This window comes from Haemorhous mexicanus, chromosome 3, assembly GCF_027477595.1.
Source record: "Haemorhous mexicanus isolate bHaeMex1 chromosome 3, bHaeMex1.pri, whole genome shotgun sequence".
Classification (NCBI taxonomy): Eukaryota; Metazoa; Chordata; class Aves; order Passeriformes; family Fringillidae; genus Haemorhous; species Haemorhous mexicanus.
In genome coordinates, this window is record NC_082343.1 from 12,903,300 (window position 1) to 12,972,658 (window position 69,359).

Genomic DNA, 69,359 nt, shown 5'->3' on the forward strand with positions numbered 1-69,359 from the left:
CCTGTTTTGGAAGGATGCAGTTCCAAATAGACCTGCATTTGTGTTTTTAAGGAATTTAGCATTGACCTCTCCTTGAAAGTAATAGGAATTAGGCTTGAAATGTTCTCAAAACACTTTAATTCCTTGATCTTAAGCTGTGTGTTTGAATCGAGGTGCTTTTGTACAGGAAGGTTGGACCATGGGATAAATGCAGGCAATTCAGCTACAAGGGCATTTATTTCATCTGCTTTCCTGCTTCCTTTCCCCTGGGTGGCAGATTTGAGAGTATTTGTCTTGTTCTTTGACTTCTGGCTCAGACTTGCTCATGGATGTGTTGTAAAATCTTATCTACCCCTTTGTAGTGAAAAATGCTTGCAGACTGGTGGGAATTGCTAGAGACAAGGCTTACAAAACCAGTATGATTAGCCCAGTGTCCTTGCTTAAATCCAGGTACCCTTGTATTAAAAAGGAACTAACTATTCCAACTCCCCTGCCCCCTCCCCTTTTTAAAAAGTTTTTGTAGCTCTTGGGGCAAGACCTGTGTGCTACTCCAACTCTTTGTTGTCAAATGTGTGGAGTGCTGTGGCTGCTGTAGCAGCAGCCTGAGTTCAGTGGGAACAAGCCCAAAGCACTGGGTCCCACAACAGTGGGCACGGTGGGAGACCTCCCTCTGCTGCCGTGGCCATCCAGCCACGGGGAGAGCAGCTGCTGGGGCTTCCCCCATTCTGCTAACAGCACTGCCTCCAGCATGTGAACTGTATGGCCATGATTCTGCCAGAATGTGGAAAACACATTGTTTGAATAGATTTTGATGTTGTCTGACATCACGTGACTGGAGCAGTTTGGTGGGCAGGACAGTCTGTGGGCAGGGCCATGGCAGGGATCAGTGGCTTGCAGTGGCACTGGCAGTGTTATTTTCCCAGGCAGGCTCCTGATCCAGCTGTGGGGGAAGGCACCAGCAGCTGTATCAGCCCAACGAGCAGCAGCACATGGAGGAGACCCTCATCTACAGAGATCCCGTCACCCCATTGATCCCACCATGGCAGAGAGGAATGATTCTGCCGCAGGAGAAGGGCTGCAGCAGCCTGGAGACTCCTTCAGGCAGGGCTTGGTGCAATCTCCTTCCTGCAGCTATGCCTGGAGGATGTTGGCCTGCAGCAGCGGTGCCGATGCCCAGGAATGCTGCTGGGCTCAGGGGGCAGAGTGTGTACAAAAGCTGATTATATCGGCCCACTGAACACTGGGGGCATCTGATGCAGAGTGCAAAGCTTCTTTGAATGGATAGGAGAGATGAGACTTGAAGAAATAATTTTGCAGTTGCAGAAAAAGGGATCAAACCCCCCAGTCATGTGGGTCAGGCTTAGTTCTGCCAAATCAAGGATGATTAGGTTTATCTGCTCTGTTGGGGAGTATTTCAGAATGACCTGCCCCATGCTATTTACATTAAGAAAATTTGGAATTGTCAGGAACTGCCAGGATCAGAAATGTTTTCAGGCAGATCATGTTTTTGTTGGGTTTGGATGTCTCTGCAATAAAGAAAGTAGGAAATAAACCCCTGGAACAATGAAGTAGAGCAAAGAGGAATGTTTAGATGGTGAATTTTTTCCCCACAGCTCTTGGCCAATGGAATTTTGGGGTCATCTACTGGGGAGTGCAAAGTTGCTTTTTCTTCCACCGCCCGGTGCCATTGTCTTAGTCCCAGTACTTTGATGAGAAGAGAATTAAACAAAATCCCACACCAAGAAGCTGCAACCCAGAACCGAGTGGGAATTACAGAATTAAAGGCCTTGAAAAGCAGCTTTGGAGAGGGCCTACATCCTAGATAGTGTGAAACCCTCAGGCCAGGCTGGGCTTATGCCTGGCTGCCCTTGAGGAGGGCATGGAAGGGGATGGAGTTGGGGTGGGGTTTTGCAGCCATGGAAACGAGAGATCCATGGGGAGCGTGTCACAAAGGGGCAGCCCCAGGCTGGGCTGCTGAAGGTTGTGCTTGACACGGCCACAGCGGCAGCAGACGCGTCTGGCTCTGCCTCTCTGTGCCGAGCGCTGGCGATTGGAGTCACCCGGCCTTGTTCTAAGGCTGGGTACCGAGCTCCCGTCGCTGCCAACTGCGAGAGCGATCCCAGATTCAAACCCAGACACTTCTGCCTGGCAGAAGCACGGGTTTGGAGATGGACTTTACTAGAAAAGGCAAGACCACGGAAGGGAAAGGTGAGGAGAGAAGGGAGCTAAAAGGCCAGAGCCAAATGGAAAAACAATCCCCCCAGATTTCAGGGACAACTGGTCCATGGTGGTCAGTGCTGGCTCTGTGTAGGTGGCTGACATCTACAGATGATCCTGCAAGGACACCCATGGTAGCACAGTATTGTCTCATTAGTTTATGCTGCTTTGTCCTTTTTGACAGTGGCCAAATCCCTCATAGTGTCCACCAGGAGAGGGGCTGTGGCCACAACTGAGCCCAAATTGGAGATGGTCATGAGATGCAAATCCTGTTGCTTTCTTTGCCATCAATGTTGGGTTTCACTACAGATAAATTTCCTGTTCTTCCTCTGCTTGCTGATTTGGTTGAACATTGAGGATGGTATTACAGTGCTACGGAAACACCAATAAGGCCTGCCTGGTGGCTGACAAGTCTTTGTGGTTTGCTGAACTAGCAGTCACAGCTGTGTGGGTTTCTCTTGTGGATTCACAGAAGGCAAGCCTCAAGAAGGAATCTTTGTTCCCCTTTTACCGTTGGAGCCTTCTATCTTTCCTTTCAGTCTTGCTAACTCAATACTATTTATAGTAATTGAACATAGGGTAGTTCCACGAAAAATAAAACCAAAGACATTGTCTCAAAAATTAAAAAAACCCCTTGAATTTCTCACCCATTCAATGCGTTGATGATAAAGCTGGGAGTTCACTGAACCCACTTCTTTTCTTGTGAGCATGGCTCAACCTCACACAGAGGTGAGGTTGGATCTGGACTACTCTCTGTTGGAGAAAGGGTCTTGTGGCAGCCCAGAGAGGCTGTGCACATTGCCAGGGAGCAGTTGTGCCCTGCATGTGCCCCCTGCAAGGAGCTGTGCTGCTGCCAGTGCCCCTGGAGCTGTAGGGCTGCTGAGCTGTGGGGCAGGGAGAGGAGCAGGAGGCTGCATGTGCAGCTGAGCCATTCCTGGAGAGCACAGGGCTCTGGGCTCCCTGCTGTCCCAGGGCAGCCCAGAGGCCAGGCTGTTCCTGTGGTAGGTCTGGGGAAGTGGGGCAGGATTTTCGCCTGGCCTGATTCAAGTTTCGGCCAGGGAGGAGCATATTTCCTTGTGCAGCTCTTTAGAAGCTTCCAAGGAATCTGTCCCATGAAATATGGAGCTTCAGATGCTTTAGGTTTGCATTGCAGTCTCTGATACATTTTGTGTCTCCCCTTTGCAGGCCTGACTGCCTACCCTCTTGCCAAGAAGTTTTCCCTGGCAAGTCCATCTATGCTCCTTCCCTCCAAGCCGTTGCCTCCCATCCCCAAGAGCTCTACTTCTCCCATGGCAAGCAAGATGTTCCATGGAGAGCAGGAGACTGGGAAACCTGGCACCGGCTTGGATCAGGAGATTAGACAGAAACAGCTCACTTCAGAGAGAAAAGGAACTAAGGTAAGGAGACCAAGTTAAGTCCAGTGGGGTAAATTTTCCATTTGTGTCCTGTTGGCAGAGCTCTGAGACCTTTCCCCTGGCAGGAACTGACCCTTTCAGTGAACTTTGTACAGGTCCAGATTTGGCTGTTTAGCTAGGCCAGAAATGATGGGATACCAAGGATGGGTGTGCATCTACCCCCAGTGCCTCCAGCCCCGGTTCATGGCCATGGCATGGGGGCCCTGGAGCATCCTGGGCAGGCAGAAAGCTTGCAGAGAGCAGCAGGGCAGGGAGCTCTGCTGAACTTCCTAAATGCCAGTGAGCCAGAGATGATGGGTGTGTGGGAGCTGGAGAGCAGCGAGCATCGCGAGAGCTCAGCAGCATCTGGGCTCAAAGGCTGCTGGGGAAGTGTAGGAGGGAAGGGCAGCAGCAGAAGGAATGAGGGGCTTGAGAAAAACAGGTTTTGACATCCTGCAGAATGGCTTTGTGGGGCCATGGCTGGATATCAGCACTGGCTGGGAGGCACCTTAGGGGCAGGGAGAGAACAGCGGTCTAAACCCACTGCCATGCCATCCAAAAGGCCAGAGGAAGCACTGGCACCCCAGAACATCTTGATGTCAAACATGGGGATGCCAGCTGGGAATGCAGCCACACTTGCAGAGGAGTGAGCATGAGGGGAGAGGTGTCGAATGTGTGATTTGGTCTCTCCCTCACCAGTTACCTTTGCATTCCTTGTGCTGGACCCAGCAGCAATATCAGTTAGACTTGTCCTTTCCTGCCAGGTCTCAGTTGAGGGCATACCTGAATGTTTTGAGTTAGGAATGTTGCAAATCTGGATCCTTTTTCTACTCTTTCCAGGCTTCCTTGCCATATGCCAGTGGTGGGGAAATGAAGAAGGGGTCATTGGGACTGCCTTTGATCCCCCCAATACGCAAGGCAGGAAGTCTCCCTGTTCCCAGTGCTGCTGGGTCCGTGTGCAGCTCTCCCCAGCTGGATTTGCAGGAGTCCCGGGAGATGAGGTAAGCCAAGGTGTCTGCTGCTCCAGTGTGCTGTTCACCTGACTCTTCCCATCTCCTGAGGTGATTTTCCACAATCTCCCATATATTTAGGCAAGTATTCTGTGTATTCACCATTTTGCCCATTCAATGTCAAACCCAACAGCAATGCCCCCAAGAGCAGAGGTGGTGGTGGGGAAGAGGAGGCAGAGCTTGAAAGCACCATCAGAAGGGTCCTCTGCTGGACTTGCCTATTGATTCCCTCTGTAATTGTTGTGGGGTCATTTGGGATCTGTTTTGCATGGGTCTGGATCCTGCAGAATTTTGAATGCTGTGATCCTTGACTGTTAAATTCTGCAGCCAGGAGAAGATGCATGGGCAAATATTGGCTGTTGGAGAGGTGTTTGCAAATTCAGGTGCTGCTTCTGTAAGCATCAGCTGTAGTTTCTCTGTGCCTGGGCCTCCACTGTGAAATGAGATCCCCGATAAATTTTGAGATATCGATGTCTCTTCTGATTGATCTTTAGTGTTTAGATCTGGGCTTAAGGTTAAAGAGGGCAAGGTGCTAGAGAAGAGTTATAGGACTGTACCTGATGGAAAGATCTTGGCTTAGATATGTGAAAGAAAATGTAGCTGTGTAGCTTATCCGAGTGATAGCCATAAAGAGGGAGTCACAGAAGTATCATTCCAATTGGAAATCTTTGGTAGGGCTTTGAAAGTGCATTGTGAATATCCTTCCCTAGCAGCTGAGTTGGAAAAAGCCATTTTGTTCTGGAAAGAGCCAGGAGGTGTAATATCATTCTCAGGAGACAGCAGTGCTCTGACCACATGTAGCACGAGGCTGTTGCCAGTGCAAGGCACAAGCAGGCAAAGTCAAGCTTGGGCAGCAGTACCAAAGTAGCTGCCCTCCATAGAGACTCATGTCTCAGCCCAGCAGCTCTTGCTGCTTCAGAGAGGCTTTAGGGACCACTTAGCTCCAAAAGGAGAGACAGCAGTGTTGGGGAGTTCTGATGCAAATTGAAGAATGACTGCTGTGTTTTAGCCGGAGCTTGGCCAGCTCTGTGTGACTGCAGCAACTGAATGCTTAAGGACAATTTATCAGCTTTGCATCCTCTTGTGATTTATGAGTTACATTTGCTGCTTCATAGAAGTGACCATGCTAAGTAGGTGTGCCTCCTTTTGTGGTACACCCATTCCCTTCCTTCTCCTTCTACCTCCTCACATGTTCTTTTGTCCTCCATTTTTTCCAGGTCAGGATCCAGCAGCAGAAGCCAAGAGAAGTCCTTGGAACGTGCAGGTAGGTATGGGGCATGTCTGTCCTAAAATGACATATCTAGTCTTGACTCAGGGGTGACATTTAGAAGACTTGGTTAAAACCCATTCATTTAAAACTTTCTTTAAATTAATTTCAATTCCTTGATGGGCTCAGTGGACTCTCCCAGAGCCCAGTCACTGAGAGTGTTCTCCAGTGTTGCAGTGAAAATTCCTCCAGTGTGAACTGTTGAGGGGCAGGAGCTGGAGTGGTACCTTGGGGTCCTGGAAGTGCAGTGCAGGAAAAGGAAACGTTCCTCTCCATCCTGCACATGCCTTTTATCTCCATGTAGCTTTTATAATGTCAGAATTAGTAGAAAAAGGAAGGCATTTAGCAGGAAATGAGAAATATTCCCACTCCTTCCATCTGCCCTTGAAGGAGAAAACCTTTCCTTTGGGCTGTTTCTGATCTGAACCCTCTGAGATGTGAAGGAGATTCATGGACATTGCCTGGTTTGGCACTGGCAGGAATAGGGAAACCTCATCTGACAGAAAGTCCTTTGACATTTTCCAATGAGGGAGAGGGAGACTTCCAAATGGATGCAGCCTAGGCAGGGTGTGAGTTTGTCATCCTCTGACAGCACAAGCCCAAAGCCACCTATGGCAGGCTCACAATGACAAATCTCTTCCCCAGCTGTCTCTGCCTGGGTCAGTGTTCCAGTCTGAGGGTGGGGGGCAGGAGATGCCTTCTGCCTTGTGCCTGTCCCTGCCTTGCCTGATCCCTGACAAGTGGAATTGTGCCAGACAAACTGCTGTGTCTGGTGCTTCTGGGACAGGCAATGCTTTCAAGTTGGAAGCCTCATGGACACTGTTGTTGTTCCTTTGGCATCTCTGGGTGTGTAATGATGGGAGAGATGAGAGTGGAAGAAAGAATTCTGCTGATGCAGAGAAAGGGATCAGATCCCCTGGTTCCTTGGCTTAGGGTTGCTTCTGCCAAATCCTGGCTATGTCCTGCTTGGAATGACTGCCTCGTTGCTGGTATGCAGCTGCAATGCTTAAATGCTGGTCTGTAGTAGTATTGCTCAGTAAGTAAGGTGACATTTTTCTCAATTAATTTTTTATTATCATTTACTTATCTCATTAAACCTTTACTGTTGTGGTTTAAGAAATGATCTGGCTATTCTACAGTGTCCTCTTAATTAAAAGAAAAGAGTTCTTATATAGTGCCATAATCAGAAATTTTTTGCGGCAAGTTATGTTTATGTAGATTGGGGTCTCTGCACAAAAGATAGCAGGGAAATAACCCATGGGTCAGTGAGGCTGAGCAAAACCAGAATGTTTGAAGCTAATTAGTTCTGTACAGATTTGGGTGCTTGAATGCTAGAAATACATAATAGGAGTGCAAAGATTCTTTTACTCCTTACATGGGCTGTCATTGTTCATGTGCCAGCACTTTCTTTATTGTAAAGAGAAATGGAATGAGTTTGGAATCAACCAGGCTGTTTCTGTGGTACCCCTGAGGAAGAGGCTCAGGGTTTTTCCCCGGCCTGATTCAAGTGTCTGCCAGCAGGAGCATGTTTCCCTGTGCAGCTCTTTAGAAGCTTCTAAGGAATCTGTCCCATGAAATACAGAGCTTGAGATGCTTTAGGTTTGCATTGCAGTCTCTGATACATTTTGTGTCTCCCCTTTGCAGGCCTGACTGCCTACCCTCTTGCCAAGAGGTTTTCCCTGGCAAGGCCCTCTATGCCCATTCCATTGAAGCCTTTGCCTCCCATCCAGAAGAGCTCTGTTTTAGTCGTGCCAAGCCAGATATTGAGCAGAGAGCAGGAGAATGGCAAAAATGTCAGCAGCTATGATGAGGACAGTAGAAAAATCCAGGAGCAGACTTCAGAGGGAAAAGCACTCAAGGTAAGGAGTCTAAGCTAAGTCCAGTGTGATAAATTTTCAGTTTATGTGCTGTAGGCAGAGCTTGGAGAACATTTCCTCTGCTGTAAGCCCAGTGAAGGAGCTGAGCCAAGGAAGAGCTCAGCTGGACACTGTGCTTCAAGCTGTCTTTCCAATGAGTCTGAAATGCAGACTTCATGTCCTCAGAATGTATCAATAACAGGAGAGGTCATTGAATGATGACTGGGCTCTGTTATGGTTCCTCCTCCATCTTATGGCTGAGAAAACACCAACAAGCGGTCAGAGCAGCTAAAATTGTGCAATCCGGAAAAGCAATGCTTCTCCATTTAGGAACCTATGGGTATCTATGAAGCACCTCTATGTTTTGGTGGTGTTTTTTGTCAGCTGTGTCTGCTTTGGATGGAAAAAGTGTTTGCTGGATTCTGCCAAGTCAGGTTGTCTCATCTAGTGAGTTGTACAGCCATGAACTCTGCACAGTTGCCTCAGATGGTAATCCAGACTCCATCAGCTTCTGGGCAGCTGTGTGCTGTGGCATGGCTTTGTCCAGGGGGAAGGGATGGGAGGTGGCCATGGGGAGAGCAGCCCAGAGCCCAGGCACTCGATTGCCTTTGCAGCAGGGCCAGGACCTGCAGTTGTTCTGGGTTTGCCGTGGGGTGTAGGAGGAGGCAGATGAACAACAGCTTTGGTAGACACAATGTCCAACCAAAGGCTTGGCTACTTGATTTCAGCCTTGCAGAGAAAGGGCCCAGTGCATCCCTGGCAGGAACTGACCCTTGCAATGAACTTTGAACAGGTCCTGATTTGGCTCTTTAGCTGGGCCAGAAATGATAGGATACTTAGGATGGGTGTGCATCTACCCCCAGTGCCTCCAGCCCTATTCCTGGCCATGGCATGGGGGCCCTGGAACAACGTGGGCAGGCAGAGAGCTTGCAGAGAGCAGCAGGGCAGGGAGCTCTGCTGAACTTCCTAAATGCCAGTGAGCCTGAGATGATGGGTGTGTGGGAGCTGGAGAGCAGCGAGCATCGCTAGAGCTCAGCAGTATCTGGGCTCAAAGGCTGCTGGGGAAGTGTAGGAGGGAAGGGCAGCAGCAGAAGGAATGAGGGGCTTGAGAAAAACAGGTTTTGACATCCTGCAGAATGGCTTTGTGGGGCCATGGGTGGAGATCAGCACTGGCTGTGAGGCACCTTAGGGGCAGGGAGAGAACAGTGATCTAAACCCACTGCCATGCCATCCAAAAGGCCAGTGGAAGCAGTGGCACTCCAGAACATCTTGATGTTAAACATGGGGATGCCAGCTGGGAATGCAGCCACTCTTGCAGAGGAGTGAGCATGAGGGGAGAGGTGTCAAATATGGGACATGGTCTCTTCCTCACGAGTTCCCTTTGCATTCCCATCCTGTGCCAATCTGCTCCATCAGTTTGTCTTGTGAATTCCTGCCAAGTGCCAGTTAAGGGCATATCTAAATATCTTGAGGAATGAATGGGGGCAAGGCTGGATGCTTGATCTGAGCACTGTGTTCTACCCTTTCCAGGCTTCCTTGCGTTATCCCAGTGGTGGGGAAACGAAGAAGGGGGCATTTGGAAAATCTTTCATCCCCGTAATGCACAAGGCAGGGAGTCTCCTTGTTGGCAGTGCTGCAGGGTCTTTGTGCAGCTCTCCCCAGCTGGATTTGCAGGAGTCTCAGGAGATGAGGTAAGCCAAGGTGTCTGCTGCTCCAGTGTGCTGTTCACCTGACTCTTCCCATCTCCTGTGGTCATTTTGCCCAGTCAGCTGTCCCATGTGTTTAAGTAAACCTTTTTGTATTCAGCATTTTGCCCATCTATGATGATCCAGCACAATGTCAAACCCAACAGCAATGCCCCCAAGAGCAGAGGTGGTGGTGGGGAAGAGGAGGCAGGGCTTGAAAGCACCTCAGGATGGGTTCCCCGCTGGATTTGGCTATTATTTCAGCCAGAGCTTGGCCAGCTCTGTGTGACTGCAGCAACTGAAAGCTTAAGGACAATTAATCAGTCTTGCATCCTCTTCGGGTTTTTGTGTTGCATTTCCTCCTTCATCAGAGTGACCATGCTAAGAAGGTTTGCCTTGTTTCATGGTGCACCCATTCCCTCCCTTCTCTTTCTACCTCCTCATATGTTCTTTTGTCCTCCATTATCTCCAGGTCCGGATCCAGCAGCAGGAGCCAAGAGAAGTCCTCTGAACATGCAGGTAGGTACAGGGCGTGTCTGTCTTAAAATGACATATCTAGTCTTGATTCGGAGGTGACATTTGGAGAGATTGGTTGAAACCCATTCTTTTAAAAATTGGTTTAAATTCATTTCAATTCCTTGACGGGTTCAGTGGACTCTCCCAGAGCCCAGTCAGTGGGAGTTGTTCCAGTGGTGCAGTGAAAATTCCTCCAATGTGAACTGTTGAGGGGCAGGAGCTGAAGTGGTGCCTTGGGGTCCTGGAAATGCAGTGCAGGAAAAGGAAACATTCCTCTCCATCCTGCACATGCCTTTTATCTCCATGTAGCCTTTCTAGTGTCAAAATGAGAATAGAACAGGAAGGCATTTAGAAGGAAATGAGAAGTGTTCCCACTCCGTCCTCCCACTTTTGAAGGAGTAAACCCTTCCTTTGGGCTGTTTCTGATCTGAACCCTCTGAGATGTGAAGGAGATTCATGGACATTGCCTGGTTTGGCACTGGCAGGAATAGGGAAACTCATCTGACAGAAAGTCCTTTGACATTTTCCAATGAGGGAGAGGGAGACTTCCAAATGGATGCAGCCTAGGCAGGGTGTGAGTTTGTCATCCTCTGACAGCACAAGCCCAAAGCCACCTATGGCAGGCTCACAATGACAAATCTCTTCCCCAGCTGTCTCTGCCTGGGTCAGTGGTGCAGGCTGAGGCTGGGGCAGGAGATGCCTTCTGCCTTGTGCCTGTCCCTGCCTTGCCTGATCCCTGACAAGTGGAATTGTGCCAGACAAAATGCTGTCTATGGTGCCTCTGGGTCAGGCAATGCTTTCAAGTTGGACACCCTCATGGACACTGTTGTTGTTCCTTTGGCATCTCTGGGTGTGTAATGATAGGAGAGATGAGCGTTGAGGAAAGAATTCTGCTGATGCAGAGAAAGGGATCAGATCCCCTGGTCCATTTGCTTAGGGTTAGTTCTGCCAAATCCTGGATATGGCCCCTTTGGAATGACTCCTTCATTGCTGGTATGCAAGTGGAATGCTTAATGCAGCTAGTGAGGAGTATTGCTCATCAAAAAGTTGCCAATTTATTCTGGATTCATTCTGGACCAGGAATTACCTATCTCATTAATCCTTGCCTATGTCTATTTATTACTGACCGGGACATTTTACAATGGGAAAGAAATCCAGTTTTAAGATGGGTGTTTCCTTCTAACAGCTTGGATACCACATGATAATATCCATTGTGAAACCACATAAAGAATTAACTCTCTGAGTGTTAACAGTTCTGTTGGAGAGTATTTCAGAATGACATACCCTCCACTGCTTCCATGAAGAAAATTTTGAATTGACGGTTTTAGCCAAAATCAGAAATGTTTTGAAGCAGGTCATGTTTTATGTTGGTTTTGGGTGTTTTGGCAGGAAACAAAGCAGGGAAAAAAAACTCCCTGGAACAATGAAGCAAATAAAAGTGGCAATTTGCAATTGGGTGGCCAGTTTTTTACCTGCAGATACTGACTCCTTGAATACTGGGGGCATGCAATGTGGATTGCAAAGCTTCTTCCAACATGAGGTGCCATTGTTTATGTGCCAGCACTTCCTCTGTTGTGAAGAGAAATAAAAGCAATCAACCAAACCCAACCCAGAACTGAGTGGGAGTTACAGAAACCAGAGCCATGAACAGTAGCTTTGGAAAGTAATTACTTCCTAGGTGTAATTGTCAAATTCTGGAGACCACTGTGATTGCCAACAGTTCTGAAGGAAAGGAATTTCAAAGTTGTAGATGAGCAATGAGCAACACATGAGCAAAGCCGTAGAAGCTTTTCCCTCCTGGCTTGCCAACTCCATACAGTTCAGGGGAATTCTATTGAGGCTAGTTTCATGAAAACTAAAACCAGAACGATCTTCAGAGTACTTAGAAAAAAATCCTTGGATGCCTTATCCATTAGATGTTTTGATTGTTAAGGTGAGAGTTCACCCAACTCACTTCTTGCCTTGTGAGCATGGCTCAGCCTCAAAATAATGTGAGGTTGGATGTGAGCTACTCTCAGTTGGGAGGAAGGGTCCTGTGGCAGCCCAGAGAGGCTGTGCTCATTGCCAGGGAACAGTTGTGCCCTGCATGTGCCCCCTGCAAGGAGCTGTGCTGCTGCCAGTGCCCCTGGAGCTGTAGGGCTGCTGAGCTGTGGGGCAGGGAGAGGAGCAGGAGGCTGCATGTGCAGCTGAGCCATTCCTGGAGAGCACAGGGCTCTGGGCTCCCTGCTGTCCCAGGGCAGCCCAGTGGCCAGGCTGTTCCTGTGGGAGCTCTGGGGAAGTGTTTCAGGATATTCCCCCTGGCTTTCAGCTGTTTAGTAGTTTCCAGGAAATGTGTCCCATGAAGTACAGAGCTTCAGATGCTTTAGATTTACTTTGTGGACTCTGTTACATTATGTCTCCACTTTGCAGGCCTGACCTACTGTAGTATCTCCAAGAATCTTCCCCAGACACGTCCCTCTGCACTCCTTCCCTCCAAGCCCTTGCCTCCCATCCGTGAGAGCTCTTCTTCCATCAAGCCAAGCGTGATGTTTAATGGAGAGAAAGAGACAGGGAAATATAGCTCTGGCTACAATGATATCAGAAGAAGCAGCCAGGAGCAGACTTCAGAGAGAAAAGCACTTAAGGTAAGGGGAGGCAAACCTAAGTCCTGAGTGGTAGAATTTCAATTTATGTGCTGTAGGCAGAGCTTGGAGAAGTTTTCCTCTGCTGTGAGCCCAGTGCAGGAGCTGAGCCAAGGAAGAGCTCAGCTGGACACTGTGCTTCAAGCTGTCTTTTCAATGAGTCTGAAATGCAGACTTCATGTCCTCAGAATGTATCAATAACAGGAGAGGTCATTGAATGATGACTGGGCTCTGTTATGGTTCCTCCTCCATCTTATGGCTGAGAAAACACCAACAAGCGGTCAGAGCAGCTAAAATTGTGCAATCCGGAAAAGCAATGCTTCTCCATTTAGGAACCTATGGGTATCTATGAAGCATCTTTATGTCTTGGTGGTGTTTTTTGTCAGCTTTGTTGCTTTGGATGGAAAAAGGAGTTTGCTGGATTCTGCCAAGTCAGGTTGTCTCATCTAGTGAGTTGTACAGCCATGCCCTCTGCACAGTTGCCTCGGATGGTATTTCCAGACTCCATCAGCTTCTGGGCAGCTGTGTGCTGTGGCATGGCTTTGTCCAGGGGGAAGGGATGGGAGGTGGCCATGGGGAGAGCAGCCCAGAGCCCAGGCACTCAATTGCCTTTGCAGCAGGGCCAGGACCTGCAGTTGTTCTGGGTTTGCAGTGGGGTGTAGGAGGAGGCAGATGAACAACAGCTTTGGTAGACACAATGTCCAACCAAAGGCTTGGCTACTTGATTTCAGCCTTGCAGAGAAAGGGCCCAGTGCATCCCTGGCAGGAACTGACCCTTGCAATGAACTTTGAACAAGTCCTGATTTGGCTCTTTAGCTGGGCCAGAAATGATAGGATACTTAGGATGGGTGTGCATCTACCCCTGCTGCCTCCAGCCCTATTCCTGGCCATGGCATGGGGGCCCTGGAACAACGTGGGCAGGCAGAGAGCTTGCAGAGAGCAGCAGGGCAGGGAGCTCTGCTGAACTTCCTAAATGCCAGTGAGCCAGAGATGATGGGTGTGTGGGAGCTGGAGAGCAGCGAGCATCGCGAGAGCTCAGCAGCATCTGGGCTCAAAGGCTGCTGGGGAAGTGTAGGAGGGAAGGGCAGCAGCAGAAGGAATGAGGGGCTTGAGAAAAACAGGTTTTGACATCCTGCAGAATGGCTTTGTGGGGCCATGGCTGGAGATCAGCACTGGCTGTGAGGCACCTTAGGGGCAGGGAGAGAACAGCGATCTAAACCCACTGCCATGCCATCCAAAAGGCCAGTGGAGGCAGTGGCACCCTGAATATCTTGATGTTAAACATGGGGATGCCAGCTGAGAATGCAGCCACACTTGCAGGGGAATGAGCATGAGGGGAGAGGTGTCAAATGTGGGACAGAGTTTGCCCCTCACGAGTTCCCTTTCCATTCCCCATCCTGTTCCCATCTGCTCCATCAGTTTGACTTGTTTATTTCTGCCAGGTCCCAGTTGTGGGACATATCTAAATATCTTGAGGAATGAATGGGGGCAAGGCTGGATGCTTGATCTGAGCACTGTGTTCTACCCTTTCCAGGCTTCCTTGCCATATGCCAGTGGTGGGGAAATGAAGAAGGGGTCACTGGGACTGCCTTTGATCCCCCCAATATGCAAGGCAGGAAGTCTCCTTGTTGGCAGTGCTGCAGGGTCTTTGTGCAGCTCTCCCCAGCTGGATTTGCAGGAGTCTCAGGAGATGAGGTAAGCCAAGGTGTCTGCTGCTCCAGTGTGCTGTTCACCTGACTCTTCCCATCTCCTGTGGTCATTTTGCCCAGTCAGCTGTCCCATGTGTTTAGGTAAACCTTTTTGTATTCAGCATTTTGCCCATCTATGATGATCCAGCACAATGTCAAACCCAACAGCAATGCCCCCAAGAGCAGAGGTGGTGGTGGGGAAGAGGAGGCAGGGCTTGAAAGCACCTCAGGATGGGTTCCCCGCTGGATTTGGCTATTATTTCAGCCAGAGCTTGGCCAGCTCTGTGTGACTGCAGCAACTGAAAGCTTAAGGACAATTAATCAGTCTTGCATCCTCTTCGGGTTTTTGTGTTGCATTTCCTCCTTCATCAGAGTGACCATGCTAAGAAGGTTTGCCTTGTTTCATGGTGCACCCATTCCCTCCCTTCTCTTTCTACCTCCTCATATGTTCTTTTGTCCTCCATTATCTCCAGGTCCGGATCCAGCAGCAGGAGCCAAGAGAAGTCCTCTGAACATGCAGGTAGGTACAGGGCGTGTCTGTCTTAAAATGACATATCTAGTCTTGATTCGGAGGTGACATTTGGAGAGATTGGTTGAAACCCATTCTTTTAAAAATTGGTTTAAATTCATTTCAATTCCTTGACGGGTTCAGTGGACTCTCCCAGAGCCCAGTCAGTGGGAGTTGTTCCAGTGGTGCAGTGAAAATTCCTCCAATGTGAACTGTTGAGGGGCAGGAGCTGGAGTGGTGCCTTGGGGTCCTGGAAATGCAGTGCAGGAAAAGGAAGCATTCCGCTCCATCCTGCACATTCCTTTTATCTCCATGTAGCCTTTCTCGTGTCAGAATGAGAATAGAACAGGAAGGCATTTAGCAGGAAATGAGAAGTGTTCCCACTCCGTCCTCCCACTTTTGAAGGAGTAAAGCTTTCCTTGGAACTGTTTCTGATCTGAACCCTCTGAGATGTGAAGGAGATTCATGGACATTGCCTGGTTTTGCACTGGCAGGAATAGGGTAACCTCATCTGACAGAAATTCCTTTGGCATTTTCCAATGTAGGGAAGGAGACTTTCAAATGGATGCAGCCTAGGCAGGGTGTGAGTTTGTCATCCTCTGACAGCACAAGCCCAAAGCCACCTATGGCAGGCTCACAATGACAAATCTCTTCCCCAGCTGTCTCTGCCTGGGTCAGTGGTGCAGGCTGAGGCTGGGGCAGGAGATGCCTTCTGCCTTGTGCATGTCCCTGCCTTGCCTGGTCCCTGACAAGTGGAATTGTGCCAGACAAAATGCTGTCTATGGTGCATCTGGGTCAGGCAATGCTTTCAAGTTGGACACCCTCATGGACACTGTTGTTGTTCCTTTGGCATCTCTGGGTGTGTAATGATAGGAGAGATGAGCGTTGAGGAAAGAATTCTGCTGATGCAGAGAAAGGGATCAGATCCCCATTTGCTTAGGGTTAGTTCTGCCAAATCCTGGATATGGCCCCTTTGGAATGACTCCTTCATTGCTGGTATGCAGCTGTAATGCTTAATGCAGCTAAGGAATTAGTATTACTCAGTAAGTAATGCACCTTTTTTTCCGCATTAATTCTGGACTAGAAATGATTTATGTCATTTATCATTTCGTTTCTTACTTTTGTTATTGACCAGAGCATTCTACAGGGTTAAAGAATCCAGCTTTGAGACAGGTATCCCTCTCATAGTGCTTGGCTGACACATGATTTTATCCTCTGTGAAGCCATGTAAAGAATTAGTTCTCCCAGGTCTCACAGCTCTGTTGGGGATTATTTGAGAATGACCAGCCATCAGCTATTTCCATTAAGGATATTTTGAATTGTCTGTATTAGCCAAGATCAGAAATGTTTTGAGATAGGTCGTGTTTGTTTGGCTTTGGGGGTCTCTGCTGAAAAGAAAGCAGAGAATAACCCCCTGGAACAAGTAGAGTAAAAGTGGAGCTTTGGGATGAGCACTTTGTGCCTTACAAATCCAGGCTCAGAGAATACTGGGCACATCTAACAGAGAAAGCAAAGCTGCTTTTGCATCTAACGCGTGTTTCCATTGTTTGTGTCCCAGAACTTCTTTTGTTGTAAAGAGTAATATAAAAAATCCCCAAAACTGCAAAACCCGACCTAGAATGTAGTGGGAAATACAGAAACAGAGGTCTTGAAAACTACTTTTGAAAACAATTACTTCGTTGCCAGTGTCAGATTCTAGAGAGCACTGTGAATTCCCAGCTGTTTGGAAGGAAAGTGATCCTGTAGTAGTGGGGAGGCAGTGAGCAGCACATGAAGTGGAGCTCTTCTCTCTTGGCTTTGCAGCTCCATATTGTTCAGAGAAATTAAAATGATGCTAGTTTCATGAGAAATAAAAAACCAAGCAATCTTTCCAGTATCTAAAATACACTTTGAATTCCTGAATCATTAGAAGGGCTGATTATAAAGTCGTGAGTTCAAGTAACTCACTTCTTTTGTACCTGGTTGACAGCTTCTTCTGATACTACCACAAAAACCCAGAGAAAGGGGGAAAAGAGCTCTCAGTGTAAGACAGGACCTGGGATGCCTCTGTTCCCAAGGGAACTCACAGACCTGTTCGGTTTGGAGACGCCTGTGCCGGACCCCGGCCATGGGAATGGAGGTCTGGGCTCGGGGCCGGCTCTGGGGGCCTTGGCCCAGGAGCCCCAGCAGCATGGATCAGCCTCAGAAAGAGGTAAGGGGAGATCTGGGCTGCTCTCAGTTGGGAGGATGGGCCTTGTGGCAGCCCAGAGAGGCTGCGCTCACTGGCAGGGAACACTTGTGCCCTGCATGTGCCCCCTGCAAGGAGCTGTGCTGCTGCCAGTGCCCCTGGAGCTGTAGGGCTGCTGAGCTGTGGGGCAGGGAGAGGAGCAGGAGGCTGCATGTGCAGCTGAGCCATTCCTGGAGAGCACAGGGCTCTGGGCTCCCTGCTGTCCCAGGGCAGCCCAGAGGCCAGGCTGTTCCTGTGGAAGCTCTGGGGAAGTGGGGCCGGATTTCCCCCTGGCCTGCTTCAAGTGTCTGCCAGCAGGAGCATGTTTCCCTGTGCAGCTCTTTAGAAGCTTCCCGGAAGTCTGTCCCATGAAATATGGAGCTTCAGATGCTTTAGATTTTCATCGCAGCCTCTGTTACATTTTTCAGACCTGACTGACTGCCATGGTCTCAAGGAGGTTACCCTTGGATCTGTAGTTTCCCTGCCATCTTCCCAAATGCTCTTACCTTCCAAGACCTTGCCTTCCATCCACCATTGCCCTCTTTCCTCAAAGCCCAGACCTTACTGTCCTTTTATATTAAGCTGGCCATTCTACAGGGACAAATAATCCGGATTTGCAACATTGTTTTTTTTCTGCTTTGCTGCCTCATGATTTTATCCTCTGTGAAGCTGTTGTATAGAATGATTGGTTCTCAGAATTTTAACAGTCCTGTTGGGGAGTATTCCAGAATGAGCTCCATTGTTCTACTTGCAGTAAGAAAATCAACCTCTAGTCAGGCTGGCCCGAAAGTGGCCCAAACTCATACAGTTTAGCATGAAAATCCTTGGGGAAAATGAATTATCTAGTGTCAAGAACACAATTTACGTTTGGGTATCACTCCTGCAACCCTAGACTTTTCTTTGAATGTCTTCTAAAATATTCCAGCAAAGAGAAGAAAATGTTGATCTAAACGCATCCAGCTATTAGAACCTGGGAGTTCTTTCAGGAACTGGAAATATGTTTACTAAAATCAGCATGAATAAGGGCAGATAAGAATCTCTGTCAAGAGCAATCTCCATCTCTGCCCTTCTCTATCAGACACAGAGGCTCTCCAGCATGCAGGGGCTGAGGCCTTTGTCATGCAGCAGGTTTCAGTCTGCTGGCCAAGAGAGCAATGTCATGTCTGCTGCCAGTAGCCCATCCCTTGGGAGAGGGTCTAGGCATTGTACCTTGCTGCTCTCAATCCACATCTCTGTGTTTTAGGAGAGCTCTGCAATCTGGAACCTGTCTTTCCTGTTGCCCAGCATGGCATTTTTGGGGGCTTGAAGTCTGCCAGAGATTTACAGGAAGAACCTTTGCTTCCATTCCCAGGCCTCCCACTGAGCCAGGCCAAGGAGACAGATCATCCCAGAAGTGCTGATCTTAAGAGGGACAAAGAGCTGAGGGACACCTCTGGAAAGGTAAGGGATAAGGACAGGGATGAGCAGACTTCCTTTCCAGTGGCTGTTTTGTGCTTGGCCCAAAATGTCACTGAAAATCATAATCTTCCCCTCCTGGGGAGTAGGGGATTCTCTTGGGAATATATTTGACAACTCCAGGGCAATTGCTTGGCCATTTCCAGTGGTGCCAAGGTCACTGGTTTGGAGATGGTGCTGATGTCATGCCAGAAGCATTTTTTTATGTGCAAAGGCTGTTTTAGAGAAGTTCTGAGTGGCAGAGCAAGCTACACATTAGTGAACGTGGGCGAAGTGCATCCTTGGAAGCAGAGAAATAAAGATTCCAATGTTGAGTGTAAGCAAGGCTGCAAAATCAAATGGGAGAGTTTGATTTTTCCTGGTTACCTTTGTGGCTGTATCTCACAGCCCTCTCATTCTCAAGTTTTCTGCTCATGCACATCAATGCTTCTGCAACTTGTTTTCACAAGACTCCTCCTTTTGGTCTGCTGGTCTCAGAGACCAAGTCCTTGAGAGCTGAGTCCTTCAGAAGCCAGGAAGTGAGAAACAGCTGCAATTGCTGGCCATGAGTCTTAAACAACAGCTCATTAGCCCTCCTTGCTGGGTGTTGCACATGGTTTTCATTCTCCTGCCATGGCCTGTAGGAACTGAACTGCCTGCACACTGGCCATGTGAGCTCTTCCTCTATCTTGGAGCACTCCTATGACTTTCATGCTTCAAGCAGGGCTTCCTGACATAGGCTGCAGTTGCAGCAGTGGAAGGTTGTGGCACTACAGTGATCCACCTCACTGTGTGTAATTGCTGAGGTGAGGACTGGAGACATTCCTCTGAAACTATTGGGATGTATATGGAGCTGCATTGATGCCTGTGGCACTCTGTGGACTCTGTGCTCCTGATGAGATGTTGTGTCTGGTTTGTGTGTCTCTGCTTACAGTCTGTGCTGTATTTCCATTGCACCTAGGTCCGTGCTACATTGGGCAAGCTGGCTCAAAAGAACTTAGAGTGGAAGAAAATGGAGCTTTTGGAAAAAGCAATGAAGAGGAGACAAAATGAATCATGCTTGCAGCTTCCTCCTAAGGCAGTTGAGCCCAGGGATGCAGCTGAAGCAAGTAAGTGGTGGCTACACTTGTGGTGGTCCTTTTTGACCACTTGCTTGCCCTTTGCACAATGTTGCAATCAGACTGGGGGGGCTGTTCTGCTTGCATCTGAGTGGAAGCTTGCATTAGGATTTAATTCTGTTTCCCAAAGAAAAATACAGAGGCCTGAAGTGTCTTGCTCATGGCCTCACTGAGTCAGTAACAGAAGATTAGCTTCCCACCTTCACCTCTAAAGTCCTTCAAAGTAGAAAACTTTGTCCTACAAAGAGCACTGGGGTTTCAGACTCTCTCATGGAAAGCAGCCTCCAGGGAAGGTGAGGCCAAAAGAATGCTTTTCTACCGGGGTGCAACCTGGAAGAAACAAAATTCATCTCCTTCGGATGAAAACACCAGAGATCCTTCTCCTGCTGCTCCCTGCTGAGGAGCTGGTGCTGTGGCGCTGTGATGAAGCCCCAGCCAGGGCTTCTGTTGTAGTCCCAGGAGCAAGCAGCGTTCCCAACTGAATCCCGGCTGAGGGGCTCTGCCTGCAGGGCTGTGAGCTCTGCCTGAGGGCAGCAGCAGGGCCCTTAGGAGGCAGCACTCAGCCTGAGGGCATCACGCAAGGCTGTCTGCACTTTCTTTGGGAACTTCCCCTGCCTGCCTCTGGAACAGGAGAACAAAAGCAAAGCAATACTGGGTTTTTCTTGTTTCTTAGGGGAAGCAACACTGCAGTTTGGTTTTAAGCTAGAAGAGGGTAGATTTAGATTAGATATTGGGAGAATTATTTTTAAATGAAGGGGGTGAAAAGCTGGCAGGATTTGCCCAGAGAAGCTGTTGCTGGTCCATCCTTGAAGGTGTTCAAGGCCAGTTTGCATGGGGCTCTGAGGAACCTGATCTAGATGAAGGTGTCCCTGCTCACAGGGGTTGGACTAGATGGTGGTTAGAGGTGCCTTCCAACCCAAACTCTCTAGGACTCTCTGATTCTGTGATCACTGTCCCATGTTAGCGTGCCATTGTTATACTCAAAGTTCTTTGGGATAACAAAGAGATGTTGCCCAGCTCCAGCAAGTTTTCTGGCCCTTTCGATCGCCACCCTCTCCAGCTGCCTCCACTTACAAGCTCCTCTTTTGTCCCTGCAGCCTTTAGCCTACCACCTGTCGATGGCACAGCTCCTAGTGTGCAGAAGAAACACCCTGGTAGTGCCATGAAGAAAAAGGTCCTCAGGAAGCAGGACAACGTGCCCTTACTGCCCAGTACACCCACCCTCCAGGGGGATGGCAGCTTCCCACGCAGCTCCTCAGGTAAGCCTGCTCCATGGCAGCTTTTTCCTGCTGGGGTTTGTCCTTGCACAAGGAGCACAAACTGCCTCTTGCCTCAGCCAGCACAGCTGGGATCTTGGGTCCATAGCCTGTCCTGAGAATGAACAGCAAATCTACTTTTGAGTTCCCCCAAAAGTGGATAGTCTAGAATATTTGAAGTCAATGGAAACAGAGGTCAGGTGTGAAGGGTCAGGTATGGCTGGTCCCTGGTCGGTGCTCTGTGGGGACTGAGCTGGGCCCAGCAGGGCTGGCTTGTTCAGGCTTGGCTTGGTGCTGTCGCGAGGCAGCTGCAGGTCTTTCCTCAGGGAGCTGCAGAGTGCCCCTGTCCTCAGGGCTGGGGGAAATCAGGGCGCTGAGAAGAGAGGCCCCTGAGGGGTTCCCTCCTGGGCCAGCCAGTCCTGCTGTCGGCACTGTCTGGCAGGGAGCGGGAGCTCTGCGGCCTCAGGAACCTGCCGCTGGCTGTGGCACCTGTGGCACTTGGGAGCTGGCGCTGTGGGGGCAATTGTCAGGTTCAGCCTGGAGCTGTGCCCAGCTGGGGGAGGCTGGGAGCAAGCAAGGAGCCCCAGGAGCCAGCCAGCAGGGAAGTCTCTGAGCCAGGGGCAGGGTGTGCCTCACGGAACCCTGGCTGGGAGATGGGGCTGCAGGCCGCGCCATGGCGGGGTGCCTTGCCCGGGGCTGCAGCGCCCACGGCCGACCCTCTCCTTACAGTGACCTCGCAGACGGCCACTGGGGCCAAGCGACGAGAGGAGCCGCTCCGTGGGCACGGGCAGAAGGACAGAGCCTTTTCAGACCCACCGCAGTCCTTGCAGGAGGCACTCTCCATGCTGGGCAGCGAGGACTGGTAAGGAAGGCCCCGTTCCCTCGGTGTCCCTCTTAGCGTTAAGGTCGCTCAGAAGCGTGTCTTGCTCGTGCCTCGGAGCGCCGAGAGCCCAGAGGGCCAAAGGGCACTGGGGAAACCACTGCAGAGCAGGGAGAGCATCAAGATGGGAGAGCAGCCTTTTCTTGGCCTTGCTCTGCAGCAGTGCTGCAGCTGCAGCAGGTCTGTGCTGTTTCCTCCCTTTGCCTGCTGCTCCATGGAGCTGCAAAGGAAATGCTGAGGGAAGAGAGAAAGCTGTGGGATGAGATGATTTGCTGGCTGAAGGCAGAGGCAGGATGGCAGCAGTTATGAGTGTAGAGATTTGGGTGCCTTGGGCCGCTGGCCCAGGGGGACTGAGTAAGATTCCTCTCTGCTCCCACTGCTGACAGCAATGGCAGGGACTCCTGCATGTGAGCCCCAGAAGCAGCTCCAGGGAGCTCCTCTTTCTGAGAAATGGACTGAGTTGTGCTTTCAAGTCCCTCAGCCTGCCTTTACTCCTGAAGGGCTTGTGGCAGAAGAGAAGGAAAAAGAAATAAAATCCTCGAGTAATCTTGCACTTTTGGAATTCAACTTTTCCTTCTCACTGCTTCATATAGGCCTGAGATGTTTTGTCAATACTCACGAGTCCCAAAATTCTACAGAGACAGAAGGAGGCCCAGAGGTGATAACCCTACAAATGTTGCTGATATTGGTTGTCTTTTTGATGTCTGGGTTTGCATCCACTCACTGATGGATGCTTCATTCTCACAGGGATAAGCGTGAACAATTGGCCACAATGCATCTCCTTTGCTTTGCCCTGTCTCTTCTGCTTTCTCTTCCCCATATCTCTTTGGTGCCCTGTGAGGTGCAGAGAGCTTCTGCAGGTGTGGGGGGTCCTGATGACACTCGGGGGTGCCCGTGGGATCAGTCGCCAGCCCTGTGCTGCAGCCCTGATGCCTCACACACCTTCCTGAGCCTGAGGGCCTGCACAAAGCACGTGCTGAGAGATGGAGTTGTTTGCACCTTTTAGATAACATGTTGCTGTTGTGGGGGTTGTTTTAGGAAGGAGTGTTCTGGGAAGAGCCAGAGTTTCAACAGTTCTTGCCCAGGGGTAGAATCTTCTGGGACATCCTGCTGTGGTTTTGGGGAATGTGTGAGGTGGAGTGGAGTGGGTGACACACAAACCTGGACTGTAGAGTGGAAACTCAGCTCCAGCGTGGCAGGGCAGACTCTCAGTGCTGAACTGCCTGCTGGGGCTGACAAAGAAGGAAAATGCCCCAGTAACAGCCCAATGGGACTGTGTCTCAAGGACAGGTACAGGGAGGTGACAAGAAACAGCAGCATGACCCTGCCTCACAGCTTCTAGCAGTGACAGAGGCACTTCATGTGCCAGAGATTTTCAGAAAGGACACAAATGAAGACTCTGAAAGCCCTCTCTTTGCCTCATGGATTTGTGTATGCTTTTGACAGCCACAGCATCCTGTGGCAATGTGTTCCATGATTTGATTAAATACTCCTTGAAAAGCATCTCCCATGGTTTGACTGAGCTGCCTGCCTGGTCATTTCAGAGGGTGCTGCCTAGTTCTTGGGTAGAGAGAAAAATCAATCCTTTTGGTACTTGCCTTTCAGGGAACTGAAGGAGAAGGGACTCTTCAACATCCCACACCTGGCTGAGTCCCATCCAGAAGTCCTGCTTTCCAGACTTCATGAGATTTGCTTGGCAGTTACCAGCGAGGTGAGAACATTGCTCTGAATTGTCCCCCATACTTCATACACGGCTTGTAGAGTAGCTATGTGCTTGTTCATCTCCATGTGTGCTCAGGCACTGCCTTCATTTCTGGTTTTAGACCTTCTATTTCTAATGTCTGTCAGCCATCTGTAGGATCTGTGTGTACATGCAGCTGTACTTACTGGCAGGTCAGGTGTCTGGCACTTGTCTTTGAGTGTGGTGCCATTATAATACAAGGCAGAAACTGAGACACTAATGACATTATATGGCAGAGTCCCAATCTCTGCCCAAGCTGTAATTGAACACTGCAAATGAGGCTGTAGATGTGAGCCTGTGTTTTCTGTTTCCTGTCTGAGTGCTTAAGGTACAGGAGTTGCTTTTTTGAACAGGAGCACTTGACTGTTTTATTTTTATGACTTGTGCCTTTATGGTTTGAAAGCATCCCTTACTTTATTTTGCTTCTTTGTTTTTCAAATCAAAGGGCCTAAAATCAAAGCAATTGACATTATAGAAGGGTTAAGTAGAACACTTCAGTGAAACATTTTCTTTATGCCTGCAGTAAGCAGGTGTGAGGCCAGAAATTGATGCCAGAGTAAGTGCCTTTCTTGGGCTCTTCTGCTCTTTCTGTGCTTTTATGTTCCTCTATACACAGCAGGACATGCTGTGATTTCCTGGGAGTTTTGTCTAAGGAAACCGGTTTTCTTTTCAAGGTGATTCTTATGTTTCCCCTCATGACTTCCCCAGGTGACCAACCTCCGGTCCAAGGTGTCCTGCTCTGCAGTTGTCACTCTGGGAGAGCTCTTTGCCATCTTGAAGAAGGACATGGACTCTGAGGCGGATGAGGTTGCTGTGGTCCTTTTCCACATGGTGCAGAACTCCCCAGAGTTTATTCAGAAGGCAGCCTGTCAGAGCCTGGGGATGATGGTAGAGAACATGACTCCTGCACGAGCAATGACTGTTCTCATGGACAAGGGAGTCAAGTAAGTTCTTCTTCTTCTTTTAGTGATGTTCTTCACCTTCCAGTGTGTGGGTGAGGGAAGGGATGAGAGAGAGAATGGGAATGCTGGGAGGGAAGGGTTCTGTATCCTGTATCTTCTGGGGATTCAGTGACTTAATTCTCTGATCAACCTCATTGCTTTCCTCTTGTCACCTGTTTCTGCCCTCCTGCAGCCCATTAGGTCACAGAATCACAGAACTGTAGAATATGGGGAGTTGGAAGGGGCCCATCAGGACCATCAATTCCAGCTCTTGGCTTTGCACAGAACAGCCCAAGGGTCACACACCGTATACCTGAGATTGTTGTCCAAATGCTTTCTCAACTCTGTCAGGCTTGGTGCTGTGACCACTGCCCTGGGGAACCTGTTGCAGGGCCCAAGCACCCTCTGGGTGAAAAACATTTTCCTGATATCCAAACTAAAGCTCCTCTGATGCAGCTTCCTGCTGCTTCCTGGAGTTCTCTGTCAGAGTTTCCTTGATGTGGTGAATGGAGGGGAAGTGGAAGTGCCTGCAAGGGCTAAGGATAGAGCCTTGTGCTTTTGTGGGAAGAGGGACAATTGCAATTGCAGCTGTGAGTGCTGTTGCATATTTTGCAGCGCTAAGCACAGAGGCCCTGGGGAAAACCACATATCTTCATGATGCCATTAACCTGAGAAATAAGGAGGGTCCTTGCTGGGGTGTGGAGCACATGGGGGAGAGTGTGCTGGGTATGGCACAGCCTGCATAGCAGGTGCAGCTCCTGCCAAAGGGAATCTTGTTTGAGTGTCCTGGCCTTAGAGCTCTATGTTCTATTCAACCTGATGTTTCATGCTAGCCTTGAGATGATGAATCACTTTCCAGGCACCTTCACAGGTCGAGTGCCATGGGACAGCTGAAGCAAATGCTGCCCTAAGTGTTGGTGCTGGGCCTGATAGTCCCCAAGAGACAGTCTCTAGAACAGGACAACCTGGCTAAACTGACTGGCACCCTTTCCTCAGCTTTGCAATAGGGTAAAACACTCAGATGTATCCCTTGCCAAGGCTCACAGAAGAAACAGGCTGCATTGCTGGATATTCTGCAACTTCATGCCCCACAGCATGTTTTCCCTGCATTTGTTTTTTCCCAGAGGTCTGCAGATTTGGGGATGAATGGGTGGAAAGAGCCTCATGGCGCTGCAGCTCTGTGTACTGGGTATCCTCTAATGGGTCAGCATGAATTGTCCCTGATTTCTAAATAATTCATATGTGATCTATTACTTTAATTTTTCTCCAATGAAATTTTGGGAAAGAAATGGAGTAACAGATAGTGCAGGGAGACTGAATTCTTCCCTCTTCCATGCAGGCAGTCCTTCTGTACAATGCTAACTTAGTGTTTATCTGAGGACAGAACCTTCTGCAGGTGTCTGAAGCTGCAGGGAGAACCCAGGCTCCTTCCCCCAGCAAGGCCAGGGAGCACGCTCTGGCCAAGGCCTGTGCTGCTGCTGCTCCTTGTCCCTGTGCCCCAGGGTTTGCTCTCTCCTTCCCAGGAGCCGCTACACCCAGGCGCGGAAGTGTGCGGCCGAACTCCTCCTGTCCTTGGTGGAGAAGATGGGAGTCACCAAGCTCGCGGGCACCCCCAGGGCTGAGAGGCTGGCACAGGTGGCAGGGACACTGGCTCAGGACTGTCACAAGGACACCAGGTAATGATCTTCATGTCACCTCCAAAACCAGGAGAACCATTTTGTGTTTGGCTATAAAGGCAAAACCACAAAAGAGTGGAAACTCAAGGAAATAATAAGGGACCTCTCTGTGTGGATAAGGGTCATCAGATCATGGAATATGCTGAGTTGGAAGGGACCCATGCAGGTCATCAAGTGCAGCTCCTGACTGTGTGCAGGACAGCCCAAGAGTCACTCCATGTGCCTGAGAGCATTGTCCAAACGCTTCTTGAGCTCTGTCAGGCTTGGTGCTGTGACCACTGCTCTGGGCTGCCTGGGGAAATGACTGTACTGGGTAACCTGAGGTTGGCCAGCAAGAAGGAGCATTGCCACCTTGCTGTGACTTGAAGGATTCTTTACTGAGATCAAAAGAGTGCTCAGATTAGCCAGTCCAACAGTTTAGGTTGCGCAATAGAAAGCCAAATGTTGGCTAATGTTCATCACTGAAGGATCCCAAACATCTAGTTCACATTAACTTAAGACTTCCCTAGAAATAGTTCAGAGGTATTTGGCAACATATTCAGTCTTTCTAAACCTCTTCTGCAGATTTCTAGAATGCTGTTTTCTGTGGCTCAGTGACCTCCAAATTTCTTCTTGAAGAAAACTGTGGTTTCCTAGTGGCAAAATCACCCCAAACCACTAAAATCCCCTTACTTTGATGATGAAATTCCCATTAATAGCTGCCAAGAACACCAGAGCAACTAGCTGTCCCTGTGCATACATATAGTATAGAATAAACAAAAGCAAGGATGAGGTGAGAAAGGTAAATTACTGTGCAATGGCCGTAGGACACTGCTAATAGGCTCTGACAACAAAGCAGATTTGTTTCGCTTGTTCCCTGGGATCCTTTGATCCCACAGAAGCACACCCCCAGTTTCAGAGAGAAATGGTATTTTTCTCTTGCCCCACGTTCTCCTCTTACCTCTTGTGTTCAGCTGCAGCACTGTGCAGTGTCAAGTGAGGTAAATCTCCCTCTTTGCTGAGTAGGTAGTGCCTTCTCATGCAAGCATTGCACCTGATGAGTTTAAGGCATCAGCCTCTTCTGTTAACACTCCTCCTTGGTTCACTTTTCTATTCTTTCCTTCTTTCCTTCCTTAGGCATTATGGACAGGAGATGGTGAAGATGTTACTGAATAATCAAAAATTTAAAAAGATTTTGGAACAATCTCTTTCCCCACATGACCTGGAAGATATCCTGACAAGAATTAAGAAGAAAGTAAGTGCTTGGCAGGAGGAATATATCCTTTGTGCAAGTATTGTGCCTGCTAAAATGAGATCAAACATACCCAATGTGTCTTTCTCTCATTCCTCTTCTGCTGAATCACTTTGCTTCTGGGAATGAGCTGTTAATCCTCAGCCTCTTCATCTGCAGACCACAGAGGAACTGCAATTATTAGGGGAAGAGTGGGGTTTTGAATACTTTGAATATTGGTCACAAAGAAGAAAGGGAAAGAGGAGAAAATGGGTTTACACTCAGTTTATGCCCCAGCCACACTCTCCCTACTCTGCCCGGAGTAAAGCAATTAAGTGGGAATGGTGCTTCTGAACATAACAGAGTCTTTCCAAAAGAGACTGGAAGTAGCAGTACCAAGGAAATTTCCAAACATAGAAACGATGTCCAAGTCAATCCTAGTTACTACAAGTGCTGTCTGTCTTTTGGGAATACTGCCCTGCTGTAAAGCCCTGTGGAGCTGGAAGAAGCTTAGTGAATTCAGCACCATTCAATGGGAAATCATGTGTTTGTTTGGGGGGGATTTTATTCTTTTTATCTACACTACAGAAGGGAGTGTGCCTTGGTGCAGGAGCAGGGAGAGTAAGCGTTGAACCAAATCAACTTCCAGCATAATGGGCCAGCCTCCAAAGAGTCCAATTTGTTCTGCTGCTTCCTTTAAGACCACTCAGTGCCTGTCAGTTTGCATTATTCCCATTTATGCTCAAGACTAATGAATTTGGGAATTTAGACTGCTGCTCAGTGTGGTCGCACCCATAATCTGCCTTGGGCTACTGAAAACAAAGAGTTGGCATCACTGAATCTCTGGTCTTTTTCTTGTTGTAAATTAGGAAATGTTTCCCTAAGCCTTGGTAGCAGTGATCCTGGTTCTAACTTGTGTTTTAAAGAGGGAATTTCCTATTTTATTTTCTAAAGATTCATGAGGTTTCTCTATGTCTTTGTAGGGGATGGAAAACCAGAAGGGTGAACACCCATCTGTCAAGGAGCCGGTGAAGGAGAGGAACGATGGCTCAAAGAAGCCCCAGGCCACATTGCCTTCTAGCAAATGGTACTGAGCACTTTTGTCAGATGTGACCAAGCACATGACAAGCTTTACATGCCTCTTCCTCAGGCAAATCTTTCTGCTGGAGATGACCAGTGCCAGAGATTGTTTCCTTTCCCTACAAATGCTCTAGGATTAAAAAATGTCAACTTCTGCATTGTGTTGAACACAACTTCTCTGCAGGGCTTTCCACAAAAATTGGGTGACAAAGAGACACCCATTGGTTGCAGCTCAGACGATCCAGTGCAGTGGTAGTGGCAGTGTTGTGGAGGCTAGGAGAGGGCTAAGTCTCTGCTGCCTGACTTGAGACAAGTCAATCCAACCAGGGTTTTTTTCATCCAAGTGGAGTCCTTTTTAGATGGGTGTTTTAATGAGAAGTCCCAGTCTAGAAGCAAGGTGCCATTCCCCAAACAAGCAGTTCCCATCCATGTGGTTTGGCCTGGCTGATTCATGGTTTTCTTATCCTGAAACAGTACAAAGTTTGAATAGTAAGTAGCAAGGCAATTCCTGAGCAGCTTTGGTCAACAGGTGTCTCAACGTGGACTTTTTGTCTTGCTATTCCTGTCCTTCATAGAGTTTGCTTGTTGGACAGCATGTTTGGTTTATTTCCCCCTGTGCTGCAATCAGCATTTAAGAGAGGAATTTGGTCCTTGCTGTCTCTTCATGCCAGTGGCAGAGCTACTTGTACCTGTTCTCCTCTGATAACAGAGGGAATTTATTTAGCTCTGTCATGGTCAGCAGTGGCAGGAAAGTGACCACATGCCTCAGTAGCATGGCTAGCATCTTCCTGTGCTCATGGAAGAGATAGGTTGATCCAAGAGGATTATTCCCGGAGGGTTTGTTAAGCTGTGCATCTAGTCTCTAGGGAAGCAAATGAAATGTGAGTGTAGTTCTGGCATGTCTGGCTTCTGTTTCTATCTCTGTTCCTGATTTTCTGGATCCTTCAGCTATGCCCCTGTTCATCTGTTCAGATGCATCTGAGCTGCTTTTCCAGATTGTCATGCCTGGTGTAGAGACACTTCTCCAGAATGATGAGTTTCCTTATTATAAGACACACACGTCCCATATGAGCAGGCGTTTAAACTTGGAAGTAGTGTCTCTCTTTCCCCACAAAGCATGCCTTGGAAGGCATCTGAAGATAGATCAGATGCATCTCATCCTTGGTTTTCCTGAGTGAGCAGTGATGAGAATGTCACTTGCAGATTGTCTCCCATAATGATTGTCACGAGGTCCAAGTTGTTCTTCAGAGCCTCATGATTTTCTAGCTTGAAATCACATCATTACGAAAGCTCCTCAAGATGTTTGGCTCACAATTAACTGAAGGTATTATCAGCCAAAGGTCCTAATTTGGTTTTGTTTTCCAGGGTGAAGTCTGCCCCTGGTGGACGCCTCCTCCACCATCCTAATGCCCAGGTCACATCACCTGCAGCTGTGGAAGGAAGGGAATCACTCCAGAAGCTTTACCATCTCCTGGAAGCCAAGGGGTTTCAGGCACGGATGGAAGGAGTGGCACTCCTCCTAGATCTGTGCAAAACCAGCCCCCAGCTGATCTCCAGTAACATTGTCCAAGTATGTGGGGTATCTTCATTGCTCCTTTCATTTAGTTCCTTTCCCAAGCCTGTAGAATAAAGTTAATTCAGTATGTCTTGGCACTACATCCTGGCTGTTTGGGACAAGGCTGGTCCCTCTTACCCAGACAAATTTAATTCAGGTCCAAGCTTCAGGACAAGTTCTTTCAGCCCAGCTGTATTTGTCTGGCAGGTGCCTATTGCTGCTGTTCATCAGATGATGGCAGAATTTTCTGCTGGTGTAACTGCTGCTGTCTCCTACTCCCAGTTGGGTGAAGTGAAGGGAATCCAGCCATTGAAAGCATGGCAGTTATTCTCTAGACAGAAAATGGGTTTGCATGGGGAAGAGAAGTATCAGGCTGAGTTGGTTTAAATGAAATGTTTTTAAAAGGATACTTCTGTAAACTCCATCTTGTCTTGCACAGGCACAGCTCTGGCTACTCATTTCCATCCTCATCTCTGTTCCTCTTGGTAAAATAGTGCTCACCCTTCTTGAGGGGCCTTTTTATCTCTTTGGAAAAGGAGGAAAACAGCTAAGGACAGATCTATCCTTTCTCCTCCCAGTGGCTGCTTTGTCCCTTTTTCCAGAAAATGGTACCTGATGATGTGGCTTTCAAGGGACTGAACCTGCTCCAATGAGAGCTGTAGAGCACATTACATTTCAGAAGTCCACCTGTTAGTTAGAGAAATGGTCTGGATCCGGGAAGAGTTGATCAGAGCCTGCCCATCTCCAGACACAGGTTCTGAGACAGACAAAATAAAAGTTAGATCTCCTCCCGCCACAGTTTTGGCAAAATCATAACTGCCCTCAGTACTTGAGGCAACTGTATGGAAAAATGGGCATGGTAAATATTGGCTTCCATACTTTGAAAGCAAAGGTAGTCTTCTGAATTAATAAATGGAATTGATTTAATGATTTCTAGGTGGAGAGAAATACCATAGGAACTTTTCTGTCCCCAACCAAAATTCTTAAAAACAGGAGAAAATCTTTCAAGCAGCATCAGGTTGCGCAACTATTCCAGTGAGTGGCCCACAGGAAAATGGTGAAACTGTGCAGGCAAGGGCTGACCTGACGGAAAGATCCCTTTCATCTTTTATATTGCTGAGTGCTCATTTCTGCATGCCCTCTTGAAACAAGGACATTTTAGTCCAGCTTTCATGTTGTTTGTTCTCTTCACAGATTTTTGATTATTTTGTCCTGAGAATAAATGACACCCACAAGAAAGTGAAGCAGAAGGCGCTGGAGGTGCTGGCAGAAATCACTGGACTCCTGGAAGATGCCCTGAACCCGGTGATGGTCCGTTTGGTGGAAGGGATAACAAAGAACCTGAACTCAAAGGATCCCGGGGTTCGTGCTGCAGCTGTGAATGCACTGGACAAATCTGTTGCTCATTTGGGTAAGGCTGAGCCCTGGCATGGACTCTCCTCAGCTGTGTCTCTGTCTCTCCCACACAAGAGAGCGCTGAGTGCCTTGGGAGCTGTTGCTGTCTGTGGAACGCTCCAGCTGACACCCACCAGAAGCTGTGGAGGTGCAGTCCTTATGCACCATCCCCAACAGGCTGGAATGTGCAGCAGCATTTCCCAACAGTCCCAGGAGCCCTGGGCTCTGTGCTGCTGGTCTGAAGAGCAAGTCCTGGACTACAGCTTTGCTACAATTCAGAGGCAAAGGGGTTTTGGAGTTTGCTTGGGCCCCGTCTGACTTCCCAAATGAACAGCTTTGCTGTTGGCATGAAGGGACACTGGCCCATCAGAGCTTCTGCAGAGCAGCCACCTGGAAGGCTCCACAAGGCACTGGGGGAATATGCCTGAAAAATGGAGTGTTGAAGAGGCAGGTCTTCAGGGGGCAGTTTCCACTTTCTCCACTTCAGCTGCTCTGTGAACTCACAAACTGCCTGAGTCAGTGCCTTTCTGTGTCCCAAGTATGGGCTTCTTCCCTTTTTGCTCTGGGATGCAAAACCTTTTCACTGCTTCCATGTGACTGAACTCTTGAGGTCCCTGATGTGAAATGTTTTAACATCGCTCCTGGGACAGCAGACAGCTTTGGATTTACAAATGTGAAAGGAGAGCTTTTCTTTTGGAATTTTAAACCCTGCCAAGTAGGCTGGAAGGAAAGAAAAAAAGGATTCAAAAATCAGCAGAAATCGACTTTATTGTATAAAATGGGGTTGCCCCTGCCCTTTTCCTCCCCGCTCTCCTTTCTCCTATGTCCTCAGAAGAGTGAGCAGAGATGTATGTTTCACTTGTAGATGAAGTATCAATGATGAAAGAGCTCAGCCACCAATGGAGCCAACTGAGTGGCCAAGCTCTGCTGGAGGTCACGGAGCGTATCACAGGTATGGCCTCCCCTTCTAAGCCAAGAGGTCTCTGAGGGAGTATTTACAGGGGATGCCTGTGAACAGACAGCAGAGTAGCTCCTCCACATCAGGAGGTGCTGAGCTTGTCCCTCCTGCCCAATAGCCAAGGCAGGTGTATTTGGCAGGCTTTCCCTGGCTGCTGCAGAGCTGTGCAGCCTCTGAGATGGGGGCAGAACCCTCACTGAGGCTGAGCTCTCACTGGGGCTCTTCTCAAGTTCCATAGTGACCAAAGTCTTTAACTGCATTTAAACTCAAATGAAGTCCCATTTTAAAATGGGAACCATAATCCTTTTCCTGCTTAGCAGAATTGGTTTTGGGTACTTTCAGGAGCTCTTTCAAAGTTGATGACTGCTAATGGATTAAGAGTCAGATGAGACTTTTGGCCCCTGACATCAAAGTTACAAAAATGGAATCATCCCTTTTATTAGAAATTTCTCAACTGCCTTTGTAGGATGCATTTCCAAATCTTCCGTGTGGGTTTAGACAATTTCTTAATGGAAATAAAAGGCAATTTGACATTTTATTCATTGTTCATGCAGAAACAAATTGTGAAATAATTTAGTAAAGGTACCAAGTCTGCCACAGGTACAAGGCTCTGTTTGGAGAAATTAGTCCTGAGGGGTTGGTGGCTCTGTTTCAAGGATGATCAGCTGCTTTGCCCATTTCTGGGTCATGGGGCTCTGTGTGCTATTTCACTGATCTTGGCCAGAGAGGCTTCCAAGAAGCAAAACCAGAGGTAGATCCTTGTTTGCATTGAGGTTGATGAGTAAGGAGCTGTGTCTCTGTCCCGGCAGATCTTGTGGAGTGGGTTTATGCCAGGAGCCCTGAAGTGGTCCAGCGCTACGCCCTGCCCGTGCTCTGGTCCTGCCTGGAGAACAAGGCGCTGCCTGTCCGAAGCGCCAACGTCTGCGCTGTGGTCACCAAGCTTGCCTGTGCCCTCTGCGAGGTGATGGGCACCCAGCTGATCAAGTGTGCTGAGAGCAAGCCTCCACACGTGCAGGAAAACCTCTCCAGCCTTTTGGGCTGGTGAAGGTTTCATGTTCTCCAGAAAGCTGACCAAGTTCTGAGTTGGACACCTCCGGATGGGAGTTTTAGCTGTGCCAAAAATGACCAAAGACTAAGGAAGGGTGTGCATCTGCCCCACTCTCTCCATCGCCCTTCCTAGTCATGGCATGGGGGGCCTGAAGCAACTCCAGACTGAGGATTAGGTGAAGATCAAGCATGGATCAGCCTCACACAGAGGTAAGCGGGGAGCTGGGCTACTCTCTGGTGGGAGGAAGGGTCTTGTGGCAGCCCAGAGAGGCTGCGCTCACTGGCAGGGAACACTTGTGCCCTGCATGTGCCCCCTGCAAGGAGCTGTGCTGCTGCCAGTGCCCCTGGAGCTGTAGGGCTGCTGAGCTGTGGGGCAGGGAGAGGAGCAGGAGGCTGCATGTGCAGCTGAGCCATTCCTGGAGAGCACAGGGCTCTGGGCTCCCTGCTGTCCCAGGGCAGTCCAGTGGCCAGGCTGTTCCTGTGGTAGCTCTGTGGAAGTGGGGCAGGATTTTCCCCTGGCCTGATTCAAGTGTCTGCCAGGGAGGAGCATGTTTCCCTGTGCAGCTCTTTAGAAGCTTCCAAGGAATCTGTTCCATGAAATATGGAGCTTCAGATGCTTTAGATTTTCATTGCAGTCTCTGTTAAACTTTGTGTCTCCCCTTTGCAGGCCTGACTGGCTACAGTCTTACCAAGAGGTTTTCCCTGGATGTTTCTGATGTTCCCTTACCGAAAAAGTCCTTGCCTCCAGAAGAGCTGTTTTTTCTCAAAGATCAGGAAGAGGCCGCTGACTGACCGAAGAGTGTTTCAAGAATAGGATTTATGTTTTAGGCTTTAAAGCTGCAGATGTACATATGTTCTGATATTTAGATGTAGTTTTTAATAAATGTGTTTTGATCATATCTTTAAATTTTGATGACATCATTTTAATTGTATATATTTTATTGTGATTATTTTAAAATCTTAAAAAAAAAAAAAAAAAAAAAAAAAAAAAAAAAAGAAATTACATAAACCGAAGGAGATTGGGAGTGCATCTCACTCGATGTGCCAGTGTCTCACCACGTTCTTTCCTCACTTGCCCTCTCCTCTTCCTCTTTTGCCATGATTTTTTTTGTGCTATTTGTGCTGCTCTTTGTTACTTGGCATTACAACAGGACCAACTGTTCACATGTTTGGGGGACAATGAACCCAAAGGATCCTGTCTAGTCCAATGTTTTCTACCTGGATGTGTTCTGTGCTCCCCAAAGGCCTAAGCAAAGAAACCAAGAGTAGTGTGCCCAAATGGGAAAGCTTTGCTCCTCTGCAATCTCACACAGGTCTGGCTCACAGGTGTCTTCAATCACAATTCCATAGGTAAGAAGAGGTTGTGTATTTCACTGGGAAAAGATGCACTGCTTTGGAAAAGTCATCTGTATGTATATTTACCCAGGACAGCAGTCCTGCTGTGTTGTTTGCAAGAGGATGAGTGGACTGTGAGGTCAAGAACAAGTGACAAGGGTTCCTCAAATCTAAACTGGAGTCTGGGTACCATTCAATCCACAGCTGAGAGATCATTTGTTCCCATGGACCAGTGCTTGCAAGGGTAATGAATTCCTGCATAGCTGGAACAAGCATTTCTGGATTCAGCTCCAGCTCTTTGTGGGCTGCATGATCATTGACAATGCTCCCTATTGTCCTTGGTTAGAGTCTAACGATGTATTCCAATCCTGTCCTCGAGAGCTGTTGAAACCAGGAGGGGCATTGTACTTTTCCTCATCTCCTGTTAATGGGCCCATCAATGCCTTTCCCCATGACTCAGAGATAACTCCCTCTGGGAGCCATTTCTGTCTAATGGACCCACCTCATGACTCATACAATTACAACAGCCCATTGTGAAATGCTGTGCCCAGGAGGAGGAACTAAGCATCCCCACCTGGATACAGTCTGGAGTTTGGGACAGAACAAGAGTTGGGGGGGGGATAGAATGTAAGCAAACAAAGCCCAGAAGGTAATCTCACACCTGAGGAATTGCAGCTGTACTAATTATCAAAGATTAGAAACAGGCCTGCCCTTAATAGGCCACAGCTGTGTCCAATAAGAAGAGTGCTACAAAAGAGTGGTTGAGGAGCGAGATGGAGTTTGTTGGCTGTGCTGTGAAGAAGGAGCTATTGCTCTGATGAGCTGCCCATGAGAAATCATTGAGAAGGTATGAGAGCTTTGCAATTAGATCACAACAAACAAGTAGTCTTTCCACTGGATCTTTGGAAGATGACACGCTTCTACAGGATCACTGCTCCAGCAGAACAACATCTGCTCTTCTAGGAGGACTGCAGCCGCTATCTAACTGGACTGCCACCAATACCCTGATCAACAGGGTGTCAGGTTGTATTATGACTCTGTCAGTGGTTTTTCTTTTGTATTACTGTATGTGTTTTGGTTGGTGGGGTTTTTTTGTTTGTTTGTTTTGGTTTTGTTTCTTTTTTCCTTTTCCTAGTAAATTGTCTTTCTAACTTGGAGTCTCTTGCTGGTTTTGCTTTCAAACCAGAATGCCTTTCCAGAAATTATTTTGCAGTTTCCTTTGATAGTCATTTGAAGCTTTTAAATGTCACATTTCAATTTGCTTTGCCTTAAGGAAAGCCACTTCTGGGCCCAGTGGAAACTGTGACCTTTTGACAGCAAATTCCTCATGGTTGCCAGCTTCTGATGTTACAGAAGAAACTGCACGTGATTGCGTTAATTGGGTTTTCTGGAGGAAAAACTCTGTGTATCACATGGCTGCACGTGTTTGCTTAGCTGTGGGTCTAGTCGTGGCCTAGTAAAGCCCAGGCAGGGTGGCATGTTGCAGGGAAAACTGGTCCATGAGCTTATGGGGTTGCCACCAGCAGCAGGTCCTTTGGGGATTTCTCTGTAGACAAAATTAGAGACCTGCTCTATGCTGCAATATTCTCTTAGATCTTTCTAAAATATCCTAGAAAAAGCTGTGAAACTTCACATCTCTTTGCACAGCCACCGTTTGAAGAGGGACATTTTTGTCCCTCCTCAAAGCTATTGCTCTTGCACACCAAAACCATGAACATCCACAAACAGCAGTGATGCATGGTCCTCCTGCTGCTGCTGCTTCAAAGCACTGGGAAGTGCAGAGCTGGGTATTACCAATATGAGCACTTAATTAGCATTTTGTGCTCCTTCACCATATGCAGATCTCAGGGCTTTTAGTTTCAAAGCAGCCCCTGTACCGGCTCTAGGGAAGAACAGTAAATGGGAAACAGCAACTGCCAGCCTTGCAGGCGAGTTGGGGAAAACCTGGAGTGTCTGAATCAAAAGACGAATGGGAAGAGTGGAATTGCCAAAGCCAAAGCTTCGTTAGGAGAGCAGGATCAGTTTTTTTGCATGCTTGCATGAAAATAATTTTGGACCTCCTTTTTGTATCTTGTGCAGAAAAAGGGGGCTTAATAATTCAGTGCTACTTAAAAACACAGTGGGATCTAGCTCTGTAGTGGTTCACAATGAAGCAGACTGCCTGCTTTGTCACTGCCAGCCCTGGTGACCCTGCAAGGAACTGGAGTGTATCCCATGCCTGTTTTACCTCCAAGCAAAGCTTGGTTTTGCTTATTAGTGTGGAATAAATAAAAGAGTAATAAAATGGACGATTAAGCTGGTCTCTTTGGAGGATATGCTCATGCTTTCACATGTCAGTCCTGTACCACATGCTCCCAAGGCTTGTCACTCATCATGAAATATTTTAATTAAGAAACTCAGATCCCATGTTACACCTGAATAAAATTGCATCAGATCATCAAGAATTCTGTTGGCAAGAACAAGACAAAAGACTTCTGACACTCACTTGGAGGTGTCCTGGATTTCTGCAACCTTCTGTGAAAAGCTGCTGTAGGCAGAGTGTTTGGAGTTGGTTTGGGCCTTTATGAGAGATATGTGGAACAGTCTGCAGGGCTCTCCTGGCAGAAAACTGTTTGTCCAAGCCCGGGGACATTGAGCTGGCAGAGGCGGAGCGGCCCCACTCCCAGCCTGAGAATCTGTGAGCTGAGCCACACTGGGGAGAAAAGACACTGAGGGGCTCCAGCCCAGCTGCTTCACCTGCCGTGCCACTCCACGGAGCTCTGCCATTGGGAGAAAGTCCATGCCAGATGTGCCACTGAACTTTCATCGGCTGCTGGAGCTACTCCATGATACCTCCTGTTCTTCCTAAGGGAGAACCTGGGGCCATCTTGGAACATCTGTCCTGGGGGGATTTTCCTCTGGCACTTTGGGTCTTTGTTCCAGTGGGGGGACGGTGAGGTCGGACAGTTTGATATCTGGAAGTTACTGGCCTTTTTTCTTGCTTTTCAGGCTTTCTGTTAATAAACTGTTGGGTTTTTTTCCACTTTCATCGATTAGTATTCAATTCCTATTGCTGGAGAGGGATTGTTGGAACACTTTAGAGGAGACGGCCTATTGCAGAGTGTCCTGTTTTGTCTCAGACTGTGTGAGACAGATGGCTTCACACAGGAGCATCCCCATGGCTGCTGAGGGGAAGGCACAGAGGAAGACAAACCCAGGATTTCTGAGGGAAATTCCTTGACACCAAACCAACCTGAGTCATCAAACAGCACACCTGACGTTTCCAGACATGGGCCAAAGGGGAAACCTTTCAGTGTTTTTGGTCCAGGCCGGGTTATGCTCAAGGCAAAGGTGTGTCAGGGCACTTGGCTCCTTCTCGCCTCATTGTGTCTGGCACGCACAGGAGCCCAGAGCTCCTGCAGAAACCATCGCAGCACTCAGTGGGAGCAGCTTGTGTCCAGTGCTCACATAGAGCTGTGGAGTCCAGCATTGCAGCTCATTGGAATGAGGAACTGTTCCAGCCCTCTTGGGAGGAGCTAAGGAGCTTTGGCCTTCAGATCAGCTCCTTGCCAGCTCTTGATTTGCTGCCCTGGGAGAGCTGCTGCTTGTGGCAACACTTGTTTCACAGCTGACAGCCCTGCTCTGCTGGCCAGCAGCCATTGCAGGAGCTTGTGCTGGTGCCATGGAACCTTTCAGATCTTCCTAAGGAAAGCTCAGGGCAGAACTTGTCAAAAGAGCATTGCCTGGGCGATGCCTCTGACATTAAATCTTTCCTCTGTGCGACACTAAGTAAATATTTGAGGAAGCAAGTTTGGTGCTCCAGAAATTCCTCAAAACAGTCAGTTAAACTGTAAGAAAACATGATTTGGAATGTGTAATCTGACTTTAATTCATTGTGCAGAAAGCTACAGGAGCACTTCTGAGCTGTGTGTCTAACCTGAGTGATCTTGCCACCAAGAACTGAGAAAAGTGGGAGAGATGGAATCAGCAGCACAAGGATCTGCATTGTGATTCTCCCACAGGCCTGAGGACAGGACCCCCTTCCTCTGGGCCATGGCTTTTTACCCCACATCAAAACTTGGTGCCTCGGATTGTGGTGGTGAACGGGCCCGGCCTTGTCCGGCCCCACGGTGACCTGGGACACGCTTGTCAGGCCTCGGCCTTGCTGAGCAGCCCCTGGGCTCAGCTCCTCCTGAGCTCCTCAGAGACACGGAGTGCTCCCAGGAGCTGCTGCTGTCTGACGAGCTCCTGGGCTCTCCTGTGAACAGCCTTGGAAAGCCCTTTTGTTGCCTGAATGGCATGGCATCCTTCTTCTCCCACTGTCAAAGGCAGGCTGCTGACCCACAGTGCGGCCATGACGAAGCATTTGATGGCTGAGGCCCACTCTCTCGTGGCCCATAAAGAGCGCTCCAAAAGGAGGCCCTTGGAGCTCTCCTGGACCTCAGGGGCTGCCAGCAGCAACCTCCCTCTGACTGGGGCCTCTCAGAGGCAGCGAGCTCTCAAGTTTGCTGCGCTGGCAGGATGAGCGACCAACAATGGATCCTGGGCCAACAGCCCCACTCCTGGAGGCTCCGGTTTAACCACTGTTAGGCTTGAGTGCTGTTAAGCTTTTAGGCCATATTCCTTTTTAGCCTTGTTCTTTCTGTGCCTTTGTCAAAAGCACCTAAACACGCACACACACACACAGTTCTCAGAGTGTTTCTCGTTTGATAGACTGAATTTTGTTTGTTGCTTTTTTTTTTCCTTCTTGTTCCTTAATCAACTAGTAAGTAGCGGATGTCAATCAACTAATAGTGTGGATGTTGCCAATGAATTTTCTTGAGCTGTTGCTCAACATTCAATCTGGTTTTTACTGAACCTTGCCTGGGAATTTTTAAGCAATCTCAGACACTGGTTCATAACAAGCCTTGGGAGCATGAGGTGCAGTGTTGACACTGGAAAGCAGGAGAGTCATTCCAAAGGAACGTGTTTGCCTGCCCATTTTATTACTCTTCTATTTATTTCACTCTAATAAGCCTAGCCAAGCTTTTCTTGGAGCAGAATGTTTGTGGGATGCACTACGGCGTTATCCCAAAGCTCTGAGCTGAATGGCACCCAGGCTGGAGTGGAAATAGATTTGAGGAGCCCTTGTCACTTGTTCTTGGCCTCACAGTCCACTCATCCTTCTGCAGACAAGTTGCAAACAACACAGCTGGACTGCTGTCCTGGGTAAATATGCATACAGATGACTTTCCCAGAGCAGTGCATCATTTCCCAGTGAAATACACAACCTCTTCTTACCTATGGAATTGTGATTGAAGACACCTGTGAGCCAGACCTGTGTGAGATTGCAGAGGAGCAATCTCACACTCCTCTTGGTTTCTTTGCTCAGGCCTTTGGGGAGCACAGAACACATCCAGGTAGAAAACTTTGGACTAGACAGGATCCTTTGGGTTCATTGTCCCCCAAACATGTGAACAGGTGGCCCTGTTGTAATGCCAAGTAACAAAGAGCAGCACAAATGACACAAAGAAACCATGGCAAAAGAGGAAGAGGAGAGGCCCAGCGAGGAAAGGACGTGGTGAGACACTGACACATTGAGTGAGCTGCATTCCCATGACCTCTAGGCTAGCAGGTCCTGGTCCACATTCTCTATTTGGTTTATTTAAATTTAAATTTTTTTTTTTTTTTTAAATCTTCAAAATACAATATATACAATTAAAAAGATGTCATCAAAATTTGAAGATAGAATCAAAACATTTATTCACAACTACATCCAAATATCAGAATATAAATCCATCTGTAACTGTGAAGACTAACACCTAAATCCCATTCTTGTGACACTCTTCAGACTGGCATCAGCTTCTTCCTGAGCTTGGAGGATGGAGCACTCTTTTGGATGGGAGGCAAGGAGAACATTGGAAGTGTCCAGAGAAAACCTCTTGGTAAGACTGTAGCCAGTCAGGCCTACAAAGGGGAGACACAAGGTGTAACAGAGATTGCAATGCAAACCTAAAGCAGCTGAAGCTCCATATTTCATGGGACAGATTCTTTGGAAACTTCTAAAGAGCTGCACAGGGAAACATGCTCCTCCCTGGCCGACACTTGAATCAGGCCAGGGGAAAACCCTGAGCCACTTCCCCAGAGCTAGCACAGGAACAGCCTGGCCACTGGGCTGCCCTGGGGCAGCAGGGAGCCCAGAGCCCTGTGCTCTCCAGGAATGGCTCAGCTGCACATGCAGCCTCCTGCTTCTCTCCCTGCCCCACAGCTCAGCAGCCCTACAGCTCCAGGGGCACTGGCAGCAGCACAGCTCCTTGCAGGGGGCACATGCAGGGCACAAGTGTTCCCTGCCAGTGAGCGCAGCCTCTCTGGGCTGCCACAAGACCCTTCCTCACGCCAGAGAGCGGCCCAGTTCCCACCTCACCTCTGTGTAAGGCTGAGCTATGTTCACCTTGTCCTCATTTGGAAATTACTTCAGGCCCCCCATGTCATGACTAAGAAGGGAAGTGGAGAGAGCAGGGGCAGATGCACACCCTTCTGTAGGCATCCCCAGCTCCTCTTGGCAACTTGTTCCCAGTGCCTCTCCAGCCTCACTATAGAGAATTTCTTCCTAGAAAATTGCTAAGAGGATGAAAATGTTTCTGTAAATGCATCAGCCACAAATGGAGAGCTAAGGAATATCTCTGTCTTCTCCTGGATGTGGGGGGAAACACGGAACAAAGGATGAGGAAAAGACTGAAGAACTTAATGCACTCTTCCCTAGGTAAAAACTGTCAGGATGGCTGGGCCCAGGGAATGGTGCAATTCAGTGGGATTAAATCCAGCTGGCGCCTGGTCACAAGTGGTGTTCCCCAGGACTCAGCGCTGGGGCCAGTTGTGATTCCTATCTTTGTCAATGATGTGGAGGAGAGGATCAAGGGCACCTCAGGCAGTTTACAGACCATGCCAAGCTGGGTGGGAGTGTTGATCTGCTGGAGGGCAGGAAGTCTCTGCAGAGAGATCTGGACAGGCTGGATCATGGGCTGAGGCCACTTGCATGAGGTTCAACGAGGTGAAGTGCCCCGTCCTGCGCTTGGGCCACAGCAGCCCCATGGAAGGCCACAGGCTGGGGGCAGAGTGGCTGGAAAGCTGCCCAGCAGAAGAGGACCTGGGGATGCTGGATGGCAGTGGCTGAACGTGAGGCAGGTGTGCCCAGGTGGCCAAGAAGGCCAATAGCATCCCATCCTGGGATATGCTTTAGTGGTGGCCTTGGCAGTGTCAGGGGTCTCAGGTGATTGGAAGGGACTCTATGGTCTTAAAGGTCTTTTCCAATGGAAATAGTTCTGCAATTCTAAACCTCCATTCCTGTTTTGGAAGGATGCAGTTCCAAATAGACGTGCATTTGTGTTTTTAAGGAATTTAGCATTGACCTCTCCTTGAAAGTAATAGGAATTAGGCTTGAAATGTTCTCAAAACACTTTAATGCCTTGATCTTAAGCTGTGTGTTTGAATCGAGGTGCTTTTGTACAGGAAGGTTGGACCATGGGATAAATGCAGGCAATTCAGCTGCAAGGGCATTTGTTTCATCTGCTTTCCTGCTTCCTTTCCCCATGGGTGGCAGATTTGAGAGTATTTGTCTTGTTCTTTGATATCTGGCTCAGACTTGCTCATGGATGTGTTGTAAAATCTTATCTACCCCTTTGTAGTGAAAAATGCTTGCAGACTGGTGGGAATTGCTAGAGACAAGGCTTACAAAACCAGTATGATTAGCCCAGTGTCCTTGCTTAAATCCAGGTACCCTTGTATTAAAAAGGAACTAACTATTCTAACTCCCCTGCCCCCCCCCCTTTTTAAAAAGCTTTTGTAGCTCTTGGGGCAAGACCTGTGTGCTACTCCAACTCTTTGTTGTCAAATGTGTGGAGTGCTGTGGCTGCTGTAGCAGCAGCCTGAGTTCAGTGGGAACAAGCCCAAAGCACTGGGTCCCACAACAGTGGGCACGGTGGGAGACCTCCCTCTGCTGCCGTGGCCATCCAGCCACAGGGAGAGCAGCTGCTGGGGCTTCCCCCATTCTGCTAACAGCACTGCCTCCAGCATGTGAACTGTATGGCCATGATTCTGCCAGAATGTGGAAAACACATCGTTTGAATAGATTTTGATGTTGTCTGACATCACGTGACTGGAGCAGTTTGGTGGGCAGGGCCATGGCAGGGATCAGTGGCTGGCAGTGGCACTGGCAGTGTTATTTTCCCAGGCAGGCTCCTGATCCAGCTGTGGGGGAAGACACCAGCAGCTGTATCAGCCCAGCGAGCAGCAGCACATGGAGGAGACCCTCATCTACAGAGATCCCGTCACCCCATTGCTCCCACCATGTCAGAGGGGAATGATTCTGCCGCAGGAGAAGGGCTGCAGCAGCCTGGAGACTCCTTCAGGCAGGGCTTGGTGCAATCTCCTTCCTGCAGCTATGCCTGGAGGATGTTGGCCTGCAGCAGCGGTGCCGATGCCCAGGAATGCTGCTGGGCTCAGGGGGCAGTGTGTACAAAAGCTGATTATATCGGCCCACTGAACACTGGGGGCATCTGATGCAGAGTGCAAAGCTTCTTTGAATGGATAGGAGAGATGAGACTTAAAGAAATAATTTTGCAGTTGCAGAAAAAGGGATCAAACCCCCCAGTCATGTGGGTCAGGCTTAGTTCTGCCAAATCAAGGATGATTAGGTTTATCTGCTCTGTTGGGGAGTATTTCAGAATGACCTGCCCCATGCTATTTACATTAAGAAAATTTGGAATTGTCAGGAACTGCCAGGATCAGAAATGTTTTCAGGCAGATCATGTTTTTGTTGGGTTTGGATGTCTCTGCAATAAAGAAAGTAGGAAATAAACCCCTGGAACAATGAAGTAGAGCAAAGAGGAATGTTTAGATGGTGGATTTTTTCCCCATAGCCCTTGGCCAATGGAATTTTGGGGTCATCTACTGGGGAGTGCAAAGTTGCTTTTACTTCCACCGCCCGGTGCCATTGTCTTAGTCCCAGTACTTTGATGAGAAGAGAATTAAACAAAATCCCACACCAAGAAGCTGCAACCCAGAACCGAGTGGGAATTACAGAATTAAAGGCCTTGAAAAGCAGCTTTGGAGAGGGCCTACATCCTAGATAGTGTGAAACCCTCAGGCCAGGCTGGGCTTAGGCCTGGCTGCCCTTGAGGAGGGCATGGAAGGGGATGGAGTTGGGGTGGGGTTTTTTAGCCATGGAAACGAGAGATCCATGGGGAGCGTGTCACAAAGGGGCAGCCCCAGGCTGGGCTGCTGAAGGTTGTGCTTGACACGGCCACAGCGGCAGCAGACGCGTCTGGCTCTGCCTCTCTGTGCCGAGCGCTGGCGATTGGAGTCACCCGGCCTTGTTCTAAGGCTGGGTACCGAGCTCCCGTCGCTGCCAACTGCGAGAGCGATCCCAGATTCAAAGCCAGACACTTCTGCCTGGCAGAAGCACGGGTTTGGAGATGGACTTTACTAGAAAAGGCAAGACCACGGAAGGGAAAGGTGAGGAGAGAAGGGAGCTAAAAGGCCAGAGCCAAATGGAAAAACAATCCCCCCAGATTTCAGGGACAACTGGTCCATGGTGGTCAGTGCTGGCTCTGTGTAGGTGGCTGACATCTACAGATGATCCTGCAAGGACACCCATGGTAGCACAGTATTGTCTCGTTAGTTTATGCTGCTTTGTCCTTTTTGACAGTGGCCAAATCCCTCATAGTGTCCGCCAGGAGAGGGGCTGTGGCCACAACTGAGCCCAAATTGGAGATGGTCATGAGATGCAAATCCTGTTGCTTTCTTTGCCATCAATGTTGGGTTTCACTACAGATAAATTTCCTGTTCTTCCTCTGCTTGCTGATTTGGTTGAACACTGAGGATGGTATTACGGTGCTACGGAAACACCAATAAGGCCTGCCTGGTGGCTGACAAGTCTTTGTGGTTTGCTGAACTAGCAGTCACAGCTGTGTGGGTTTCTCTTGTGGATTCACAGAAGGCAAGCCTCAAGAAGGAATCTTTGTTCCCCTTTTACCGTTGCAGCCTTCTATCTTTCCTTTCAGTCTTGCTAACTCAATACTATTTATAGTAATTGAACATAGGGTAGTTCCACGAAAAATAAAACCAAAGACATTGTCTCAAAAATTAAAAAAACCCCTTGAACTTCTCACCCATTCAATGCGTTGATGATAAAGCTGGGAGTTCACTGAACCCACTTCTTTACTTGTGAGCATGGCTCAGCCTCACACAGAGGTGAGGTTGGATCTGGACTACTCTCTGTTGGAGGAAGGGTCTTGTGGCAGCCCAGAGAGGCTGTGCTCATTGCCAGGGAACACTTGTGCCCTGCATGTGCCCCCTGCAAGGAGCTGTGCTGCTGCCAGTGCCCCTGGAGCTGTAGGGCTGCTGAGCTGTGGGGCAGGGAGAGGAGCAGGAGGCTGCATGTGCAGCTGAGCCATTCCTGGAGAGCACAGGGCTCTGGGCTCCCTGCTGTCCCAGGGCAGTCCAGAGGCCAGGCTGTTCCTGTGGAAGCTCTGGGGAAGTGGGGCCGGATTTCCCCCTGGCCTGATTCAAGTTTCGGCCAGGGAGGAGCATGTTTCCTTGTGCAGCTCTTTAGAAGCTTCCAAGGAATCTGTCCCATGAAATATGGAGCTTCAGATGCTTTAGGTTTGCATTGCAGTCTCTGATACATTTTGTGTCTCCCCTTTGCAGGCCTGACTGCCTACCCTCTTGCCAAGAAGTTTTCCCTGGCAAGTCCATCTATGCTCCTTCCCTCCAAGCCGTTGCCTCCCATCCCCAAGAGCTCTACTTCTCCCATGGCAAGCAAGATGTTCCATGGAGAGCAGGAGACTGGGAAACCTGGCACCGGCTTGGATCAGGAGATTAGACAGAAACAGCTCACTTCAGAGAGAAAAGGAACTAAGGTAAGAAGACCAAGTTAAGTCCAGTGGGGTAAATTTTCCATTTGTGTCCTATTGGCAGAGCTCTGAGACCTTTCCCCTGGCAGGAACTGACCCTTTCAGTGAACTTTGTACAGGTCCAGATTTGGCTGTTTAGCTAGGCCAGAAATGATGGGATACCAAGGATGGGTGTGCATCTACCCCCAGTGCCTCCAGCCCCGGTTCATGGCCATGGCATGGGGGCCCTGGAGCATCCTGGGCAGGCAGAGAGCTTGCAGAGAGCAGCAGGGCAGGGAGCTCTGCTGAACTTCCTAAATGCCAGTGAGCCAGAGATGATGGGTGTGTGGGAGCTGGAGAGCAGCGAGCATCGCGAGAGCTCAGCAGCATCTGGGCTCAAAGGCTGCTGGGGAAGTGTAGGAGGGAAGGGCAGCAGCAGAAGGAATGAGGGGCTTGAGAAAAACAGGTTTTGACATCCTGCAGAATGGCTTTGTGGGGCCATGGCTGGAGATCAGCACTGGCTGGGAGACACCTTAAGGGCAGGGAGAGAACAGCGGTCTAAACCCACTGCCATGCCATCCAAAAGGCCAGAGGAAGCACTGGCACCCCAGAACATCTTGATGTCAAACATGGGGATGCCAGCTGGGAATGCAGCCACACTTGCAGAGGAGTGAGCATGAGGGGAGTGGTGTCGAATGTGTGATTTGGTCTCTCCCTCACCAGTTACCTTTGCATTCCTCATGCTGGACCCAGCAGCAATATCAGTTAGACTTGTCCTTTCCTGCAGGTCTCAGTTGAGGGCATACCTGAATGTTTTGAGTTAGGAATGTTGCAAATCTGGATCCTTTTTCTACTCTTTCCAGGCTTCCTTGCCATATGCCAGTGGTGGGGAAATGAAGAAGGGGTCATTGGGACTGCCTTTGATCCCCCCAATACACAAGGCAGGAAGTCTCCCTGTTCCCAGTGCTGCTGGTTCCGTGTGCAGCTCTCCCCATCTGGATTTGCAGGAGTCCTGGGAGATGAGGTAAGCCAAGGTGTCTGCTGCTCCAGTGTGCTGTTCACCTGACTCTTCCCATCTCCTGAGGTGATTTTCCACAATCTCCCATATATTTAGGCAAGTATTCTGTGTATTCACCATTTTGCCCATTCAATGTCAAACCCAACAGCAATGCCCCCAAGAGCAGAGGTGGTGGTGGGGAAGAGGAGGCAGGGCTTGAAAGCACCATCAGAAGGGTCCTCTGCTGGACTTGCCTATTGATTCCCTCTGTAATTGTTGTGGGGTCATTTGGGATCTGTTTTGCATGGGTCTGGATCCTGCAGAATTTTGAATGCTGTGATCCTTGACTGTTAAATTCTGCAGCCAGGAGAAGATGCATGGGCAAATATTGGCTGTTGGAGAGGTGTTTGCAAATTCAGGTGCTGCTTCTGTAAGCATCAGCTGTAGTTTCTCTGTGCCTGGGCCTCCACTGTGAAATGAGATCCCCGATAAATTTTGAGATATCGATGTCTCTTCTGATTGATCTTTAATGTTTAGATCTGGGCTTAAGGTTAAAGAGGGCAAGGTGCTAGAGAAGAGTTATAGGACTGTACCTGATGGAAAGATCTTGGCTTGGATATGTGAGAGAAAATGTAGCTGTGTAGCTTATCCGAGTGATAGCCATAAAGAGGGAGTCACAGAAGTATCATTCCAATTGGAAATCTTTGGTAGGGCTTTGAAAGTGCATTGTGAATATCCTTCCCTAGCAGCTGAGTTGGAAAAAGCCATTTTGTTCTGGAAAGAGCCAGGAGGTGTAATATCATTCTCAGGAGACAGCAGTGCTCTGACAACATGTAGCACGAGGCTGTTGCCAGTGCAAGGCACAAGCAGGCAAAGTCAAGCTTGGGCAGCAGTACCAAAGTAGCTGCCCTCCATAGAGACTCGTGTCTCAGCCCAGCAACTCTTGCTGCTTCAGAGAGGCTTTAGGGACCACTTAGCTCCAAAAGGAGAGACAGCAGTGTTGGGGAGTTCTGATGCAAATTGAAGAATGACTGCTGTGTTTTAGCCGGAGCTTGGCCAGCTCTATGTGACTGCAGCAACTGAATGCTTAAGGACAATTTATCAGCTTTGCATCCTCTTGTGATTTATGAGTTACATTTGCTGCTTCATAGAAGTGACCATGCTAAGTAGATGTGCCTCCTTTCGTGGTACACCCATTCCCTTCCTTCTCCTTCTACCTCCTCACATGTTCTTTTGTCCTCCATTTTTTCCAGGTCAGGATCCAGCAGCAGAAGCCAAGAGAAGTCCATGGAACGTGCAGGTAGGTATGGGGCATGTCTGTCCTAAAATGACATATCTAGTCTTGACTCAGGGTGACATTTAGAAGACTTGGTTAAAACCCATTCATTTAAAACTTTCTTTAAATTCATTTCAATTCCTTGATGGGCTCAGTGGACTCTCCCAGAGCCCAGTCACTGAGAGTGTTCTCCAGTGGTGCAGTGAAAATTCCTCCAATGTGAACTGTTGAGGGGCAGGAGCTGGAGTGGTGCCTTGGGGTCCTGGAAATGCAGTGCAGGAAAAGGAAACGTTCCTCTCCATCCTGCACATGCCTTTTATCTCCATGTAGCTTTTATAATGTCAGAATTAGTAGAAAAAGGAAGGCATTTAGCAGGAAATGAGAAATATTCCCACTCCTTCCATCTGCCCTTGAAGGAGAAAACCTTTCCTTTGGGCTGTTTCTGATCTGAACCCTCTGAGATGTGAAGGAGATTCATGGACATTGCCTGGTTTTGCACTGGCAGGAACAGGCAAACCTCATCTGACAGAAAGTCCTTTGGCATTTTCCAATGAGGGAGAGGGAGACTTCCAAATGGATGCAGCCTAGTCAGGGTGTGAGTTTGTCATCCTCTGACAGCACAAGCCCAAAGCCACCTATGGCAGGCTCACAATGACAAATCTCTTCCCCAGCTGTCTCTGCCTGGGTCAGTGTTCCAGTCTGAGGGTGGGGGTCAGGAGATGCCTTCTGCCTTGTGCCTGTCCCTGCCTTGCCTGATCCCTGACAAGTGGAATTGTGCCAGACAAACTGCTGTGTCTGGTGCTTCTGGGACAGGCAATGCTTTCAAGTTGCAAGCCTCATGGACACTGTTGTTGTTCCTTTGGCATCTCTGGGTGTGTAATGATGGGAGAGATGAGAGTGGAAGAAATAATTCTGCTGATGCAGAGAAAGGGATCAGATCCTCTGGTTCCTTGGCTTAGGGTTGCTTCTGTCAAATCCTGGCTATGTCCTGCTTGGAATGACTGCCTCATTGCTGGTATGCAGCTGCAATGCTTAAATGCTGGTCTGTAGTAGTATTGCTCAGTAAGTAAGGTGACATTTTTCTCAATTAATTTTTTATTATCATTTACTTATCTCATTAAACCTTTACTGTTGTGGTTTAAGAAATGATCTGGCTATTCTACAGTGTCCTCTTAATAAAAAAAAACGAGTTCTTATATAGTGCCATAATCAGAAATTTTTTGCGGCAAGTTATGTTTATGTAGATTGGGGTCTCTGCACAAAAGATAGCAGGGAAATAACCCATGGGTCAGTGACGCTGAGCAAAACCAGAATGTTTGAAGCTAATTAGTTCTGTACAGATTTGGGTGCTTGAATGCTAGAAATACATAATAGGAGTGCAAAGATTCTTTTACTCCTTACATGGGCTGTCATTGATCATGTGCCAGCACTTTCTTTATTGTAAAGAGAAATGGAATGAGTTTGGCATCAACCAGGCTGTTTCTGTGGTACCCATGAGGAAGAGGCTCAGGGTTTTTCCCCGGCCTGATTCAAGTGTCTGCCAGCAGGAGCATGTTTCCCTGTGCAGCTGTTTAGAAGCTTCTAAGGAATCTGTCCCATGAAATACAGAGCTTCAGACGCTTTAGGTTTGCATTGCAGTCTCTGATACATTTTGTGTCTCCCCTTTGCAGGCCTGACTGCCTACCCTCTTGCCAAGAGGTTTTCCCTGGCAAGGCCCTCTATGCCCATTCCATTGAAGCCATTGCCTCCCATCCAGAAGAGCTCTGTTTTAGTCATGCCAAGCCAGATATTGAGCAGAGAGCAGGAGAATGGCAAAAATGTCAGCAGCTATGATGAGGACAGTAGAAAAATCCAGGAGCAGACTTCAGAGGGAAAAGCACTCAAGGTAAGGAGTCTAAGCTAAGTCCAGTGTGATAAATTTTCAGTTTGTGTGCTGTAGGCAGAGCTTGGAGAACATTTCCTCTGCTGTAAGCCCAGTGAAGGAGCTGAGCCAAGGAAGAGCTCAGCTGGACACTGTGCTTCAAGCTGTCTTTTCAATGAGTCTGAAATGCAGACTTCATGTCCTCAGAATGTATCAATAACAGGAGAGGTCATTGAATGATGACTGGGCTCTGTTATGGTTCCCCTTCCATCTTATGGCTGAGAAAACACCAACAAGCGGTCAGAGCAGCTAAAATTGTGCAATCCGGAAAAGCAGTGCTTCTCCATTTAGGAACCTATGGGTATCTATGAAGCATCTTTATGTCTTGGTGGTGTTTTTTGTCAGCTTTGTTGCTTTGGATGGAAAAAGGAGTTTGCTGGTTTCTGCCAAGTCAGGTTGTCTCATCTAGTGAGTTGTACAGCCATGCCCTCTGCACAGTTGCCTCGGATGGTATTTCCAGACTCCATCAGCTTCTGGGCAGCTGTGTGCTGTGGCATGGCTTTGTCCAGGGGGAAGGGATGGGAGGTGGCCATGGGGAGAGCAGCCCAGAGCCCAGGCACTCAATTGCCTTTGCAGCAGGGCCAGGACCTGCAGTTGTTCTGGGTTTGCAGTGGGGTGTAGGAGGAGGCAGATGAACAACAGCTTTGGTAGACACAATGTCCAACCAAAGGCTTGGCTACTTGATTTCAGCCTTGCAGAGAAAGGGCCCAATGTATCCCTGACAGGGATTGACCCTTGCAATGAACTTTGAACAGGTCTTGATTTGGCTCTTTAGCTGGGCCAGAAATGATAGGATACTTAGGATGGGTGTGCATCTACCCCCAGTGCCTCCAGCCCTATTCCTGGCCATGGCATGGGGGCCCTGGAACAACGTGGGCAGGCAGAGAGCTTGCAGAGAGCAGCAGGGCAGGGAGCTCTGCTGAACTTCCTAAATGCCAGTGACCTGAGATGATGGGTGTGTGGGAGCTGGAGAGCAGCGAGCATCGCGAGAGCTCAGCAGCATCTGGGCTCAAAGGCTGCTGGGGAAGTGTAGGAGGGAAGGGCAGCAGCAGAAGGAATGAGGGGCTTGAGAAAAACAGGTTTTGACATCCTGCAGAATGGCTTTGTGGGGCCATGGGTGGAGATCAGCACTGGCTGTGAGACACCTTAGGGGCAGGGAGAGAACAGCGGTCTGAACCCACTGCCATGCCACCCAAAAGGCCAGAGGAAGCAGTGGCACTCCAGAACATCTTGATGTTAAACATGGGGATGCCAGCTGAGAATGCAGCCACACTTGCAGGGGAATGAGCATGAGGGGAGAGGTGTCAAATATGGGACATGGTCTCTCCCTCACGAGTTCCCTTTGCATTCCCCATCCTGTTCCCATCTGCTCCATCAGTTTGACTTGTTTATTTCTGCCAGGTCCCAGTTGTGGGACATATCTAAATATCTTGAGGAATGAATGGGGGCAAGGCTGGATGCTTGATCTGAGCACTGTGTTCTACCCTTTCCAGGCTTCCTTGCCATATGCCAGTGGTGGGGAAACAAAGAAGGGGGCATTTGGAAAATCTTTCATCCCCGTAATGCACAAGGCAGGGAGTCTCCTTGTTGGCAGTGCTGCAGGGTCTTTGTGCAGCTCTCCCCAGCTGGATTTGCAGGAGTCTCAGGAGATGAGGTAAGCCAAGGTGTCTGCTGCTCCAGTGTGCTGTTCACCTGACTCTTCCCATCTCCTGTGGTCATTTTGCCCAGTCAGCTGTCCCATGTGTTTAAGTAAACCTTTTCGTATTCAGCATTTTGCCCATCTATGATGATCCAGCACAATGTCAAACCCAACAGCAATGCTCCCAAGAGCAGAGGTAGTGGTGGGGAAGAGGAGGCAGGGCTTGAAAGCACCTCAGGATGGGTTCCCTGCTGGATTTGGCTATTATTTCAGCCAGAGCTTGGCCAGCTCTGTGTGACTGCAGCAACTGAAAGCTTAAGGACAATTAATCAGTCTTGCATCCTCTTCGGGTTTTTGTGTTGCATTTCCTCCTTCATCAGAGTGACCATGCTAAGAAGGTTTGCCTTGTTTCATGGTGCACCCATTCCCTCCCTTCTCTTTCTACCTCCTCATATGTTCTTTTGTCCTCCATTTTCTCCAGGTCAGGATCCAGCAGCAGGAGCCAAGAGAAGTCCTCTGAACATGCAGGTAGGTACAGGGCGTGTCTGTCTTAAAATGACATATCTAGTCTTGACTCAGGGGTGGCATTTGGAGAGATTGGTTGAAACCCATTCTTTTAAAAATTGGTTTAAATTCATTTCAATTCCTTGACGGGTTCAGTGGACTCTCCCAGAGCCCAGTCAGTGGGAGTTGTTCCAGTGGTGCAGTGAAAATTCCTCCAATGTGAACTGTTGAGGGGCAGGAGCTGGAGTGGTGCCTTGGGGTCCTGGAAATGCAGTGCAGGAAAAGGAAACATTCCTCTCCATCCTGCACATTCCTTTTATCTCCATGTAGCCTTTCTAGTGTCAAAATGAGAATAGAACAGGAAGGCATTTAGCAGGAAATGAGAAGTGTTCCCACTCCGTCCTCCCACTTTTGAAGGAGTAAACCTTTCCTTTGGGCTGTTTCTGATCTGAACCCTCTGAGATGTGAAGGAGATTCATGGACATTGCCTGGTTTTGCACTGGCAGGAATAGGGTAACCTCATCTGACAGAAATTCCTTTGGCATTTTCCAATGAAGGAGAGGGAGACTTCCAAATGGATGCAGCCTAGGCAGGGTGTGAGTTTGTCATCCTCTGAGAGCACAAGCCCAAAGCCACCTATGGCAGGCTCACAATGACAAATCTCTTCCCCAGCTGTCTCTGCCTGGGTCAGTGGTGCAGGCTGAGGCTGGGGCAGGAGATGCCTTCTGCCTTGTGCATGTCCCTGCCTTGCCTGATCCCTGACAAGTGGAATTGTGCTAGACAAAATGCTGTCTATGGTGCCTCTGGGTCAGGCAATGCTTTCAAGTTGGACACCCTCATTGACACTGTTGTTGTTCCTTTGGCATCTCTGGGTGTGTAATGATAGGAGAGATGAGAGTTGAAGAAAGAATTCTGCTGATGCAGAAAAAGGGATCAGATCCCCTGGTTCCTTGGCTTAGGGTTAGTTCTGCCAAATCCTGGATATGGCCCCTTGGAATGACTCCTTGATTGCCGGTATGCAGCTGTAATGCTTAATGCAGCTAAGGAATTAGTATTACTCAGTAAGTAATGCACCTTTTTTTTTCACATTAATTCTGGACTAGAAATGATTTATGTCATTTATCATTTCGTTTCTTACTTTTGTTATTGACCAGAGCATTCTGCAGGGTTAAAGAATCCAGCTTTGAGACAGGTATCCCTCTCATAGTGCTTGGCTGACACATGATTTTATCCTCTGTGAAGCCATGTAAAGAATTAGTTCTCCTAGGTCTCACAGCTCTGTTGGGGATTATTTGAGAATGACAGAATGACCAGCCATCAGCTATTTCCATTAAGGATATTTTGAATTGTCTGTATTAGCCAAGATCAGAAATGTTTTGAGATAGGTCGTGTTTGTTTGGCTTTGGGGGTCTCTGCTGAAAAGAAAGCAGAGAATAAACCCCTGGAACAAGTAGAGTAAAAGTGGAGCTTTGGGATGAGCACTTTGTGCCTTACAAATCCAGGCTCAGAGAATACTGGGCACATCTAATGGAGAAAGCAAAGCTGCTTTTGCATCTAACGCGTGTTTCCATTGTTTGTGTCCCAGAACTTCTTTTGTTGTAAAGAGTAATATTAAAAAATCCCCAAAACTGCAAAACCTGACCTAGAATTGAGTGGGAAATACAGAAACAGAGGTCTTGAAAACTACTTTTGAAAACAATTACTTCGTTGCCAGCGTCAGATTCTAGAGAGCACTGTGAATTCCCAGCTGTTTGGAAGGAAAGTGATCCCGTAGTAGTGGGGAGGCAGTGAGCAGCACATGAAGTGGAGCTCTTCTCTCTTGGCTTTGCAGCTCCATATTGTTCAGAGAAATTAAAATGATGCTAGTTTCATGAGAAATAAAAAACCAAGCAATCTTTCCAGTATCTAAAATACACTTTGAATTCCTGAATCATTAGAAGGGCTGATTATAAAGTCGTGAGTTCAAGTAACTCACTTCTTTTGTACCTGGTTGACAGCTTCTTCTGATACTACCACAAAAACCCAGAGAAAGGGGGAAAAGAGCTCTCAGTGTAAGACAGGACCTGGGATGCCTCTGTTCCCAAGGGAACTCACAGACCTGTTCGGTTTGGAGACGCCTGTGCCGGACCCCGGCCATGGGAATGGAGGTCTGGGCTCGGGGCCGGCTCTGGGGGCCTTGGCCCAGGAGCCCCAGCAGCATGGATCAGCCTCAGAAAGAGGTAAGGGGAGATCTGGGCTGCTCTCAGTTGGGAGGATGGGCCTTGTGGCAGCCCAGAGAGGCTGCGCTCACTGGCAGGGAACAGTTGTGCCCTGCATGTGCCCCCTGCAAGGAGCTGTGCTGCTGCCAGTGCCCCTGGAGCTGTAGGGCTGCTGAGCTGTGGGGCAGGGAGAGGAGCAGGAGGCTGCATGTGCAGCTGAGCCATTCCTGGAGAGCACAGGGCTCTGGGCTCCCTGCTGTCCCAGGGCAGCCCAGAGGCCAGGCTGTTCCTGTGGAAGCTCTGGGGAAGTGGGGCCGGATTTCCCCCTGGCCTGCTTCAAGTGTCTGCCAGCAGGAGCATGTTTCCCTGTGCAGCTCTTTAGAAGCTTCCCGGAAGTCTGTCCCATGAAATATGGAGCTTCAGATGCTTTAGATTTTCATCGCAGCCTCTGTTACATTTTTCAGACCTGACTGACTGCCATGGTCTCAAGGAGGTTACCCTTGGATCTGTAGTTTCCCTGCCATCTTCCCAAATGCTCTTACCTTCCAAGACCTTGCCTTCCATCCACCATTGCCCTCTTTCCTCAAAGCCCAGACCTTACTGTCCTTTATTATTAAGCTGGCCATTCTACAGGGACAAATCATCCGGATTTGCAACATTGTTTTTTTTCTGCTTTGCTGCCTCATGATTTTATCCTCTGTGAAGCTGTTGTATAGAATGATTGGTTCTCAGAATTTTAACAGTCCTGTTGGGGAGTATTCCAGAATGAGCTCCATTGTTCTACTTGCAGTAAGAAAATCAACCTCTAGTCAGGCTGGCCCGAAAGTGGCCCAAACACATACAGTTTAGAATGAAAATCCTTGGGGAAAATGAATTATCTAGTGTCAAGAACACAATTTACGTTTGGGTATCACTCCTGCAACCCTAGACTTTTCTTTGAATGTCCTCTAAAATATTCCAGCAAAGAGAAGAAAATGTTGATCTAAACGCATCCAGCTATTAGAACCTGGGAGTTCTTTCTTTCAGGAACTGGAAATATGTTTACTAAAATCAGCATGAATAAGGGCAGATAAGAATCTCTGTCAAGAGCAATCTCCATCTCTGCCCTTCTCTATCAGACACAGAGGCTCTCCAGCATGCAGGGGCTGAGGCCTTTGTCATGCAGCAGGTTTCAGTCTGCTGGCCAAGAGAGCAATGTCATGTCTGCTGCCAGTAGCCCATCCCTTGGGAGAGGGTCTAGGCATTGTACCTTGCTGCTCTCAATCCACATCTCTGTGTTTTAGGAGAGCTCTGCAATCTGGAACCTGTCTTTCCTGTTGCCCAGCATGGCATTCTTGGGGGCTTGAAGTCTGCCAGAGATTTACAGGAAGAACCTTTGCTTCCATTCCCAGGCCTCCCACTGAGCCAGGCCAAGGAGACAGATCATCCCAGAAGTGCTGATCTTAAGAGGGACAAAGAGCTGAGGGACACCTCTGGAAAGGTAAGGGATAAGGACAGGGATGAGCAGACTTCCTTTCCAGTGGCTGTTTTGTGCTTGGCCCAAAATGTCACTGAAAATCATAATCTTCCCTTCCTGGGGAGTAGGGGATTCTCTTGGGAATATATTTGACAACTCCAGGGCAATTGCTTGGCCATTTCCAGTGGTGCCAAGGTCACTGGTTTGGAGATGGTGCTGATGTCATGCCAGAAGCATTTTTTTATGTGCAAAGGCTGTTTTAGAGAAGTTCTGAGTGGCAGAGCAAGCTACACATTAGTGAACGTGGGCGAAGTGCATTCCTTGGAAGCAGAGAAATAAAGATTCTAATGTTTGAGTGTAAGCAAGGCTGCAAAATCAAATGGGAGAGTTTGATTTTTCCTGGTTACCTTTGTGGCTGTATCTCACAGCCCTCTCATTCTCAAGTTTTCTGCTCATGCACATCAATGCTTCTGCAACTTGTTTTCACAAGACTCCTCCTTTTGGTCTGCTGGTCTCAGAGACCAAGTCCTTGAGAGCTGAGTCCTTCAGAAGCCAGGAAGTGAGAAACAGCTGCAATTGCTGGCCATGAGTCTTAAACAACAGCTCATTAGCCCTCCTTGCTGGGTGTTGCACATGGTTTTCATTCTCCTGCCATGGCCTGTAGGAACTGAACTGCCTGCACACTGGCCATGTGAGCTCTTCCTCTATCTTGGAGCACTCCTATGACTTTCATGCTTCAAGCAGGGCTTCCTGACATAGGCTGCAGTTGCAGCAGTGGAAGGTTGTGGCACTACAGTGATCCACCTCACTGTGTGTAATTGCTGAGGTGAGGACTGGAGACATTCCTCTGAAACTATTGGGATGTATATGGAGCTGCATTGATGCCTGTGGCACTCTGTGGACTCTGTGCTCCTGATGAGATGTTGTGTCTGGTTTGTGTGTCTCTGCTTACAGTCTGTGCTGTATTTCCATTGCACCTAGGTCCGTGCTACATTGGGCAAGCTGGCTCAAAAGAACTTAGAGTGGAAGAAAATGGAGCTTTTGGAAAGAGCAATGAAGAGGAGACAAAATGAATCATGCTTGCAGCTTCCTCCTAAGGCAGTTGAGCCCAGGGATGCAGCTGAAGCAAGTAAGTGGTGGCTACACTTGTGGTGGTCCTTTTTGACCACTTGCTTGCCCTTTGCACAATGTTGCAATCAGACTGGGGGGGCTGTTCTGCTTGCATCTGAGTGGAAGCTTGCATTAGGATTTAATTCTGTTTCCCAAAGAAAAATACAGAGGCCTGAAGTGTCTTGCTCATGGCCTCACTGAGTCAGTAACAGAAGATTAGCTTCCCACCTTCACCTCTAAAGTCCTTCAAAGTAGAAAATTTTGTCCTACAAAGAGCACTGGGGTTTCAGACTCTCTCATGTAAAGCAGCCTCCAGGGAAGGTGAGGCCAAAAGAATGCTTTTCCACCGGGGTGCAACCTGGAAGAAACAAAATTCATCTCCTTCGGATGAAAACACCAGAGATCCTTCTCCTGCTGCTCCCTGCTGAGGAGCTGGTGCTGTGGCGCTGTGCTGAAGCCCCAGCCAGGGCTTCTGTTGTAGTCCCAGGAGCAAGCAGCGTTCCCGACTGAATCCCGGCTGAGGGGCTCTGCCTGCAGGGCTGTGAGCTCTGCCCGAGGGCAGCAGCAGGGCCTTTAGGAGGCAGCACTCAGCCTGAGGGCATCATGCAAGGCTGTCTGCACTTTCTTTGGGAACTTCCCCTGCCTGCCTCTGGAACAGGAGAACAAAAGCAAAGCAATACTGGGTTTTTCTTGTTTCTTAGGGGAAGCAACACTGCAGTTTGGTTTTAAGCTAGAAGAGGGTAGATTTAGGTTAGATATTGGGAGAATTATTTTTAAATAAGGGGGTGAAAAGCTGGCAGGATTTGCCCAGAGAAGCTGTTGCTGGTCCATCCTTGAAGGTGTTCAAGGCCAGTTTGCATGGGGCTCTGAGGAACCTGATCTAGATGAAGGTGTCCCTGCTCACAGGGGTTGGACTAGATGGTGGTTAGAGGTGCCTTCCAACCCAAACTCTCTAGGACTCTCTGATTCTGTGATCACTGTCCCATGTTAGCGTGCCATTGTTATACTCAAAGTTCTTTGGGATAACAAAGAGATGTTGCCCAGCTCCAGCAAGTTTTCTGGCCCTTTTGATCGCCACCCTCTCCAGCTGCCTCCACTTACAAGCTCCTCTTTTGTCCCTGCAGCCTTTAGCCTACCACCTGTCGATGGCACAGCTCCTAGTGTGCAGAAGAAACACCCTGGTAGTGCCATGAAGAAAAAGGTCCTCAGGAAGCAGGACAACGTGCCCTTACTGCCCAGTACACCCACCCTCCAGGGGGATGGCAGCTTCCCACGCAGCTCCTCAGGTAAGCCTGCTCCATGGCAGCTTTTTCCTGCTGGGGTTTGTCCTTGCACAAGGAGCACAAACTGCCTCTTGCCTCAGCCAGCACAGCTGGGATCTTGGGTCCATAGCCTGTCCTGAGAATGAACAGCAAATCTACTTTTGAGTTCCCCCAAAAGTGGATAGTCTAGAATATTTGAAGTCAATGGAAACAGAGGTCAGGTGTGAAGGGTCAGGTATGGCTGGTCCCTGGTCGGTGCTCTGTGGGGACTGAGCTGGGCCCAGCAGGGCTGGCTTGTTCAGGCTTGGCTTGGTGCTGTCGCAAGGCAGCTGCAGGTCTTTCCTCAGGGAGCTGCAGAGTGCCCCTGTCCTCAGGGCTGGGGGAAATCAGGGCGCTGAGAAGAGAGGCCCCTGAGGGGTTCCCTCCTGGGCCAGCCAGTCCTGCTGTCGGCACTGTCTGGCAGGGAGCGGGAGCTCTGCGGCCTCAGGAACCTGCCGCTGGCTGTGGCACCTGTGGCACTTGGGAGCTGGCGCTGTGGGGGCAATTGTCAGGTTCAGCCTGGAGCTGTGCCCAGCTGGGGGAGGCTGGGAGCAAGCAAGGAGCCCCAGGAGCCAGCCAGCAGGGAAGTCTCTGAGCCAGGGGCAGGGTGTGCCACACGGAACCCTGGCTGGGAGATGGGGCTGCAGGCCGCGCCATGGCGGGGTGCCTTGCCCGGGGCTGCAGCGCCCACGGCCGACCCTCTCCTTACAGTGACCTCGCAGACGGCCACTGGGGCCAAGCGACGAGAGGAGCCGCTCCGTGGGCACGGGCAGAAGGACAGAGCCTTTTCAGACCCACAGCAGTCCTTGCAGGAGGCACTCTCCATGCTGGGCAGCGACGACTGGTAAGGAAGGCCCCGTTCCCTCGGTGTCCCTCTTAGCGTTAAGGTCGATCAGAAGCGTGTCTTGCTCGTGCCTCGGAGCGCCGAGAGCCCAGAGGGCCAAAGGGCACTGGGGAAACCACTGCAGAGCAGGGAGAGCATCAAGATGGGAGAGCAGCCTTTTCTTGGCCTTGCTCTGCAGCAGTGCTGCAGCTGCAGCAGGTCTGTGCTGTTTCCTCCCTTTGCCTGCTGCTCCATGGAGCTGCAAAGGAAATGCTGAGGGAAGAGAGAAAGCTGTGGGATGAGATGATTTGCTGGCTGAAGGCAGAGGCAGGATGGCAGCAGTTATGAGTGTAGAGATTTGGGTGCCTTGGGCCGCTGGCCCAGGGGGACTGAGTAAGATTCCTCTCTGCTCCCACTGCTGACAGCAATGGCAGGGACTCCTGCATGTGAGCCCCAGAAGCAGCTCCAGGGAGCTCCTCTTTCTGAGAAATGGACTGAGTTGTGCTTTCAAGTCCCTCAGCCTGCCTTTACTCCTGAAGGGCTTGTGGCAGAAGAGAAGGAAAAAGAAATAAAATCCTCGAGTAATCTTGCACTTTTGGAATTCAACTTTTCCTTCTCACTGCTTCATATAGGCCTGAGATGTTTTGTCAATACTCACAATGGGTCCCAAAATTCTACAGAGACAGAAGGAGGCCCAGAGGTGATAACCCTACAAATGTTGCTGATATTGGTTGTCTTTTTGATGTCTGGGTTTGCATCCACTCACTGATGGATGCTTCATTCTCACAGGGATAAGCGTGAACAATTGGCCACAATGCATCTCCTTTGCTTTGCCCTGTCTCTTCTGCTTTCTCTTCCCCATATCTCTTTGGTGCCCTGTGAGGTGCAGAGAGCTTCTGCAGGTGTGGGGGGTCCTGATGACACTCGGGGGTGCCCGTGGGATCAGTTGCCAGCCCTGTGCTGCAGCCCTGATGCCTCACACACCTTCCTGAGCCTGAGGACCTGCACAAAGCACGTGCTGAGAGATGGAGTTGTTTGCACCTTTTAGATAACATGTTGCTGTTGTGGGGGTTGTTTTAGGAAGGAGTGTTCTGGGAAGAGCCAGAGTTTCAACAGTTCTTGCCCAGGGGTAGAATCTTCTGGGACATCCTGCTGTGGTTTTGGGGAATGTGTGAGGTGGAGTGGAGTGGGTGACACACAAACCTGGACTGTAGAGTGGAAACTCAGCTCCAGCGTGGCAGGGCAGACTCTCAGTGCTGAACTGCCTGCTGGGGCTGACAAAGAAGGAAAATGCCCCAGTAACAGCCCAATGGGACTGTGTCTCAAGGACAGGTACAGGGAGGTGACAAGAAACAGCAGCATGACCCTGCCTCACAGCTTCTAGCAGTGACAGAGGCACTTCATGTGCCAGAGATTTTCAGAAAGGACACAAATGAAGACTCTGAAAGCCCTCTCTTTGCCTCATGGATTTGTGTATGCTTTTGACAGCCACAGCATCCTGTGGCAATGTGTTCCATGATTTGATTAAATACTCCTTGAAAAGCATCTCCCATGGTTTGACTGAGCTGCCTGCCTGGTCATTTCAGAGGGTGCTGCCTAGTTCTTGGGTAGAGAGAAAAATCAATCCTTTTGGTACTTGCCTTTCAGGGAACTGAAGGAGAAGGGACTCTTCAACATCCCACGCCTGGCTGAGTCCCATCCAGAAGTCCTGCTTTCCAGACTTCATGAGATTTGCTTGGCAGTTACCAGCGAGGTGAGAACATTGCTCTGAATTGTCCCCCATACTTCATACATGGCTTGTAGAGTAGATATGTGCTTGTTCATCTCCATGTGTGCTCAGGCACTGCCTTCATTTCTGGTTTTAGACCTTCTATTTCTAATGTCTGTCAGCCATCTGTAGGATCTGTGTGTACATGCAGCTGTATTTACTGGCAGGTCAGGTGTCTGGCACTTGTCTTTGAGTGTGGTGCCATTATAATACAAGGCAGAAACTGAGACACTAATGACATTATATGGCAGAGTCCCAGTCTCTGCCCAAGCTGTAATTGAACACTGCAAATGAGGCTGTAGATCTGAGCCTGTGTTTTCTGTTTCCTGTCTGAGTGCTTAAGGTACAGGAGTTGCTTTTTTGAACAGGAGCACTTGACTGTTTTATTTTTATGACTTGTGCCTTTATGGTTTGAAAGCATCCCTTACTTTATTTTGCTTCTTTGTTTTTCAAATCAAAGGGCCTAAAATCAAAGCAATTGACATTATAGAAGGGTTAAGTAGAACACTTCAGTGAAACATTTTCTTTATGCCTGCAGTAAGCAGGTGTGAGGCCAGAAATTGATGCCAGAGTAAGTGCCTTTCTTGGGCTCTTCTGCTCTTTCTGTGCTTTTATGTTCCTCTATACACAGCAGGACATGCTGTGATTTCCTGGGAGTTTTGTCTAAGGAAACCGGTTTTCTTTTCAAGGTGATTCTTATGTTTCCCCTCATGACTTCCCCAGGTGACCAACCTCCGGTCCAAGGTGTCCTGTTCTGCAGTTGTCACTCTGGGAGAGCTCTTTGCCATCTTGAAGAAGGACATGGACTCTGAGGCGGATGAGGTTGCTGTGGTCCTTTTCCACATGGTGCAGAACTCCCCAGAGTTTATTCAGAAGGCAGCCTGTCAGAGCCTGGGGATGATGGTAGAGAACATGACTCCTGCACGAGCAATGACTGTTCTCATGGACAAGGGAGTCAAGTAAGTTCTTCTTCTTCTTTTAGTGATGTTCTTCACCTTCCAGTGTGTGGGTGAGGGAAGGGATGAGAGAGAGAATGGGAATGCTGGGAGGGAAGGGTTCTGTATCCTGTATCTTCTGGGGATTCAGTGACTTACTTCTCTGATCAACCTCATTGCTTTCCTCTTGTCACCTGTTTCTGCCCTCCTGCAGCCCATTAGGTCACAGAATCACAGAACTGTAGAATATGGGGAGTTGGAAGGGGCCCATCAGGACCATCAATTCCAGCTCTTGGCTTTGCACAGAACAGCCCAAGGGTCACACACCGTATACCTGAGATTGTTGTCCAAATGCTTCTTCAACTCTGTCAGGCTTGGTGCTGTGACCACTGCCCTGGGGAACCTGTTGCAGGGCCCAAGCACCCCCTGGGTGAAAAACATTTTCCTGATATCCAAACTAAAGCTCCTCTGATGCAGCTTCCTGCTGCTTCCTGTAGTTCTCTGTCAGAGTTTCCTTGATGTGGTGAATGGAGGGGAAGTGGAAGTGCCTGCAAGGGCTAAGGATAGAGCCTTGTGCTTTTGTGGGAAGAGGGACAATTGCAATTGCAGCTGTGAGTGCTGTTGCATATTTTGCAGCGCTAAGCACAGAGGCCCTGGGGAAAACCACATATCTTCATGATGCCATTAACCTGAGAAATAAGGAGGGTCCTTGCTGGGGTGTGGAGCACATGGGGGAGAGTGTGCTGGGTATGGCACAGCCTGCACAGCAGGTGCAGCTCCTGCCAAAGGGAATCTTGTTTGAGTGTCCTGGCCTTAGAGCTCTATGTTCTATTCAACCTGATGTTTCATGTTAGCCTTGAGATGATGAATCACTTTCCAGGCACCTTCACAGGTCGAGTGCCATGGGACAGCTGAAGCAAATGCTGCCCTAAGTGTTGGTGCTGGGCCTGAGAGTTCCCAAGAGACAGTCTCTAGAACAGGACAACCTGGCTAAACTGACTGGCACCCTTTCCTCAGCTTTGCAATAGGGTAAAACACTCAGATGTATCCCTTGCCAAGGCTCACAGAAGAAACAGGCTGCATTGCTGGATATTCTGCAACTTCATGCCCCACAGCATGTTTTCCCTGCATTTGTTTTTTCCCAGAGGTCTGCAGATTTGGGGATGAATGGGTGGAAAGAGCCTCATGGCGCTGCAGCTCTGTGTACTGGGTATCCTCTAATGGGTCAGCATGAATTGTCCCTGATTTCTAAATAATTCATATGTGATCTATTACTTTAGTTTTTCTCCAATGAAATTTTGGGAAAGAAATGGAGTAACAGATAGTGCAGGGAGACTGAATTCTTCCCTCTTCCATGCAGGCAGTCCTTCTGTACAATGCTAACTTAGTGTTTATCTGAGGACAGAACCTTCTGCAGGTGTCTGAAGCTGCAGGGAGAACCCAGGCTCCTTCCCCCAGCAAGGCCAGGGAGCACGCTCTGGCCAAGGCCTGTGCTGCTGCTGCTCCTTGTCCCTGTGCCCCAGGGTTTGCTCTCTCCTTCCCAGGAGCCGCTACACCCAGGCGCGGAAGTGTGCGGCCGAACTCCTCCTGTCCTTGGTGGAGAAAATGGGAGTCACCAAGCTCGCGGGCACCCCCAGGGCTGAGAGGCTGGCACAGGTGGCAGGGACACTGGCTCAGGACTGTCACAAGGACACCAGGTATTGATCTTCATTTCACCTCCAAAATCAGGAGAACCGTTTTGTGTTTGGCTATAAAGGCAAAACCACAAAAGAGTGGAAACTCAAGGAAATAATAAGGGACCTCTCTGTGTGGATAAGGGTCATCAGATCATGGAATATGCTGAGTTGGAAGGGACCCATGCAGGTCATCAAGTCCAGCTCCTGACTGTGTGCAGGACAGCCCAAGAGTCACTCCATGTGCCTGAGAGCATTGTCCAAACGCTTCTTGAGCTCTGTCAGGCTTGGTGCTGTGACCACTGCTCTGGGCTGCCTGGGGAAATGACTGTACTGGGTAACCTGAGGTTGGCCAGCAAGAAGGAGCATTGCCACCTTGCTGTGACTTGAAGGATTCTTTACTGAGATCAAAAGAGTGCTCAGGTTAGCCAGTCCAACAGTTTAGGTTGCGCAATAGAAAGCCAAATGTTGGCTAATGTTCATCACTGAAGGATCCCAAACATCTAGTTCACATTAACTTAAGACTTCCCTAGAAATAGTTCAGAGGTATTTGGCAACATATTCAGTCTTTCTAAACCTCTTCTGCAGATTTCTAGAATGCTGTTTTCTGTGGCTCAGTGACCTCCAAATTTCTTCTTGAAGAAAACTGTGGTTTCCTAGTGGCAAAATCACCCCAAACCACTAAAATCCCCTTACTTTGATGATGAAATTCCCATTAATAGCTGCCAAGAACACCAGAGCAACTAGTTGTCCCTGTGCATACATATAGTATAGAATAAACAAAAGCAAGGATGAGGTGAGAAAGGTAAATTACTGTGCAATGGCAGTAGGACACTGCTAATAGGCTCTGACAACAAAGCAGATTTGTTTTGCTTGTTCTCTGGGATCCTTTGATCCCACAGAAGCACACCCCCAGTTTCAGAGAGAAATGGTATTTTTCTCTTGCCCCACATTCTCCTCTTACCTCTTGTGTTCAGCTGCAGCACTGGGCAGTGTCAAGTGAGGTAAATCTCCCTCTTTGCTGAGTAGGTAGTGCCTTCTCATGCAAGCATTGCACCTGATGAGTTTAAGGCATCAGCCTCTTCTGTTAACACTCCTCCTTGGTTCACTTTTCTATTCTTTCCTTCTTTCCTTCCTTAGGCATTATGGACAGGAGATGGTGAAGATGTTACTGAATAATCAAAAATTTAAAAAGATTTTGGAACAATCTCTTTCCCCACATGACCTGGAAGATATCCTGACAAGAATTAAGAAGAAAGTAAGTGCTTGGCAGGAGGAATATATCCTTTGTGCAAGTATTGTGCCTGCTAAAATGAGATCAAACATACCCAATGTGTCTTTCTCTCATTCCTCTTCTGCTGAATCACTTTGCTTCTGGGAATGAGCTGTTAATCCTCAGCCTCTTCATCTGCAGACCACAGAGGAACTGCAATTTTTAGGGGAAGAGTGGGGTTTTGAATACTTTGAATATTGGTCACAAAGAAGAAAGGGAAAGAGGAGAAAATGGGTTTACACTCAGTTTATGCCCCAGCCACACTCTCCCTACTCTGCCCGGAGTAAAGCAATTAAGTGGGAATGGTGCTTCTGAATATAACAGAGTCTTTCCAAAAGAGACTGGAAGTAGCAGTACCAAGGAAATTTCCAAACATAGAAAAGATGTCCAAGTCAATCCTAGTTACTACGATTGCTGTCTGTCTTTTGGGAATACTGCCCTGCTGTAAAGCCCTGTGGAGCTGGAAGAAGCTTAGTGAATTCAGCACCATCCAATGGGAAATCATGTGTTTGTTTGGGGGGGATTTTATTCTTTTTATCTACACTACAGAAGGGAGTGTGCCTTGGTGCAGGAGCAGGGAGAGTAAGCGTTGAACCAAATCAACTTCCAGCATAATGGGCCAGCCTCCAAAGAGTCCAATTTGTTCTGCTGCTTCCTTTAAGACCACTCAGTGCCTGTCAGTTTGCATTATTCCCATTTATGCTCAAGACTAATGAATTTGGGAATTTAGACTGCTGCTCAGCGTGGTTGCACCCATAATCTGCCTTGGGCTACTGAAAACACAGAGTTGGCATCACTGAATCTCTGGTCTTTTTCTTGTTTTAAATTAGGAAATGTTTCCCTAAGCCTTGGTAGCAGTGATCCTGGTTCTAACTTGTGTTTTAAAGAGGGAATTTCCTATTTTATTTTCTAAAGATTCATGAGGTTTCTCTATGTCTTTGTAGGGGATGGAAAACCAGAAGGGTGAACACCCATCTGTCAAGGAGCCGGTGAAGGAGAGGAACGATGGCTCAAAGAAGCCCCCGGCCACATTGCCTTCTAGCAAATGGTACTGAGCACTTTTGTCAGATGTGACCAAGCACACGACAAACTTTACATGCCTCTTCCTCAGGCAAATCTTTCTGCTGGAGATGACCAGTGCCAGAGATTGTTTCCTTTCCCTACAAATGCTCTAGGACTAAAAAATGTCAACTTCTGCATTGTGTTGAACACAACTTCTCTGCAGGGCTTTCCACAAAAATTGGGTGACAAAGAGACACCCATTGGTTGCAGCTCAGATGATCCAGTGCAGTGGTAGTGGCAGTGTTGTGGAGACTAGGAGAGGGCTAAGTCTCTGCTGCCTGACTTGAGACAAGTCAATCCAACCAGGGTTTTTTTTCATCCAAGTGGAGTCCTTTTTAGATGGGTGTTTTAATGAGAAGTCCCAGTCTAGAAGCAAGATGCCATTCCCCAAACAAGCAGTTCCCATCCATGTGGTTTGGCCTGGCTGATTCATGGTTTTCTTATCCTGAAACAGTACAAAGTTTGAATAGTAAGTAGCAAGGCAATTCCTGAGCAGCTTTGGTCAACAGGTGTCTCAACGTGGACTTTTTGTCTTGCTATTCCTGTCCTTCATAGAGTTTGCTTGTTGGACAGCATGTTTGGTTTATTTCCCCCTGTGCTGCAATCAGCATTTAAGAGAGGAATTTGGTCCTTGCTGTCTCTTCATGCCAGTGGCAGAGCTACTTGTACCTGTTCTCCTCTGATAACAGAGGGAATTTATTTAGCTCTGTCATGGTCAGCAGTGGCAGGAAAGTGACCACATGCCTCAGTAGCATGGCTAGCATCTTCCTGTGCTCATGGAAGAGATAGGTTGATCCAAGAGGATTATTCCCGGAGGGTTTGTTAAGCTGTGCATCTAGTCTCTAGGGAAGCAAATGAAATGTGAGTGTAGTTCTGGCATGTCTGGCTTCTGTTTCTATCTCTGTTCCTGATTTTCTGGATCCTTCAGCTATGCCCCTGTTCATCTGTTCAGATGCATCTGAGCTGCTTATCCAGATTGTCATGCCTGGTGTAGAGACACTTCTCCAGAATGATGAGTTTCCTTATTATAAGACACACACGTCCCATATGAGCAGGCGTTTAAACTTGGAAGTAGTGTCTCTCTTTCCCCACAAAGCATGCCTTGGAAGGCATCTGAAGATAGATCAGATGCATCTCATCCTTGGTTTTCCTGAGTGAGCAGTGATGAGAATGTCACTTGCAGATTGTCTCCCATAATGATTGTCACGAGGTCCAAGTTGTTCTTCAGAGCCTCATGATTTTCTAGCTTGAAATCACATCATTACGAAAGCTCCTCAAGATGTTTGGCTCACAATTAACTGAAGGTATTATCAGCCAAAGGTCCTAATTTGGTTTTGTTTTCCAGGGTGAAGTCTGCCCCTGGTGGACGCCTCCTCCACCATCCTAATGCCCAGGTCACATCACCTGCAGCTGTGGAAGGAAGGGAATCACTCCAGAAGCTTTACCATCTCCTGGAAGCCAAGGGGTTTCAGGCACGGATGGAAGGAGTGGCACTCCTCCTAGATCTGTGCAAAACCAGCCCCCAGCTGATCTCCAGTAACATTGTCCAAGTATGTGGGGTATCTTCATTGCTCCTTTCATTTAGCTCCTTTCCCAAGCCTGTAGAAGTAAAGATAATTCAGTATGTCTTGGCACTACATCCTGGCTGTTTGGGACAGGCTGGTCCCTCTTACCCAGACAAATTTAATTCAGGTCCAAGCTTCAGGACAAGTTCTTTCAGCCCAGCTGTATTTGTCTGGCAGGTGCCTATTGCTGCTGTTCATCAGATGATGGCAGAATTTTCTGCTGGTGTAACTGCTGCTGTCTCCTACTCCCAGTTGGGTGAAGTGAAGGGAATCCAGCCATTGAAAGCATGGCAGTTATTCTCTAGACAGAAAATGGGTTTTCATGGGGAAGAGAAGTGTCAGGCTGAGTTGGTTTAAATGAAATGTTTTTAAAAGGATACTTCTGTAAACTCCATCTTGTCTTGCACAGGCACAACTCTGGCTACTCATTTCCATCCTCATCCCTGTTCCTCTTGGTAAAATAGTGCTCACCCTTCTTGAGGGGCCTTTTTATCTCTTTGGAAAAGGAGAAAAACAGCTAAGGACAGATCTATCCTTTCTCCTCCCAGTGGCTGCTTTTTCCCTTTTTCCAGAAAATGGTACCTGATGATGTGGCTGTCAAGGGACTGAACCTGCTCCAATGAGAGCTGTAGAGCACACTACATTTCAGAAGTCCACCTGTTAGTTAGAGAAATGGTCTGGATCCGGGAAGAGTTGATCAGAGCCTGCCCATCTCCAGACACAGGTTCTGAGACAGACAAAATAAAAGTTATATCTCCTCCCGCCACAGTTTTGGCAAAATCATAACTGCCCTCAGTACTTGAGGCAACTGTATGGAAAAATGGGCATGGTAAATATCGGCTTCCATACTTTGAAAGCAAAGGTAGTCTTCTGAATTAATAAATGGAATTGATTTAATGATTTCTAGGTGGAGAGAAATACCATAGGAACTTTTCTGTCCCCAACCAAAATTCTTAAAAATCTTTCAAGCAGCATCAGGTTGCGCAACTATTCCAGTGAGTGGCCCACAGGAAAATGGTGAAACTGTGCAGGCAAGGGCTGACCTGACGGAAAGATCCCTTTCATCTTTTATATTGCTGAGTGCTCATTTCTGCATGCCCTCTTGAAACAAGGACATTTTAATCCAGCTTTCATGTTGTTTGTTCTCTTCACAGATTTTTGATTATTTTGTCCTGAGAATAAATGACACCCACAAGAAAGTGAAGCAGAAGGCGCTGGAGGTGCTGGCAGAAATCATTGGACTCCTGGAAGATGCCCTGAACCCGGTGATGGTCCGTTTGGTGGAAGGGATAACAAAGAACCTGAACTCAAAGGATCCCGGGGTTCGTGCTGCAGCTGTGAATGCACTGGACAAATCTGTTGCTCATTTGGGTAAGGCTGAGCCCTGGCATGGACTCTCCTCAGCTGTGTCTCTGTCTCTCCCACACAAGAGAGCGCTGAGTGCCTTGGGAGCTGTTGCTGTCTGTGGAACGCTCCAGCTGACACCCACCAGAAGCTGTGGAGGTGCAGTCCTTATGCACCATCCCCAACAGGCTGGAATGTGCAGCAGCATTTCCCAACAGTCCCAGGAGCCCTGGGCTCTGTGCTGCTGGTCTGAAGAGCAAGTCCTGGACTACAGCTTTGCTACAATTCAGAGGCAAAGGGGTTTTGGAGTTTGCTTGGGCCCCGTCTGACTTCCCAAATGAACAGCTTTGCTGTTGGCATGAAGGGACACTGGCCCATCAGAGCTTCTGCAGAGCAGCCACCTGGAAGGCTCCACAAGGCACTGGGGGAATATGCCTGAAAAATGGAGTGTTGAAGAGGCAGGTCTTCAGGGGCAGTTTCCACTTTCTCCACCTCAGCTGCTCTGTGAACTCACAAACTGCCTGAGTCAGTGCCTTTCTGTGTCCCAAGTATGGGCTTCTTCCCTTTTTGCTCTGGGATGCAAAACCTTTTCACTGCTTCCATGTGACTGAACTCTTGAGGTCCCTGATGTGAAATGTTTTAACATCGCTCCTGGGACAGCAGACAGCTTTGGATTTACAAATGTGAAAGGAGAGCTTTTCTTTTGGAATTTTAAACCCTGCCAAGTAGGCTGGAAGGAAAGAAAAAAAGGATTCAAAAATCAGCCGAAATCGACTTTATTGTATAAAATGGGGTTGCCCCTGCCCTTTTCCTCCCCACTCTCCTTTCTCCTATGTCCTCAGAAGAGTGAGCAGAGATGTGTGTTTCGCTTGTAGATGAAGTATCAATGATGAAAGAGCTCAGCCACCAATGGAGCCAACTGAGTGGCCAAGCTCTGCTGGAGGTCACAGAGCGTATCACAGGTATGGCCTCCCCTTCTAAGCCAAGAGGTCTCTGAGGGAGTATTTACAGGGGATGCCTGTGAACAGAGAGCAGAGTAGCTCCTCCACATCAGGAGGTGCTGAGCTTGTCCCTCCTGCCCAATAGCCAAG

The 69,359-nt window shown here is 48.7% G+C and overlaps 2 protein-coding genes across 2 annotated transcripts in view; both read left to right on the forward strand.

Moving 5' to 3' along the window:
* The first annotated feature begins 16,781 nt into the window (after positions 1-16,781).
* On the forward strand, positions 16,782-33,340 carry LOC132324365 (TOG array regulator of axonemal microtubules protein 2-like). Its single transcript, XM_059840412.1, has 12 exons — positions 16,782-16,932; positions 20,597-20,758; positions 21,485-21,617; positions 23,241-23,346; positions 24,085-24,320; positions 25,841-25,993; positions 27,110-27,227; positions 28,187-28,290; positions 29,649-29,853; positions 31,033-31,249; positions 32,099-32,185; positions 33,001-33,340. Exons 1-12 carry the CDS (start codon positions 16,782-16,784, stop codon positions 33,234-33,236), a joined length of 1,908 nt encoding a protein of 635 aa, XP_059696395.1. The 3' UTR covers positions 33,237-33,340.
* Positions 33,341-53,828: 20,488 nt separating this feature from the next.
* Positions 53,829-69,359, forward strand: part of LOC132324366 (TOG array regulator of axonemal microtubules protein 2-like) — a 17,132-nt gene continuing 1,601 nt past the window's right edge. The window contains exons 1-11 of the mRNA XM_059840413.1: positions 53,829-53,979; positions 57,649-57,810; positions 58,537-58,669; positions 60,296-60,401; positions 61,140-61,375; positions 62,896-63,048; positions 64,165-64,282; positions 65,242-65,345; positions 66,705-66,909; positions 68,079-68,295; positions 69,144-69,230. Of these exons, the coding sequence (XP_059696396.1) occupies positions 53,829-53,979; positions 57,649-57,810; positions 58,537-58,669; positions 60,296-60,401; positions 61,140-61,375; positions 62,896-63,048; positions 64,165-64,282; positions 65,242-65,345; positions 66,705-66,909; positions 68,079-68,295; positions 69,144-69,230 (1,672 nt within the window). The remainder of the gene's footprint in view (positions 53,980-57,648; positions 57,811-58,536; positions 58,670-60,295; positions 60,402-61,139; positions 61,376-62,895; positions 63,049-64,164; positions 64,283-65,241; positions 65,346-66,704; positions 66,910-68,078; positions 68,296-69,143; positions 69,231-69,359) is intronic.

Excerpts from the sequence above, each read along its gene's own strand:
- LOC132324365 (XM_059840412.1), top strand. The coding sequence starts at position 16,782 with ATGCCTCTGTTCCCAAGGGAACTCACAGACCTGTTCGGTTTGGAGACG. Across the intron at positions 20,759-21,484 it reads CTTCCCACGCAGCTCCTCAG|TGACCTCGCAGACGGCCACT; the intron begins GTAAGCCTGCTC and ends CTCTCCTTACAG. Across the intron at positions 21,618-23,240 it reads ATGCTGGGCAGCGAGGACTG|GGAACTGAAGGAGAAGGGAC; the intron begins GTAAGGAAGGCC and ends CTTGCCTTTCAG.